The sequence below is a fragment of the Eptesicus fuscus genome, chromosome 5 (genome assembly GCF_027574615.1).
Source record: "Eptesicus fuscus isolate TK198812 chromosome 5, DD_ASM_mEF_20220401, whole genome shotgun sequence".
Classification (NCBI taxonomy): Eukaryota; Metazoa; Chordata; class Mammalia; order Chiroptera; family Vespertilionidae; genus Eptesicus; species Eptesicus fuscus.
The window spans coordinates 131,062-202,995 of NC_072477.1; the positions used below are offsets into that span (position 1 = coordinate 131,062).

General features: G+C 48.6%; 2 pseudogenes and 4 gene segments (V, D, J or C); all 6 read left to right on the top strand.

Annotated features, from left to right (window-relative positions):
- Positions 1-16,695: 16,695 nt before the first annotated feature.
- Positions 16,696-17,465, top strand: LOC103305046 (immunoglobulin heavy variable 1-69-2-like). The segment is given in 3 exon segments: positions 16,696-16,741; positions 16,821-17,131; positions 17,391-17,465. Coding segments are annotated over 3 exon segments (432 nt in total).
- Positions 17,466-22,428: 4,963 nt separating this feature from the next.
- LOC129148935 (immunoglobulin heavy variable 1-3-like) lies at positions 22,429-23,162 on the top strand. The segment is given in 3 exon segments: positions 22,429-22,474; positions 22,554-22,874; positions 23,155-23,162. Coding segments are annotated over 3 exon segments (375 nt in total).
- Positions 23,163-27,475: 4,313 nt separating this feature from the next.
- Positions 27,476-32,983, top strand: LOC129148936 (immunoglobulin heavy variable 1-69-2-like; annotated as a pseudogene).
- Positions 32,984-38,587: 5,604 nt separating this feature from the next.
- LOC114229408 (immunoglobulin heavy variable 4-38-2-like) lies at positions 38,588-50,588 on the top strand. The segment is given in 5 exon segments: positions 38,588-38,633; positions 38,717-39,040; positions 49,853-50,085; positions 50,345-50,359; positions 50,574-50,588. Coding segments are annotated over 5 exon segments (633 nt in total).
- Positions 50,589-54,176: 3,588 nt separating this feature from the next.
- LOC114229666 (immunoglobulin heavy variable 4-30-2-like) lies at positions 54,177-59,400 on the top strand. The segment is given in 3 exon segments: positions 54,177-54,251; positions 54,333-54,656; positions 59,144-59,400. Coding segments are annotated over 3 exon segments (627 nt in total).
- Positions 59,401-70,098: 10,698 nt separating this feature from the next.
- The window catches only part of LOC103304898 (immunoglobulin heavy variable 1-3-like), a 4,572-nt pseudogene continuing 2,736 nt past the window's right edge, over positions 70,099-71,934 (top strand).

Here is a 71,934-nt window from a genome sequence, read left to right on the forward strand (position 1 = left end):
TAACCCACATACATCCCTTTCCTTTGATTGCAATGTATAAATACAGATGTAACCCGCCATTCTCCAGAGCGTTATCTCAATTCATTGAGGTTCTGCTTCCCGTCATATGTCAGCAGATTGGCTTAAATAAATTCACAAAAATTCTTTACAGGTCTGAATTCTTTTTCTTTTTACGTTAACAGTGGTGACGGTGATGATAAGGATGATGATGGTTATGATGACAAATATGGACTGAGGCAGGGTTCCTGGTCCAATGAAATGAAGGCTCCTCATACAGACATACCATCACCATGGCTCCAGCAGTGTAGAGACATACCATCACCATGGCTCCAGCTTCCAAGTGTAGAGAAATTTCATAAATGGGATCCCAACAAATTTTGTGACTTGGGTGATTCAGGGATAGACCATGGGAATAATGACCCCAAAGGTGTCCAAGTCTTAAATCCCTGGACCTGGGAAGGGGTCACCTTCTGAAACACAGACATTGTGAGAATGTGCCTGTAGGAAACAGGGGTTCCCATCCCCCCAGTTTGCCGTGACAGGTTCCTTATTTCCCTTGATCCCTGCCTGCATGATCTTTAATGATTCTACTTCAATCAACTCCTGCTCATCATTATTCAGGTGTTTCCTACGATGATGTGAGCTGTCTCTGTGATGCCCTGCACTTCCTTCTGGGCCTTCACTGGAGGAGACTTTACACCCACATGTCCATTAACTCTCTGTCCATGAACATCAGGCACATTTCTGTCATGTGACTCAAATCAAGTCCAGCTTCCTCCCCTCCCCCAGGTCCACAGTCACGTCCACGTTTATGGGTAGTTTCCCAGCAGCGCTCCCCTCTGGTAGCAGAACCTGCTCCAGTCCCTGTGGCTGCTGTAGCCAATCCACATGGGCAGTGGAGGCTCACGATTTTTTACGGAATTCTTTGTAAAATCACCAAAACAGGTCCCATTAAAAAAAAAAAATACTGATGTATTGAACTTTAATAAAAGTAAAACTTGTCCCACCAAGAATTTCATCAAGGATATTCAATGACAGCTTTGCATGAGATTATATTTAGGAATCGTGTGTCTGATGGGAGAATGTGTGTATTACACATTAAGGATGTTGTGTGTTATGGGGTAGAGCCCACCACCATCTGACCACAGTGACCTTCCAGGGGAATGTCAGATGGAGGTTGTGGGGGAGGGATTCCACTCAGGGTTGAAGTTCCCTTTCCTGTGAGAAACTCTATGGTGGAATTCTCCTCACTCACCTCCCTCTGACCCCCAACATCACTGATGACACTCAACTGAGAAAACAGGCCAATCCCCTTCCATAATCATTTGAACATATGAATGATTCTATGTTGTGCACATACATGATCACTGCTTTTATTTCTTGTCTTCTCTCCACGTAGAGCCATGACTATTTCTGATGAAACAATTTGGTGTCTCTGCAATAGTCCATGAGCGTGCATAAAGGAAGAGTGTGCACAGGAAGCTCACACCTGTCAGAATGGCGACCATCAACACATCAACAAATGACAAGTGCTGGCGAGAGTATGGAGCAAAGGGAACCCTCATGCACTGCTGGTGGGAATGCAGGCTGGTGCAGACAGGATGGAACACAGTATGGGGTTTCCTAAAAAAATTAAAGATGGAACTGCCATTTGACCCAGTGATCCCACTTTTAGGAATATATGGTAAGGACCCCAAACACCAATCAGAAACAATGTAGCACAATTTACAATAGCTAAGATCTGGAAACAGCCCAAGTGCCCATCAGTAGCTGAGTGGATAAAAATCTGTGGTACATTTATGCCATGGAATACTATGCAGCAGTAAAAGAGAAGGATCTATTACCCTTTGGGACAGCATGGAGGGACCTGGAGAATATCATGGTAAGTGAAATAAGCCAGTCAGAGAAAGACAAGTATCACATGATCTCACTCATATGTGGAACCTAATGAACAAAATAAACTGATGAACAGAATGGATCCAGAGAACTGGAAGCATGGAGCAGACTGGGGAATCGCAGAGGGAAGTCATGGTAGGGTGGGTGAGTGGGAAGAGGTCAACCAACAAACTCGTATGCATATAGGCTTAATCCAGGGACACAGACAATAGGATAGTGAAGACCTGGGGCACCGGGGGCAGGCTAGAAAGTTTCAATGGGGGATAAAAGGGAACATGAGTAATACCTTCAACAATAAAGGTACAATTTAAAGAAAAAAGAATTAGGACTTGGACCCTCAGACTCCCACTGAACATGTTCCCTGTTTGACCATCTTCACTCAGGTGGGGTCAAGACCTCAGCTATGAAATACTCTGCCTCATGAATATCCAAAAGAGAGGAGGCAGACCAGGTTAAATGTGGGTAAGTCTGTGCCCTGAGGGCATCACTCACAGCCACACCCTCCCCTACAGAAGTGCTCCCAGCACAGCCCTCACCATGGACTGGAACTGGAGAACCCTCCTCCTGGTGGCCATGGTGACAGGTAAGGGGCTCCCGTCCTGGTTAAGGAGGATCCAGGGAGAGTCCATGGGGGTTCCACTCACTCCTGTCTCCTCCCACAGGTGTTCCCTCCCAGGTGCAGCTGGTGCAGTCTGGGGCTGAGGTGAGGAAGCCTGGGGCCTCCGTGAAGGTCTCCTGCAAGGCTTCTGGATACAGCTTCACCGACTACTACATGTACTGGGTGCGACAGGCCCCAGGAAAGGGGCTTGAGTGGACGGGGAGGGTTAACACTTTATTTGGAAACACAAACTACGCACAGAAGTTCCAAGGCAGAGTCTCCATGACCGGAGACAAGTCCACGAGCACAGCCTACATGGAGATCAGCAGCCTGAGAGTAGAGGACACGGCCATGTATTACTGTGCAAGAGACACTATGAGGGGAAGTCAGTGTGAGCCCAGACACTAACCTCCCTGAGAAGACAGCAGAGCTGGGCTGCAGGGGGCATCCAGGACACCAGGGGAAGCTCAGGACCAGCACAGGGCCCTCACCAGGAGCAGGTGGAGAGTTGAGCAAAGACACCATTTCCTGCTCTGTCTTAAAATAGTTTTGCTCACAGGCTCAGCCACAGAGCTCACAGGAAGCCCTTTCCTAGGTCTAGTTTTAGGGATTGTGTTTGTGAACAAAAAGGGGGCTCTGTCCTAAATCTGACAAAACTCAGTGACTGACAGGACCCTCACAGGGGGCTCTGATCACACATTCCTACCTGGGCAGTCCTGGGGGTGGGCACGCCCCAGGCCTATGACTTCTTTACTAAAAGGCTCCTCTTTGCCTGAAGCACCCCCCTCCATGGTTCCTGTGCTTCTGGGTTAACACACCTGTGACATCAGCATGACCACCCTCAGGAGAGCACATCTTGGCCACCTGTGTGTCCACTTTGGAGACTTAGCTATTAGGCCCTTTGCCCACTTTTTCATTGTATTGTTGTCTTCCTTTGGCTAAGTTGTATGAGTTCCTATACATTTTTGAGATTAACCCCTTAGTGGACGTACCCATGCTGCTGCAAATGGTAAGAGTTCTTTCTTTTTCACAGCTGCATAGTGTTCCATGATGTAGATGTACCACAGTTATCCAATCGTCTGCTGTTGGGAACTTAGGCTTTTTCCACACCTTAGTTATTGTAAATTGCACTGCTATGAACATAGGGGTGCATGCATTCTTTTTGATGAGTGCTTTGTTTTTTTTAGGATGTATTCCTAGAAGTGGGATCACTGGGTCAAATTGGAGTTCTATTTTCAATTTTTAGTTGGAACTCCATATTGTTTTGCATTATGGCTGCCCCAGTCGGCATTGCTAATGGACCAACTCAAATGAGGAACAAAAATAGACCCAGAGACATAGAAGCGTGAACAGACCAGGGAACCTCAGAGGGAAGGCAGGGTGGGTGGGTAGGAAGAGATCAGCCAATGGACTTGTTTGCGTATATGCCTCACCCAGGGACACAGACAATGGTGTGGTAAGGGCCTGGGGAAGGGATGGGAGTGAGCAGGAAGAGGGTAATAGGGAGAAAAGGGGTAACTATGGAATACGTTAAACAATAAAGATTAGGAGAGAAAGAGAGAGGAGAGAGAGAGAGAGAGAGAGAGAGAGAGAGAGAGAGAGAGAACCTCCTGTTCACTATCCTGTCACCCAGTCATCGCCTTGCTCTCTCCCACCGCCATGTCAATCCTCATCTTCCCTCCTGAACTTCAAATGCACAAACGCAGCTGCAAATTGTTATTCTCTGGAGATTTGGAGGTCTTGTTCCCCCACAGTTGTCATCAGTTTGGCCGCAATAAAATCTTATCAAATGTTCTCTACATGTTAGGACATTTCTTACATCAAGATATTGTCATTTCTTCATTTACAACACACGTTCATACACAGTTTTTCTCCGTGTGCAGAGGGAAGTTCACACAATTATGAAACATCTGCTACTGGTACAGAATTTACCAGGCGACCAAGAAATACACAGGAGCACCCGGAGATACCAGAAAAACCATTCATTTCCAGATGCACTAGTGCCGTGACTCAGGGGAGCTGTGTCCAAATCCTGAGCGAGATAATATGGAGGAGGAAGCTTTCTCTTTATACCCTCTGGTTTCTTTGTCCCCCAAATATGGATCAGACTTCCGGACCTTTTGGGGGCTTTGCAAAAAGTCCCGTGTGCTGGGATGGGGGCTATGTGAACACCTAAAGGCCTGGCCTGGCGCCAGCGCTGATAACCCTCTTTGTATGGCTCATGAGTTATGGCCTCTGTAACATGGGAGTGTTTAGGTAAACATGTCTTGCAAGACCAGATAATTAAGGAAGGGGCAGTGACTAGACTATAGGCTAACAGGAATGTGCATTAGGGACACTGATTGACTCGGTACAGAGTCAGGCTGCTGGTCTCCTAAATTCTTTCACAAATGTCTTATTTTCCTCATCACGACCTCCACAGGATGAATTTTTAGGAGTTCGCACCCTTTGTTGTGGGCACTGATGCTCCAACCACTCAGCCACAGCAGCCAGGGTTCATGTTTTCAGTGATGGAAACTCTCCCACTGTGAGAGGCTGGGAAACAGGACTTTTGCACATGAACAGCAGGGAAGTTCAGGGAAACGTGTGCTTTCAGGAGGCAGCTGTGTGCTTGTGAGAGTGGCAGCAGGTTAGAAACGGAGGCTGCAGCCACAGTGTCCAGCCCAGCCTCTCCTGCCTCCTCACATGCATATGTTAGAGTTTTGTGGACGATCTAATTGTGGAGAATAACAAGGAGAATCTTTCAGTCTCAAAATAAAAGCATCATTCAATGCAAATTCTTATTCCCAAACCCCAGAGAGCAACGTGGCCCACGGCGGGTGAAGGAGAGCGAGAGGAAACCCCATCCATGCACATCTGGGGCAGCACCCCTGGGTCCTCATCAAAACCCCGAGGAAGGAGGACTCTCAATCCTGGAAGCTGCCCCCAAAAGAATGGGGTTTGGGTTACGGGTCTCAGAAAAGGAGGGAGGGAGGGCGGGTCAGGACAGGACCCCTGTGGGGCCAGCATCCTTGAGTCCTTTCCATCTGGGTCGCCCCTAGGAGGACAAGATCAGGCACGCAAACCAGAGTCACAGCTGCACCTTATATGCAGACTCCATGCAAATGGGGCTCTCCTCCTGCTCATAAAAGGGGGACCTTGACTGGCATGTTGGGGAGACACCCAGAACCCAAGCGCCTGAGACAGGACCCCAGAGGCTCCACCATGGACTTGGTGCCTAGCTGCATTTTCCTCCTGATCATTTCTCAAGGTCATTCTCAGGAGTGGGGAGCGCTGAGCCCTGTGCCTGTGCCTGTTTGTGCTTCCATGTGATTCTAAGTCCCCCTGTGTCTCTGTGTTTGCAGGTGTCCAGTGTGAGGTGCAGCTGGTGGAGTCTGGGGGAGGCCTGGTGCAGCCTGGGGGGTCTCTGAAACTCTCCTGTGCAGCCTCTGGATTCACCTTCAGCGATTATAGCATGAACTGGGTCCGCCAGGCTCCAGGGAAGGGGCTGGAGTGGGTCTCACACATTAGAGATGGTGATGGAAGTACCAAATACTACGCCGACTCTGTTAAGGGCCGCTTCACCATCTCCAGAGACAACGCCAAGAACACGCTGTACCTGCAAATGAGCAGCCTGAGAACCGAGGACACAGCCCTGTATTACTGTGCAAGAGACACAGTGAGGGGAAGTCAGTGTGAGCCCAGACACAAAGCTCCCTGCAGCAGACTCTGGGAACACAAGGGGGCGCTCAGGGCCCACAGCACAAAAAGCTGCCTCATGAGCACAGCAGAGGGATGGGGAAGGAAGGGCCTTCCTGTTGGGCACAGGGATTTCCTCTCAAGCTCTCAGCTGCCTCCAGGGAAGGCTCTTCCTTCTCATGTTCTCACTGCAGACAACAGTGAAGAAGGGCGTTGTGTTTTCAGGTGACATGGCGGCAGTGACGGGGACTCTCCTTCACCAAGTCTCTTATTTTCTGTGTCTCTTTCTCTGCAAGGAGACAATCCTCAGGGCTCTCGTCGTCCTGGGTTTGGGAAACATTCCCACCAAGAGAGACCCCAGCGCAGCCCAGGTCCCTAGGTGCTGACTTCAGGCCCCTGTCCCCATCTTTTCCTCTCACAGGCCCACCTGGCGCCATGACAATGAGGATCATCCCCCAGGACCTCCCACCACAGCCTTCCAGGTCCTCCCACCACAGGCTTCCCTCCTGGTCCTCATTCACGCGGGTGGATGTTCAAACCCACCCCAACATCTGGCTTCAATAATCACAAAATCTTCGGGCTGATTTGCATTGTTTCCCGATGAAGGGTACCTTGTGATTACAGGTATGTTCCCACAGATGGCTCAGGTTAAACCCCACATCAGCACCCTTAGCTCCCTCGTCCCCACCTTAACCATCTGCAAAGTCCTGGCATATAAGGACACCCACAGGCCCCTGTGATGAGAACCTGGATATTCCTGAGGTCAGGTTCCAGCCATCACAGTCCCCTGAGAATCAGGGCCTCCAGGGCCCCTCAGGAACCTGGGGATGGGTTTCCTTCCTAGGAGCTGGGAGTTGTGTGTGTGAGAGTGTGAGTGTGCATGTGTGTGTGTGCACATGGTAATCTGTTTGGAATTCAGCCATGACACCCGTCTGTCTGGGATGCAGGCACAGTAGTTTGGACCTCACCTGGAACCTGGAACTTGGGTTAGTCTTCAAGCAATGCTTTCTCTCCTGAAGGACTCCAGATGTGATGTGTGGCTATTTCAGGGCAGAGAGAGGCAAATGGAACAGGTTGGACAATGAGAAAATCACAACACAATGAATGAACGGTCCTAGAGGTGTGCCTGCTCAGGCGTGGTGAATTCCCTTCCATGGTAATTCCCCTCCAGGCTCAGGGTGGCTTTTCCTGTGTTGCACATGGGTCCATCCAGTAAATGGGCTTCATGCCCAGAGTCGCCCATCATGTAGGGACACGGTGACGGCACTGCCCAGGGCCACACGCAGACCCGAGTAGGCACTGGAGAGGGAGGACATGGTGCCTCTGAAATGAGCTGCTGATGAAGCAGGTAAGCCCCACGTTCCCTCCCTCTCCCTGTTCAGAACCATGTCACGTGTCCACATGGACTCAGACCCTGATGGTGAGAACAAGGCGGAGCCACCAAGGCTGACCATGTTTCTACATCATTAGATGCATTGACTCCAGTAACGGGCGGTTATCTGGATGATCTATTCATTCTGTAATAATGGACAGAGAAAAATAATTCTCTTCATATAAAAGTTATTTTTTATATGTTCCTTCATATCAAGGTTTTACATCAAGACTTTTTATAATTAAACTAGAGACCTGCTGCATGAAATTTGTGCACTCGGGGGCTACAGGCTGAGGTGCTCAGCCCAGCCTGTGCCCTCTCACAATCTGGGAGCCCACGGGGGATGTCCTACTGATGGCTTAGGCCCACTCCCTTAGCTGCAGCTCCTGGGTTGGGCATCTGTCCCCTGGTGGTCAGTGCATATCATAGCAAGCAGTTGAGTGGTCTTAGCATATCATTAGCATATTATGCTTTGATTGGTTGAACGGCCAACTGGATGACCAGACACTTAGCATATTACGCTCTTATTATATTGGATTTCCAAAACTACAACATAATTTCTGCCCCATTGATACCATAACTGATCTGGTCATGATTATTTTCTTCTATGTCCCAATGCATGGAAGTCGATCTACAACAGAGTCTAGAGAAGAAACACCACAAAGGAGGACGTGCAGCTGCTACACATCCAGCACCAAACTGCCCTGAAGGAATAGGATCCGGAGCTCCGTCTGTGTCTCTCTAGTTCATGCTTCTGGTTCCCAGGGACCCTCTCTCCCCAACACTTGGTCCACTGGCTCTAGGCTCACACTCAGGTCTTAGTTTGTCCTCTGAGCAGTTTGTAAGGGAAACAGTGTCAGATGAGACTTCCCACCTCCTGAACATGAACCTACTGCACTTTTACGTCTTTCTCGGGTTGTGAGATTAGATTCCCTCGATTGTCATGACTGGTGACTGTAAAGGCATATCTCACTGTAAGCCCTACTCGTGTTCTTTTATGACAATTTTCTCTCCTGGGTGTTTGTACTGATCTCCTGCAGCAGTGGGGTCCAGAGAGGAGGCCACAGGCCTGATGTTGGGTTCACTGTACCACATGTGGACATTTGAACAAGCTGCAAACCTACTTAGAATTTTATATTTAGTTATTGAAATATTATCATGACCACAATTCACCCACAGGACACTCTCAACTGCACGGAAGCAGGGCCCTCCTTGTAGGTCTCCCACCCAGAGCTCCCTATATAGCAGAAGGACATGCAAATAGGGGACCCTCTCCCCATAAAAACCAACCCAGCTCCAACCCTTCAGCTCTGGGACAGGAGCCCGGCCCTGGGACCCCCAGGTGTTCCCATTCCGTGATCAGGACTGAACACAGACCACTTACCATGGGGTTGGGGCTCAGCTAGGTGTTCCTTGTTGCTATTTTGAGAGGTAATTTATGGAGAAGAAGAAACATTGAGTATGTGAGTGGACATGATGGAGAGGAACAGTGGAAGTATGAGAGTTTCCTAATGAGGACGTTTTTGTGTTTGTAGGTGTCCAGTGTGAGGTGCAGCTGGTGGAGTCTGGGGAGGCTTGGTGCAGCCAGTGGGGGGGTCTCTGAGACTCTCCTGTGAAGCCTCTGGATTCACCTTCAGTAGCTACAACATGTAGTGGGTCCTGCAGGCTCCAGGGAAGGGGCTGGAGTGGGTATCAGACATTAATGGTGGTAGTAGCACATATTATGCAGATTCTGTGAAGGGCCACTTCACCATATTGAGAGACAACTCCAAGAACACGCTGTACCTGCAAATGAGCAGCCTGAGACCCCAGGACAGGGCCATGTATTACTGTGCAAGAGACACAGTGAGGGGAAGTCAGTGTGAGCCCAGATACTAACCTCCCTGTGTGACCACCAGGGGGGTGCTCAAGGTCCCTGAACACAAGGACCATCCCAGCAGCAGGTGCAGTTGTAGGTTTGGCCTGTTTCCTGTGTGATTTCCTCCTCATGTCACAGTTTCCCTAAGGGAACCTCTGGGTCCTGATTCTGCGCTTCCCTCTGACGCCACTGAATTAACAGATTCTGTGGTAAACAGAAACAACTTCCTCACAAGGACAAACCGCAGATTCTTTTTAGACACTCTTGTGCCAAGTACCAGGTAATGATCAAATCTTCTGGCCCAGGTCACCTAGATCCAATGAGAGGCTCTTCTGACTCCACAGTGCAGCTTAGCCCCACACAGCTTAGGGCCAAGCAAGCCAGCAGGACAGGAGCATGATGGACAGCGGGCACCAGTCATGTGAGCCCAAAGCTAGAGAAGAAAGATCCCTGGTGGTGATGGTCATTGACTTGTCATCATACTCACAGCACTGAGAGTAACTGACACCAGGCAGAGGCAGCTGACCCCCAGCAGCATGGTCCAGATGTCCAAGACAACCACCAATGCCCACACCAAGGGGCATGGGATGTGTATTATACACTTAGTTAAAATCTCTGGGAAGCATAGGAAAGGCCCTCAGGAAGACAGAGCTGCTTTGATGGAGCCAGGAGAGGAGACTCCCTCAGGGATTTTATGTGTCGAGAGGATGGGGGAGTGGGATTCTGTTTCCAGGGGTTGTGTACTTTCAACCTCATAGTGACAAATGAAGAGGAGACCAATATTTCAGGTCAGATTCCCCGTGGGGGACAGATGGAGAAGAGGCAGGAATGAGCCATACATTGTCAGCAGTCGAATGTAAAGTAATATAATGTCTGGCTACCTATTTCCCTTAACAAAGTTAATAAATGACCAAAAGTGAGGTAAAGGGTCAATACTGTGAACAACAATCATGTCTACAGAAAATGGGTGGGAGAACTATTTCACGTAAGACGATGTTGTTGATGATGGTGATGATGACGATGACCATGGACTGAGACTGGGGTCCTGATCCAATGGAATGAAGGCTCCTCATACAGACACACTGACACCTTGGCTCCTGCAGGGAGGGGTGTCCAGCCTTCCCAGTAGGTGATGTGAGATTTCATAAATGTGATCCCAAAGAATGAGGCAGCTTCAGTAATCCGCAGTGAGACCATGTGAATAATGACCCCACAGGTGTCTGAGTGCTAATCCCATGGAACTGGGAAGGGGTCACCTTCTAGAACAGAGACCCTGTGAGAATGTGCATGTAGGAATCAGGGGTCCCCTTCCCACCAGTTTGCAGTGACAGGTTCCTTATTTCCCTTGATCCCTGCCTGCATGATCTTTATTAACGCTTCTACTTCAATCAACTCCTGCTCATCATTATTCAGGTGTTTCCTACGATGATGCGAGCTGTCTCTATGATGCCCTGCACTTCCTTCTGGGCCTTCACTGGAGGAGGCTGTAAACCCACATGTCCAGTAACTCTCTGTCCATGAACATCAGGCACATTTCTGTCATGTGACTCAAATCAAGTCCAGCTTCCTCCCCTCCTCTAGTTCACAGTCACGTCCACATTTATGGGTAGTTTCCCAGCAGTGCTCTCCTCTGGTACCAGAACCTGCTCCAGTCCCTGTGGCTGCTGTAGCCAATCCACATGGGCAGTGGAGGCCCAGCAATTTCTGGGAGGTTCTTTGTAAAATCACCCAAAATGGACCCATCAAAGAAAAGAGTGATGAATTAAACTTTAATAGAATAAATACATTTGCCCCACCAAATATTCCATCAAGTAAATTTGTGACAAGCTTAGCAAGATAATACCTTTCCAAATCCTGTGCCTGATGGAGAATGTGTGCATTTCACATTAAGGATGTTGTCCTTTCCTGTGAGAAAATGTATGCTAGGAATTCTCCAATTCCCCTCACTCTGAACCCCAACATCACTGATAACAGTAGACTGAGAAATCAGGTCACTTAACAGGCTGCCATGTCATTTTAAATATAAGAGATTCTCAATGGTGCACATACATAATCACTGCTTTTATTTCTAATCTTTTCTCCAGGTTAAATCATGATTACCTCTGAAGTGATTAACTTGGGGTCTGTGCACTATGCAATGGGGTTGCATAAGGGAAGAGTTTTCACAGTGTATTATCCTATATAATAGAGCTTAATATGCTAAGTGTCTGGTCACCAAGTTTGCCATTCAATCAAGCAATCCAAGTGTAATATGATAATGATATGCTTGGGCAGCTCAGTGTTCCAAATGACGTGCAATGACCACCAGGAGGCAGACGCTCCAACTGGTAGGTTAGCTTGAGGCTGGGTCAGATGGGCCAGACACGCCCTGAAACCCTTTCTGGGTCTCTCCCCAGCTGGCCAACCTCCGATTTCAGCCAGATCCTGTAGGGCCTGGCCGAGGGTTCCCACTGGTGCACGAATTTGTACACTGGGCCTCTAGTAACACGATAAAAAGTTTCCAGCATCAAGAATCAAGTGTCTCCCTTTTTCTTCTGCTTTGGTTGTAGTTACTCATATCAAAGTGAATACCGGCCTCAGGCCCTCTACTTATAAGAAAAAGGCTATCCCACATGAAAATTTCTCTTCAAGCTGCAGGGTATATCCTCTCCTGGGCTGTGCAGGCTCTGTTGTAAATCTGACAAAAGTCAGTGACTGACAGGACCCTCACAGGAAACTCTAATCACACATTCCTCTTGGGCAGTCCTGGGGGTTGGCACACCCCAGCCTATGACTTCTTTACTAAAAGAGTCATCTCTGCCTAATTAGACCAAGTAAACTGATGAACAAAAATAGACCTGGAGACATGGAAGCATGAACAGACTATGGAAGCTCAGAGGGAAGGCAGGGGATGGTGGGTGGTAAGAGATCAACCAATGGACTTGTCTGCATGTATGCCTCATCCGGGGACACAGACCATGGGGTGGTGAGGGCCTGGGGAGGGAATGGGAGCGAGCAGGGAGAGGATAATGGGGAGAAAAAAGTGACCTATGTAATACTTCAAACAATAAGATTGGAAGAGAGAGAGAGAGAGAGAGAGAGAGAGAGAGAGAGAGAGACAGAGAGAGAGAACCTCCTGTTCACTATCCTGTCACCCAGTCCTCGCCTTGCTCTCTCCTACGTACATGTCACTCCTCACCTTCCCTCCCTAACTTCAAATGCACAAACGCAGCTGCAAATTGTTATTCTCCTGAGCATCAGAGGTTTTGCTCCCCCACATTTGTCGACAGTTTGGCTGGAATAAAATCTGATAAACATGCTCTCCGTGATTGAACATTTTTTACATCATCGTGTTGTCTTTTCTTCATTTACTACATACATTCACACACGTTTCTTCCCGTGTGGAGAGGGAGGTGCACACAATTATAAAACCTGCTGCCTCCACATGGTGGTGGTGGTGACTCTAAAGAGTTCCCACCCTTTGGTGTGGGGTTGACGATCCCACCACTGAGCCCACCAGCCAGGCTCCATGTGTAAATGATGGAAACTCTCCCACTGTCAGAGGCTGGGAAACAGGGCTTTTGCATATGAACAGCAGGGAAGTTGAGGGAAATGTGTGCTTTCGGGAGGCAGAAGTGTGCTTGTGAGAGTGGCAGCAGGTTAGAGACTGAGGCTGCGGCCACAGCGTCCAGCCCAGCCTCTCCTGCCTCCTCACATGCATATGTTAGAGTTTTGTGGAGGATGTGATTGTGGAAAATAACAAGGAGAATCTTTCAGCTTCAAAATAAAAGCATCATTCAATGCAAATTCTTATTCCCAAACCCCAGAAAGCAACATGGCCCATGGCGGGTGAAGGGGAACGAGAGTAAGCCCCGTCCATGCGCCTCTGGGGGAGCACCCTGGGTCCTCATTAAACCCCATAGGAAGGAGGACTCTCAGTCCTGGAAGCTGCCCCCAAAGGAATGGGGTCAGGGTGACAGGTCTCAGGAAAGGAAGAAGGGAGGGCAGGTCAGGACGGGACCCCCTGCGGACAGCATCCTTGAGTCCTTTCCATCTGGGGTCGCCCTAGGATGACAAGGTCAAGCATGCAGCCCAAGGTTACAGCTGCACCTTATATGCAGACTCCATGCAAATGGGGCTCTCCTCCTGCTCATAAAAAGGGGGCCCTTGCCGGGCATGTTGGGGAGACACCCAGAACTCAAGTGCCTGAGACAGGACCCCAGCGGCTCCACCATGGACTTGATGCCAAGCTGCGTTTTCCTCCTGATCATTTCTCAAGGTCATTGTCAGGAGTGGGGAGCGCTGAGCCCTGTGCCTGTGCCTGTTTGTGCTTCCATGTGATTCTAAGTCCCCCTGTGTCTCTGTGTTTGCAGGTGTCCAGGGTGAGGTGCAGCTGGTGGAGTCTGGGGTAGGCTTGGTGCAGCCTGGAGCATCTCTGAGACTCTCCTGTGCAACCTCTGGATTCACCTTCAGTGACTATCGCATGAACTGGGTCCGCCAGGCTCCAGGGAAGGGGCTGGAGTGGGTTTCCTACACTAGTTATGGTGATGGTAATCCCATATACTACACCGACTCTGTGAAGGGCCGCTTCACCATCTCCAGAGACAATGCCAAGAACACGCTGTACCTGCAAATGAGCAGCCTGAGAGCCGAGGACAGGGCCGTGTATACTGTGCAAGAAACACAGTGAGTGGAAGTCAGTGTGAGCCCAGACACTAACCTCCCTGAGCAGACAGCAGGTCTGGGATGCAGGGAGCGCCCCGGACACCAGGGGGCGCTCAAGGCCCACAGCACAGAGAGCAGCCCCAGGAGCAGGGGCAGAGGGAGGTGGGAGGGAAGGGCCTTCCTGTTGGGCTCAGGTCTCACCATGAATTTCATTAAGATGGGGGTGGGGGCAGGTGAAGGCATATGCTGGGTGGTAGGGGAGGCTGGGGGGAGGTGAAGGGGAGAAAAGGAGACATATATACTACTATTTGTAATACTTCAAACAATAAAAAATAAATAAAATAAAGAATTTCATCAAGGATATTCAATGACTGCTTACCATCTACACTAATAAAAGAGAAACATGCAAATCAACCATCACTCCACTACAGCCACAAGCCATGCCCACCAGCCAATTAGGAGCAAGTATGCAAATTAACCCAACCAAGTTGGCTGACAGCCACCGAGTAGGAGCAAGCAGGAGGCTTGGGTTGCCCCAGCGATGGAGGAAGCCAAGTTTCCCGCCGTCCCTGGCTGGCCCTGGCCTCCGCACAAGGCTACAAAGTTTCAATTTTAGAAGATAAATAAATTATAGATACTTGCTTCCAGCCCGCTCTGGCCTCCCCTCAAGGAAGCACTGAAAAAAAAAAAAGAATAAGAATAAAAGGAGGGGCTGGGAGCTTGAGTCGCCAGGGGGTGACCAGGCCAGGATGGGACAGGAGAGGCCGTTGGTGGTAAGCAGACCAGCAGGGGGGGCAGTTGGGTGTGAGCAGGCTGTCAATGGGCATCAGTTGGAGGTGATCAGGATAGCGGGGATGGGCAGTTTGGAGTGAGCAGGACAGCAGGGTTGCAGTTGGGGAGAGAAGGTGGGAGTGAGCAGGCCAGTGGGGGGAGGGCAGTTGGAAGTGAGAAGGCTGGCAGGCAGGCATTTGGGGGCAAGCAGGCAGGTGGCAGGAGGCATTTGGGGGCAAGGAGGAGGCAGGCAGAGTGGTTAGGGGCAATCAGGCAGGCAGGCTGGAGCCAGCAGTCCCGGATTGTGAGAGGGATGTCTGATGGCCGGTTTAGGCCCGTTCGCTGTAAACCGGCATTAGGACATCCTTTGAGAAGTCCCAGGATGGAAAGGGTTCAGGCTGGGCTGAGGAACACCACCCCCCAACCCAACTCCCGCCGTGCATGATATTTGTTCACCGGGCTACTGGTGAGATTATATTTCAGAATTGTGTGCCCGATGGGAGAAGGTGTGTATTACAAACTAAGGATGTTGTATGTTATGGGGGAGAGCCTACCACCATCTGACCACAGTGACCTCCCAGTGAAAAGGAGAGAGGGAAGCTGGGAGGAAGGATTCCTCTCAGAGTTGAATTTCCTTTTCCTGTGAGAAATTCTATGGTGGCATTCTCTTCACTCACCTCCCTCTGACCCCCAACATCACTGATGACACTAGACTGAGAAAAGAGGCCAATCTCCTTCCATCATCATTTCAACATATGAATGATTCTTTGTTGTGCACATACATGACCGCTGCTTTTATTTTGTGTATTCTCTCCATGGATAGCCATGACCATTTCTGATGGAACTATGTGGTATCTCTGCAATAGGCCATGAGCTTGCATAAGGGAAGAGTGTGCACAGGAAGCTCACACCTGTCAGAATGGCTACCATCTACACATCAACAAATGACAAGTGCTGGCGAGGGTGTGGAGCAAAAGGAACCCTCATGCACTGCTTGTGGGAATGCAGACTGGTGCAGACACTATGGAACACAGAATGGAGTTTCCTTATAAAATTAAAGATGGAACTGCCATTTGACCCAGTGATCCCACTTTTAGAATATATGCTAAGATATCCCAAACACCGATCGGAAACAATGTATGCACCCCTATGTTCATAGCAGCACAATTTGCAATACCTAAGATCTGGAAACACCCCAAGTGCCCACCAGTAGGTGAGAGGATGAAAAACCTGTGGTACATTTCAGTCATAGAATACTATGCAGCAGTAAAAGAGAAGGATCTCTTACCTTTTGGGACAGCATGGAGGGACCTGGAGAGTAACATGCTAAGTGAAATAAGCCAGTCAGAGAAAGGCAAGTATCACATGATCTCACTCATATGTGGAACCTAATTAACAAAATAAACTGATGAAGAGAATGGATCCAGAGATCTGGAAGCATGGAGCACACTGCGGAATCTCAGCGGAAAATTGTGGTAGGGTGGGTGGGTGGGAAGAGGTCAACCAACAAACTCATATGCATATAGGCATAATCTAGGGACACAGACAATAGGATGTGTGAAGACCTGGAGCACCCAGGGCGAGCTAGAAAGTGTCAATGGGGGATAAAAGGGAACATGAGTAGTACCTTCCACAATAAAGGTACAATTTCAAGAAAAAAGAATTAGGACTTGGACCCTCAGACTCTCCCTGAACATGGTCCCTGTGTCACTATCTTTTCTCAGGTGGGGTCAAGACCTCAGCTATGAAATACTCTTCCTCATGAATATGCAAAAGAGAGGAGGCAGACCAGGTTAAATATGGGTAAGTCTGTGCCCTGAGGGCATCACCTGCAGCCACACCCTCCCCTACAGAAGTGCTCCCAGCACAGCCCTCACCATGGACTGCAGCTGGAGAACCCTCCTCCTGGTGGCCATGGCGACAGGTAAGGGGCTCCCGTCCTGGTTAAGGAGGGTCCAGGGAGAGTCCACGGGGATTTCACTCACTCCTGTCTCCTCCCACAGGTGTCCACTCCCAGGTGCAGCTGGTGCAGTCTGGGGCTGAGGTGAGGAAGCCTGGGGCCTCCGTGAAAGTCTCCTGCAAGACTTCTGGATACACCTTCGCCAGCTACAATTTGCACTGGGTGCGACAGGCCCCAGGACAGGGGCTTGAGTGGGTGGGGTTGGTTTACCCTGGCAATGGAGAAACAAGCTATGAGCAGAAGTTCCAAGGCAGAGTTTCCATGACCGGAGACAAGTCCACGAGCACAGCCTACATGGAGCTCAGCAGCCTGAGAGCCGAGGACACAGCTGTGTATTACTGTACGACACACACAGTGAGGGGAAGTCAGTGTGAGCCCAGACACAAACATCCTTGCTGCAACAAGAGGGCTAGGCTGCAGGGGGTACTTTGGACACCAGAGGGCGCTCAGGGCCCACAGCGCAGAGAGTGGCCCCAGGAACAGGGGCAGAGGTAGGTGGGGAAAGAAGGGCCTTCCCTTGGGGCTCAGGGATTTCCTCTCAAGCTCTCAGCTGACTCCAGGGAAGGCTCTTGCTTTTTTTCTGAGGCTCTAATTTCCCACTTTCTCACTGCAGACCCCAGAGGAGGAGGTAACACTGCTGCTGGCAGATGACATATGGGCAGTGATGGGGACTCTCCTGGCAACATGATACTGTGCATAGAAAACCTGAAACACTAGACCAAAAAACTACTAGATTTAAGAAACTAATTCAGTAATGTAGCAGGATATGAAATGAACAGGCGAAAGTCGATGGTACTTTTATACACCAATAACGAATTCTCAGAAAGGGAAACCAAACCAACAATCCCATTAACCATTGCATCAAAAACATCATGACACTTAAGCATAAACTTAACCAAGCAGGTAAAAGACTTGTACTCAGAAAAATACAGGATGTTGAATAAAAAGATAGAGGAAGATATAAACAAGTGGAAAAATATACTGTGACCATGGATTAGTAGGATTAACATCATTAAAATGTCCATATTACTCAAAGCACTCTACAGGTTCAATGTAATCCCTATTAAAATAGCAATATTATAGAACAACCAAGATGGTAGCATAGGTAAACACCTATGCTGGCTGCCTCCCACAACCACATCAAAACTCCAACTAAAAGACTAAACAAATATCATCCAGAACCACTGGAAAACTGGTGAGTGGAAGTTCTACAACTAGAAGGAAAGAGAAAAGCACACTGAGACTGCTAGGAGATGCTTAGGTGCAGAAGTGCAGAGGTACGGAGGGTGAGCTGCTGTGTTGTTGTGTGGTTGTTTTTTTTCCAATCAGGAGGGAGATACAAGCTCGTGATTGCTCTGAATTCCAGTTTCAGGTGAGACTTTGGGGACCCAGACTCATACGGGGAGAAACTAGACTGTCAGGTATCGGGCAGGAACGCGAGGGCAGCTTTCTCTCCAAGGTGCTGGCAGTGATCATTGTTCCTGCATGGTGCCGCAAGACACAGAGACGGGGGGACCTATCCGGGGAAGGGCGGACTGGCAGCCATTGCTGTTTTCTCTGCCCTGGTGAATCCCTGAGACCCTTCCACACCCAATCTACAACCCCACCTAAGCTCTGTGCAGAGGCTTTAGCATATGAATGTTCTGTTCTTTTGCAACCTAAAACCTAACAAACTGCAGCTCGGTCAGAGAGCTCCAAAGCTTCCAAAAGAAGGGCCATGGCCCGGCAGCAGCAGCCTGCATTGCTTCACAGCTGGGCCTCCTCTGGGCACGTCCAAACTCCAAACAAAGAGGAGGAATCTGCAGATCTCTCTGTAGCTCCTGCTGGGTGGTCTCAGGCAGTGGCTGACTTTGCACCTCCTTGGAGATCCAAGAGCCAGTGTACCCAGTGGTCAGTGTGAGAACATACCAGATTACAACTCTACACATCCATAAGCTACACACTCAAGGAGCAGACTCAGTGAGCACCAAAGCCCCACTGAAGCCAGTCCTGCCCCATAAGGGTGTCTCCAGCACAGCAGTTCTCCCATTGTAGATGCAGGTCGTCCTCACAACCAATTGGCCTGGAGGTCAATTCATTACAGTGATACCAACAGCAATCAAGACTTAACTACAACAAGACTGTGCACACAGCCCACAAAGGAGTGTACCAAGAGTGTCCACCTCAGGTAATTGGGAGGGCTGAGCCACTGGGCCCTAGCACACAAGCCACTCTATCAACACAGGGAAGCAGCCAAAATGTGGAGACAAAGAAACAGGTCACAAATCAAAGAAATGGAGGAAAGCACACTACGGGATATAGAGTAAAGAACCACGGTTATAAGGTTACTCAAGAATCTTCTAGAAACCTCTGAGAAATTTAGTGAGACTTTCAAGGATATGAAAAAGGACCAATGAGAAATTAAGCATACACTGAGTGAAATAAAGACTAATATACAGAGATCCAACAGCAGACTAGAGGGTCCCAAGAATTAAGTCAAAGATTTGAAATATGAAGAAGCAAAAAACATCCAACCAGAAAAGCAAAAAAGAAAAAAGAATCCAAAAATGTGAAGATAGTATAAGGAGTCTCTGGGACAATGTCAAGCGTACCAACATCCAAATTATGGGGGTGCCAGAAGAAGAGAGAGCAAGATATTGAAAACCTATTTGAAGAAATAATGACAGAAAACTTCCCCTACCTGGTGAAAGAAATAGACTTACAACTCCAGGAAGCGCACAGAACCCCAAACAAGAGGAATCCAAAGAGGACCACACCAAGACACATCATAATTAAAATGCCAAGAGCAAAAGGCAAAGAGAGAATATTAAAAGCAGCAAGAGTAAAACATTTAGTTACCTACAAGGGAGTATCCATACCACTGTCAGCTGATTTATCAACAGAAACTATGCAGGTCAGAAGTGAGTGGCAATAAATATTCAAAGTGATGAATAGCAAGAACCTACAACCAAGATTACTCTACACAGCATAGCTATCATTTAGAATTGAAAGTCAGATAAAGAGCTTCACAGATAAGAAAAAGTTAAAGGAGTTCATCACCACCAAACCAGTATTATATGAAATGCTTAAGGGTATTCTTTAAGAAGAGGAAGAAGAAGAAAAAGGTAAAGATAAAAATTATGAACAACAAAGTGACAACTAATACATATCTATCAACAAGTGAATCTAAAAAGCAAGTGAATAAAAAATCTGATGAACAGAATAAACTGGTGAATATAATAGAATCAGGGGCATAGAAAGGGAGTGGACTGACAATTCTTGGGGGGAAGGAGTGTGGGGGTGTGGGAGAGATTGGACAAAAATCTTAAACCTATGGACGAAGACAGTGGGGGCGGTAAGGGCATGGGATTGGGGGGGGGAACCGGGTGGATGGGAGCTATGGGGGGTGGGGAAGAAGAACAACTGTAATAATCTGAACAGTAAAGATTTATTTTAAAAATAATCCTATATAATAAAAACCTAATATGCAAATTGACCAAACAGCAGAACAATCAGTGGAATGACCTGTGCTATGAGGTGCACTGACCACCAGGAGGCAGATGCTCAACTCAGGATCTGCCCCCTGGTGGGCAGTGTGCTCCCACAGGGGATTCACTGCTCAGCCAGAAGCCAGGTTCATGGCTGGCGAGCAAAATGGTGGTGGCGGGAGCTTCTCCCACCTACATGGCAGCACTAAGGAGCAGCGAGCTGAGTGGTCAGAAGCAGCAAGCATGTGGGCGGTAACAAGGGAGGGATCCTGGACTGTGAGAATGCGCAGACTGGGCTGAGGGACACCTCCCCCACTCCAGTGCACGAATTTGTTCACCGGGCCTCAAGTAATAAAAAAAAAAAATTAAAATAGCAACAGCATATTTCACAGATATACAACACATACTCCAAAAATGTGTATGGAACCAAAAAAGACCCCAATTAGCCATAGAAATCTTGAGAAAGAAGAACAAAGGTGGAGGGATCACAATACCAGATATTGAATTATACTCCAAAGCCATAGTAATCAAATAGCCTGGTACTGGCACAAGAACAGGCATATATATCATGGAACAGAACAGAGAACCCAGAAATCTACCCAAGCCATCACGCTCAATTAATATTTTACAAAGTAGGCAAGAGAAAACAGTGGAATCAAAACAGTCCCTTCAATAAATATTGTTGGGAAAATTGGACAGATAAACGTGCAAAAAAATGAAACAATACACAAACATACAACATACACAGGTGTAAACTCAAAATGGTTAAAAGACTTCAATTATAGGTAGGGAAACGAACAAGTCCTAGAAAAAGCCATAGGCAGCAAAATCTCAGACATCTCTCATAGCAATGTGTTTACAGATACATCTCCCAGGACAAAGGAAACTAAGGAGAAAGTAAACAAATGGGAATAAATCAAAATAAAAAGTGTCTGCACAGCAAAAGAAACCATCCACAAAATGAAAAGGGAGCCCACAGTATGGGAGAACATATGTGACCAGAATATAGTGATAAAGGGTTAATATCCAGAATATATAAGAAACCCATACAACATAACCAAAGGAAAACAAACAATCCAATTGAAAAATGGACAAAAGGACCTAAATACACACTTCTCCAAGGGGAACATACAGATGGCCAAGTGACATAGAAAAAATGCTCAAGTAAGTGACCATCAGAGAGATGCAAATTAAAAGGACAAGGAGGTATCAGCTCACACCTGTCAGAATGGCTACCATCAGCAAATCAACACATGACAAGTGCTGGCGAGGGTGTGGAGCAAAGGGAACCCTCCTACTCTGCTGGTGGGAATGCAGGCTGGTGCAGCCACTAAGGAACACAGTATGGAGTTTCTTCCAAAAATTAAATATGAAACTGCCATTTGACCCAGTGATCCCACTTTTAGAATATATGCTCAGGGACCCCAAACACCGATCAGAAACAGTGTATACACCCCTATGTTCACAGCAGCACAATTTGCAATAGCTAAGATCTGGAAACAGCCCAAGTGCCCATTAGTAGCTGAGTGGATAAAAAGTTGTGGTACATTTATGCCACGGAATACTATGCAGCAGTAAAAGACAAGGATCTCTTACCCTTTGGGACAGCGTGGAGGGACCTGGAGAGTATCAGGCTAAGTGAAATAAGCCAGTCAGAGAAAGACAAGTATCACATGATCTCACTCATATGTGGAACCTAATGAACAAAATGAACTGATGAAGAGAATGGATCCAGAGACCTGGAAGCATGGAGCAGACTAGGGAATCTCAGAGGGAAATCGTGGTAGGGTGGGTGGGTGGCAAGAGGTCAACCAACAAGCTTGTATGCATATAGGCTTAATCCAGGGACACAGAAAACAGGATGGTGAAGACCTGGGGCACCGGGGCAGGCTAGAAGGTCTCAAAGGGGAATAAAGGGGAACATGAGTAATACCTTCAACTATAAAGGAATAATTTAAAGGAAAAAGAATTAGGACTTGGACCCTCAGACTCCCACTGAACATGGTCCCTGTGTCACCATCTTCTCTCAAGTGGGGTCAAGACCTCAGCTATGAAATACTCTTCCTCATGAATATGCAAAAGAGAGGAGGCAGATCAGGTTAAATGTGGGTAAGTCTGTGTCCTGAGGGCATCACCCACAGCCACACCCTCCCCTACAGAAGGGCTCCCAGCACAGCCCTCACCATGGACTGCAGCTGGAGAACCCTCCTCCTGGTGGCCATGGCAACAGGTAAGGGGCTCCCGTCCTGGTTAAGGAGGGTCCAGGGAGAGTCCAGGGGGATTCCACTCACTCCTGTCTCCTCCCACAGGTGTCCACTCCCAGGTGCAGCTGGTGCAGTCTGGGGCTGAGGTGAGGCAGCCTGGGGCCTCCGTGAAGGTCTCCTGCAAGGCTTCTGGATACACCTTCACCAGCTACTACATGCACTGGGTGCGACAGGCCCCAGGACAGGGGCTTGAGTGGATGGGGTGGGTTTACCCTGGAAATGGAAACACAAAATACGCACAGAAATTCCAAGGCAGAGTCTCCATGACCGCAGACAAGTCCACGAGCACAGCCTACATGGAGCTCAGCAGCCTGAGAGCCGAGGACACAGCTGTGTATTACTGTGCAAGAGACACAGTGAGGGGAAGTCAGTGTGAGCCCAGACACAAACCTCCCTGAGGAGACAGCAGGGCTGGGCTGCAGGTGGCGCTCAGGACCAGCAAACCCAGGTCCCAGCTCAGAGGCTGTCCCTGGAGGAGTTGTGAGGGCTTCCTATTGGGGTCAATGCTTCCTTCCCTCCTCATGTCCCCAGGGCAGGTCCTGCTTCCTTCTTTGTGTCTTTAATGAGATTCTCTGCAGGAAAAAAGCAGGAAGTGGCTGTGTTTCAGATCTGGTCGACTTCTCCTCTGAGCCCTTCCTGTCACCAGGTCCCTGATGGTCGCTCTCTGGGTTGACAAGGAAAACATTGTAGGGGTTCCCGTCCCCTCACTGAGAGCGACGTCCCCCTGCCTCCACGCAGTGCTGAGCAGGGAACACGGAGTCCAGGCCCCAAACCTCACCTGAGGGTGTCAGCCCCTCGCTCTGCCCCAGGAGGAGCCCTTTGGGGGCAGTAAGCCTCTTGCCTCTCGCTGACATGGCTGCACGTGGAGGTGGAGCTCGGACCCTGCAGGTGCTGCCTCTCTGTGAGCCTGGAAGCGCCCACCTCTCCGTGTGCCCCAGATGGAGGCAGGAAGCCCTGCTGGCCCTGTTCCCCGTGGGTCTCAGAACCTGGTCCCAGGGGACATGTCCCAACACCGTCCCGCTTCCCCTGGAGAACCACCTGCATCCTGAGAACCTGCTGAAGGAGACCTGGTCCCACCTACCTCTGCTATACCTCCAGCTCCGCAGACACCACCCCATCCTCACCCTCTGTCCTCTGCCGCCCACACTCTCACCCCATGGGGCCTGCACAGGACGTCCCGTGTGGATGTGCTCTGCCCTCTCCTTCCCGCCCTGGTAGGTTTTACCTTAAATGCAGCCCCACATCATCCCCTCATGCCCATCTCCTGTGCCAGGTCCTCCCTGAGATGCCAGGGCCAGGGCCACTCAGCCGCCCTGCTGAGTCCTCGGGCAGTGCCCACATGTGATGTCAGAACGTGAGAGCCCCACCTGTGTCAGGTGGAGACACAGCTGAGCACTGAGCTCAGAGCAACTCCAACAGCTCACACCTGTGCTGAGGGACCTCCAGGGGCCCGTGAGCTGCAGAGCATCGTGCTGGACAAGCCCATGGCGACTGGGTCAGAGGGCAGTCAGGGAAGGTCCGGTGCCTGGTCACCTATGATGTTGCCAACATCTTCTGACCAGAGCTCAGGTACACAGGGAGCTCCGTGAATCCTAATAGTGCAAGAAGAGCCCAACCAGCAGGGCTCACAGGTTGAGCATTGACCTAAGAACCAGGAGGTCACCATTCGATTTCCAGTCAGGGCACATATCTGGGATGTGGGCAACAACCCCAGGGTGAGACATGCAGAAGGCAGCCAATCAATAATTCATTCTCATCATTGAGGTTTCTATCTCTCCCTCTCCCTTCCGCTCTGAAATCAATTAAAACTTTTTGAAATAAATATATTAAAATGTTGCAGATTTGATTCACAGTCGAGTCATATATGGGAGGCAACTGATCAATATTTTTCTCTCACATCTATGTTTCTCTCTTTCCTTCTCTCTCTCTCCTTTACTTTCCCTCTAAAAATGAATGAATATATCCCCTGGTGAGCATAATGAAAACAATATCTATATCTATACCTTGTGTACATCTACAAATACATTTTCATCTGCATCTTTATCTCTATATCTATCTCTACATCTACATCTATATCTATATCTATAAATCAGTGAACATATTCTTAGGTGAGGATAAAGAAAAGAATATTTATGTTTATCTCCATATCTATATCTATATATAAACCATCTATAATAATAAAAGCATAATATGCTAATTAAACCCGATATCCTTCCAGAAATCCTACCGAATGAAGCTCAGAAGCGGTAGGGGCCAAGTCCCTTGCACAAATTTCATGCATATGGCCTCTAGTATATCAATATCTACATCTATATCTATATCTATATCTATATCTATATCTATATCTATATCTACATCTACATCTACATCTACATCTACATCTACATCTATATCTATATATACATCTACATCTACATCTACATCTATATCTATATCTATCCTATCTAATAATAGACAAATATGCAAATTGACCATACCTCTGACACACCCACAAGCCACGCCCACCATCCAATCAGAGCAAGTATGCAAATTAACCCAACCAAGATGGCTACAGCCACAGAGAGCAAGGTTTCCTAGGTAACAGAGGAAGCCAAGCTTTCCGCCTGCCCTGGCCAGGCCTAAGCCTCCACTCAAGCTACAAAGTTTCAATTATAGAAGGTAAACAAATTCAAACAAATGGCGGCAGAATGGAGCTTGAGAGAGCAAGCCAGGGTTGCCGCCGGCAACAGGGGAAGCAAAGCTTTCCACACACCCTGGCTGGGCCCACCCGCTTAAGGCAACATAGTTTCAATTATAACCCCAACACAAATGGCTACCAGCCTCGGAGTGAGCCCCAGGCTTGGCTCCGCTCCAGGCTACAGAGTTTCAATTGTAGAAGGAAAATAAATTCCAGATACCAGGGCCTCTGCTTGTGTTGCCAGGGGGCGTGGCCCACCTGCAAACCACCACAGGCCCCTCGCTCAGGCCACCCCACACCCCAAGGGAATCCCCACCTGATCCGGGATGCCCTTCAGGGCAAACCAGCTGGTCCCCACCCCTGTACCAGGCCTCTATCCTATCTAATAAAAGAGTAATATGCAGATTGATCATCACTGCAACACACAATATAGCTGCCCCCATGTGGTCAAAGATCCTGCCCCCATGTGGACACAAGATGGCCACCACAAGATGGCCAGCAGGAAAGGGCAGTTGGGAGGCACCCGGCCTGCAAGGGAGGGCAGTTGGAGGTGATCAACCCTACAGAAGAGGGCAGTTAGGGGTAACCAGGCCAGCAGAGGAGGGAAGTTGGGGGCAAACAGGCTGCAGCAGAGTGGTTAGGGGGTGATCAGGCTGGCAGGCAGAAGCGGTTAGGGGCAATCAGGAAGGCAGGCAGGCAAGCAGTTGGGAGCCAGCAGTCCTGGATTGTGAGAGGGATGTCCGACTGCCCGTTTAGGCCCGATCCCACTGGGATCGGGCCTAAACGGGCAATTGGATATCCCTCGAGGGGTCCCAGATTGGAGAGGGTACAGGCTGGGCTGAGGGACAACCCCCCTCCATGAACGAATTTCGTGCACCGGGCCTCCAGTATCTATAGAAATCCATGGAAACAGAGCCTCATTGATGTTATCCCTAAGCAGTCACTGATTGTGGGCATCATCATCTGACCTTATCTTAGCACAATTAACCCCGGGGGAATTAGCCACACAAATACATGCAGCTGAAAATCACACAGCACTGCATTCCTTCCCCAGATTCCTGGAGCCAGGGGTACAGGCCTCATGGGATCCCAGATGTGGCTCTCCTCTTGCAGCAGCAGCGATGAGGTCTCTGCTTGGCACATCGGATCAGGAAGGGGGATTCGGTTTGGGGGCCGTCACTGTCAGAGGTCCTTGTGCCCCTCCCTGGCCTGGCACGGATCCATCTGAGGCTCAGCTGTTCCTCTGCCTTCCTGGTAGGGAGCTGAGGGGACTGCACCCAGACTGGGGCGATCAGCGAAGGCAAGCTTCCAGCCATCCAGCACCAGTGGGGCGCAGGGATCAATGCGGTCAGCGATGGCTGCGCATCCAGCGGTCAAGCAATGATCGAAGAGGTCTCTTGGGGACCCGTTTTTATAGCCTGTTCGCGCCCCCAGCAGTCCAGGTGTTTATCTTATAACCACGTCAGGGCTGCAAGGGTTCATCAGCAATTACCCAGGTGAACATGTGTCTTCCCAGCGAGTCACTCTCAGTCAGTAATCAATCAGAAACAATGTATGCACCCCAATGCTCATAGCAGCACAATTTGCAATAGCTAACATCTGGAAACAGCCCAAATGCCCATCAGTAGCTGATTGGATAAAAAAAATCTCTGATATATTTATGCCATGGAATACTATGCACCAATAAAAGAGAAGGATCTCTTAGCCTTTGGGATAGCATGGAGGGACCTGGAGAGTGTCATGCTAAGTGAAATAAACCAGTCAGAGAAAGACAAGTATCACATGATCTCACTCATATGTGGAACCTAACAAAATAAACTGACGAACAGAATGGATTCAGAGACCTAGAAGCATGGAGCAGACTAGGGAATCTCAGAGGGAAAGCGTGGTAGGGTGTGTGGGTGGGGAGAGGTCCACCAACAAACTCCTATGCATATAGGCTTAATCCAGGGACACAGACAACTGGATGGTGAAGACCTAGGGCACCCGGGGCGGGCTAGAAGGTGTCAATGGGGGATAAAAGGGAACATGAGTAATACCTTCAACTATAAAGGTACAATTTAAAGAAAAAAGAATTAGGACTTGGACCCTCAGACAACCACTGAACATGGTCCCTGTGTCACCATCTTCTCTCAAGTGGGGTCAAGACCTCAGCTATGAAATACTCTGCCTCATGAATATGCAAAAGAGAGGAGGCAGATCAGGTTAAATATGAGTTAGTCTGTACCCTGAGGGCATCACCCACAGCCACACCCTCCCCTACAGAAGTGCTCCCAGCACAGCCCTCATCATGGACTGCAGCTGGAGAACCCTCCTCCTGGTGGCCATGGCGACAGGTAAGGGGCTTCCATCCTGGTTAAGGAGGGTCCAGGGAGAGTCCAGGGGGATTCCACTCACTCCTGTCTCCTCCCACAGGTGTCCACTCCGAGGTGCAGCTGGTGCAGTCTGGGGCTGAGGTGAGGCAGCCTGGGGCCTCCGTGAAGGTCTCCTGCAAGGCTTCTGGATACACCTTCACTGACTACTACATGCACTAGGTGCGACAGGCCCCAGGACAGGGCCTTGAGTGGATGGCGAAGGTTGACCCTGAAGATGGAGACACAAAATACGCGCAGAAGTTCTAAGGCAGAGTCTCCATCACCGCAGATAAGTCCATGAGCACAGCCTACATAGAGCTCAGCAGCCTGAGAGCCGAGGACACAGCCGTGTATTACTGTGGCAGACACACAGTGAGGGGAAGTCAGTGTGAGCCCAGACACTAACCTACCTGAGGGGACAGCAGGGCTGGGCTGCAGGGAGCGTCCATGACACCAGGGGGAGCTCAGGACCAGCACAAGGCCCAGACCAGGAGCAGGTGGAGAGTTGAGCAAAGATACCATTTCCTACTCCTTCTTGAAATAGTTTTGATATGAGGCTTAGCCACAGAGCTCACAGGAAGCCCTGTCCTAGGTCTAGTTTTAGGGATTGTGTTTGTGAACAAAAAGAGGGCTCTGTCCTAAATCTGACAAAACTCAGTGACTGACAGGACCCTCACAGGAGGCTCTGATCACACATTCCTACCTGGGCAGTCCTGGGCGTGGGCACGCCCCAGGCCTATGACTTCTTTACTAAAAGGCTCCTCTTTGCCTTAAGCACCCCTGTCTATGGTTCCTGTGCATCTGGGTTAACACACCTGTGACATCAGCATGACCACCCTCAGGAGAGCACCTCCTGTTCACTGTCCTGGCATCCAGTCCCCGCCTTGCTCTCTCCCACCTCCATGTCTCCTCACCTTCCCTCCTTAACTTCAAATGCACAAACGCAGCTGCAATTGATTATTCTCCGGAGCATTGGAGCTCTTGCTCCCCAACAGTTCTTGTCTGTTTGGATCCAATGACATTTTATAAAACATTCTCCACATGTTTGCACATTTCTTACATCAGCATGTTGTATTTTCTTCATTTACAACATATGTTCACACAGGTTTCTTCCCCGTGTGCAGAGGGAAGTGCACACAATTATTACAAACCTGTTACCTGGACGGGATGAGTTGAAATGCGTTCACAGGTGTTGGAGATGAGACAAATTTGAGTTGGTTGAAATGGATGTAAGTGTCCCGTCCATTTCGAGTCTGGTAGGCGTAACTGGAAGGTTGAGCATCAACCTCTGAACCAGGAGGTCACGGATCAACTCCTTGGTCAGGGGCACATTCCCGGGTTCCAGTCTTGATCCCTAGGGATTGGGGAGCAGTAGACAGCCGATCAATGATTCTCATCATTGATGTTTCCATCGCTCCACTGGCCTCCTCTCTGGAGTCAAGGAAAGTGTATAAAGAAGGAGAAGGAAAGAAAGGAGGCTTCCCCAGCTGTGCCATCTCCCCTGTGACACTCTGGCAGGTTCCCCTGCTGGTGGAATCAGCATAAAATCCACAACATAAATGAGCCACTTTGAAGTCATTGACATGAGAACCTCTAAGCCTGTGGGGAATATTTGTAAGAGTTTATTTGAGCCAAACTTGATCACCGGAACAGCGAGCCCAGCTTCTTCTGTCCCCAGGATCAGGGGTCACCAAGTCCAAGAATGAAATCAGGGATCAGAAGGTTTAAGCAAAATCATGGAGCGTTTATTACAAGCAGATTCAGGCTCCCCGCACGGGGAGGGGCCCCCTGATGGGCTGCCCCTGAAGCCTGTGGTCTCGGGTGTATGTGTGCCACCAGCCTGCTCCGTGTCCACCCATGTGCCCACCTGATTGGCCCTCATTGTTCCTGCCCAGCAAGGGGCCTGCAGGTCCCTGTTCCCTGTGTGCGTTCACCTTACTGTCCCAGGCCCTCCCTCGTTTCCCAGGCCTCCTGCTCTGAGTCCAGAAACATTCTGCTATTTCTGCCTTTTCAGTCCCTGTGGTTAGGCTGCTCAGACTGCTGAGTCTGCCCCTGCCTACCATCCACCTGCCTTGGTTTCCCATGGACCCTGCCCTGTCTGCCTGCCCGTCAAGCTAACTCCCCTCAAAGCCACCCCTTCTGGATGTGTGTCTGGGGTCCTCCAGGAACAGGAAGCTCATCTTCCTAAAACACAGGCTCTCCTTACAAAGACCAGAGTCACTGCTCAGCCCTTGCTCGTCCTCCCACCTCTGCTGGCCTGGGATGGGCGCTGCCCCCTCTGTTCTCTCTGTTGTTGGTAGATTTCCAGGGCGGTTGCTTTTCTCCCTTCTCATTCTCTGTTTGTTCAAAAGGGGTCACTGAGCAGAAGGGGCAGACGCAAAATGGTGGCTTAGGCAGCTCCAAACTCTTGTTCCTCCACAAAAGCATCAAAAACCAAAACGAAACTCTCAGAACTGGCATCTGTCGGGCTCTCAAACACAGTCAGACCTGCAGCAACTGAGCGAACCCCGAGTCAAGTACATGCTACTCAGAGAGGGAAAGAGCCCGGCTGGTGTGGCTCAGGGGCTGAGCATCAGCCCAGGAACCACCAGGTTATGGGTTTGATTCCCATTCAGGGCACAGGCCCTGGGTTGCAGGATCAATCCCCAATAGGAGGCATGAAGGAGGCTGCTGATCATTGATTCTCTCTCATCACTGATGTTTCCATCTCTCTCCCCTCCATTCCTCTCTGAAATCATAAAAATATATTTTAAAATAAGAATTAAAAATGAAAAGGAAGAGAGAAGGAAAGTGTTCCAATTATGCCCCAATTAATTGCTTATCTGTCTAGACTTTGTGGGACAAACGCAGGTGACCAGGGGTCAGTAATAATGGCCTATCCCCTGGTACTTCAATGTCTAGACAGCTGAGCTGAACCAGAACACCTGACACACAAGACAGAATCAGTATGCAACCACACAGGGTTTATTTACCTATTCCTAGTGGGTCCTGGGCTCCAGCAAAGGCCACCCGGCGATGCACACTGAAGGATGGATGACGAAGACGGAGACAGGCAGGCGGCCGCAGTTGGTTCAGGCTCACACAGCAGAGCAATCAGGGGCTTGTCTCTCAGAGCGACGTGGAGTCCTCCTCTTATCGGGCAGGACACCTCAACTAAAGATGGTCTCGGGGTTATATAGACCGGGGTAAACAAGTTGTGTCCTTATCAGTGTGGGCCAGACGGTGTGCCTTATGCTGGGAGCAGGGCGTTTACACTTTAAGGGCTCAGAGCTTTTACATCAAGACAGTGGGGTGTTCATTAATTTTGGAAGTTACAGAGTACTGGGGGTTTCCATACAGCACACATTTCACACAATAATTATTTCATACATTAGAGGGGTTACATTATTATAACAGAAGACTTCGTGGTGTTTGACCTGCCCATGCCTCCCCTCCCCAGCGAGATCGCAGTTTCCAAGTGGTGGTGGCCGCCTTCCCAGAAGAACAAGAAACCACAGTCCCAGATCCCTGTGTCCGTCTGTCCTCACCTGGGGCTGTGGGAGGATGGACACAGGTGGCCGCTCTCCTCCGGGAAGGGAGGTGCTCACCTGCCCCCAAGGACGACGTGGTGCCTCAACTCTCTACCCAGGGTTTTGCTTCAAGAGCCAACATATTCCTTTTTAAAATCATTTTTGTAATTAATTAATTTTATTATTTATTTAATTTTTATTACTATTTTGTTTGTCAATCCTCACCGAGGATACTTTTTCATTCATTTTTAAGGCGAGTGAAAGAGAGAGTGACAGACAGAGACGAACATGGATAGGAGAGAAACACGTGGATTGATTGCCTCCTGCACCAGCCCCGACCAGGGGAAGAAGCTGCAAGCAAGGTAAGTGCCCTTGACCAGAACCCAACCTGGGACCCTTCAGTCCACAGGCCCACACTCCATCCACTGAGCCAAACCAGCTAGGACTCCTTTTTTAAATGATAGAAATTCCCTCAATTTGAGAGGCTGAGAAACAGGGCTTTTCCACATTAACAGCAGGGAGGTCGAGGGAAATGTGTGCTTTCAGGAGGCAGCTGTGTGCTTGTGAGAGTGGCAGCAGGTTAGAGACCAAGGATTCGGCCACAGCATCCAGCCCAGCCTCTCCTGCCTCCTCACATGCATAAGTTAGAGTTTTGTGGACGATCTGATTGTGGAAAATAACAAGGAGAATCTTTTGGTCTCAAAATAAAAGCATCATTCAATGCAAATTCTTATTCCCAAACCCCAGAAAGGCGACACGGCCCATGGTGGGTGAAGGAGAGTGAGAGGAAGCCCCATCCATGCGCCTCTGGGGGAGCACCCCTGGGTCCTCATCAAAACCCTGAGGAAGGAGGACTCTCAATCCTGGAAGCTGCCCCCAAAGGAATGGGGTCAGGGAGACGGGTCTCAGGAAAGGAGGGAGGGAGGGCGGGTCAGGATGGGACCCCTTGTGGCCAGCATCCTTGAGTCCTCTCCCGTCTGGGGTCACCCTTAGGATGACAAGGTCAGGCATGCACCCCAGGGTCACAGCTGCACCCTTATATGCAGAATCCATGCAAATGGGACTCTCCTCCTGCTCATAAAAGGGGGCCCTTGCCCGACATGTTGGGGAGACACCCAGAACCCAAGCGCCTGAGACAGGACCCCAGCGGCTCCACCATGGACTTGGTGCCAAGCTGCGTTTTCCTCCTGATCATTTCTCAAGGTCATTGTCAGGAGTGGGGAGCGCTGAGCCCTGTGCCTGTGCCTGTTTGTGCTTCCATGTGATTCTAAGTCCCCCTGTGTCTCTGTGTTTGCAGGTGTCCAGTGTGAGGTGCAGCTGGTGGAGTCTGGGGGAGGCGTGGTGCAGCCTGGGGGGTCTCTGAGACTCTCCTGTGCAGCCTCTGGATTCACCTTCAGTGACTACTACATGCACTGGGTCCGCCAGGCTCCAGGGAAGGGGCTGGAGTGGGTTGCATACCAGTACATAGGTAGTAGTGGTACAAATTACATAAACTACGCCGACTCTGTGAAGGGCCGCTTCACCATCTCCAGAGACAACGCCAAGAACACGCTGTACCTGCAAATGAGCAGCCTGAGAGCCGAGGACACAGCCGTGTATTACTGTGCAAGAGACACAGTGAGGGGAAGTCAGTGTGAGCCCAGACACAAACCTCCCTGAGGAGGCAGCTGGGCTGGGTTGCATGAAGCATCTAGGAAACCAGGGGGCGCTCAGGACCAGCAAACCCAGGGTCCCAGCTCAGAGGCTGTCCCTGGAGGGGTTGTGAGGTCTTCCTATTGTGGTCAATGCTGTCTTCCCTCCTTTTGTCCCCGGGGCAGGTCCTGCTTCCTTCTCTGTGTCTCTAATTAGATTCTCTGCTGGAAAAAAGCAGGAAGTGGCTGTGTTTCAGATCTAGTTGAACTCTCCTCTGAGCCTTTCCTGTCACCAGGTCCCTGATGGTGGCTCTCTGAGTTGTCAAGTGTTAAAGTAAAAAACATTCAGACCTGTAAAGAATTTTGTAACTTTATTTTAGCCAAACTGTTGACAAATACTGGTAAGCAGAACATCAATGAATTGAGATAATGTTCTTGAGAATGGAGGGTTACATCTGTGTTTATACTTTGCAATCAAAGGAAAGGGATGTAGGTGAGTTACATGCAATTCATTGGTAATGGATTAGGGAGGTGAGAGATAGCAAAGCAGGGAGACCTCTGGGATAGGGTGAAAGTGAAATGATGGACAGGTGCTTCTTTTACAGAGATGGATACAGGATACTTTAAGGTAATCGACAGCTGACAATTAACTTGTTAACAACCACAATGAGGGAATGTCCTGGTGCCCTGAGGAGTCTGGGGTAAAGAGGAAGTTACAAGTTACCCAGAAGTCTCACAGATATGTTATCTTAGAAAGAAAAAGGCAAATGGCTCAGTAAAGATCTAAGTTGATCTTTGTAGAGAAAATACTGGCCTAGGACATGACTACCCACCATAACCTGTTTGTAGTTAAATATTTAATTTTCAGACCATGTTTTGTGGTTATGTCAGGTCTCTGTGAGTTTGTACAACTGCCACGCAGGCCTCCCCTGAGCTTGTCAGGTTAGCATGTGGCTCCTTTCGTCCACACAAGGAAAACATTGTAGGGGTTCCCATCCGCTCACTGAGAGCCACGTCCCCCACCCTCCACGCAGTGCTGAGCGGGGAACACAGAGTCCAGAACCCAAACCTCACCTGAGGGTGTTAGCCCCTCGCTCTGCCCCAGGAGGAGCCCTTTGGGGGCAGAAAGCCGCTTGCCTCTCACTGACATGGCTGCACATGGAGGTGTAGGTCGGACCCTGCAGGTGCTGCCTCTCTGTGAGCCTGGAAGCGCCCACCTCTCCGTGTGCCCCAGATGGAGGCAGGAAGCCCTGCTGGCCCTGTTCCCCGTGGGTCTCAGAACCTGGTCCCAGGGGCATGTCCCACACCTGTCCTGCTTCCCCTGGAGAACCACCTGCATCCTGAGAACCTGCTGAAGGGAGACCTGGTCCCACCCACCTCTGCTGTGCCTCCAGCTCCGCAGACCCCACCCCATCCTCACCCTCTGTCCTCTGCCGCCCACACTCTCACCCCATGGGGCCTGCACAAGACATCCCGTGTGGATGTGCTCTGCCCTCCCCTTCTCGCCCTGGTAGGTTTGGCCACAAATGCACCCCCAGGTAACCCCCTCATGCCCATCTCCTCTGCCAGGCCCTCCCTGGATCCGAACGCTGCCTCCTGGGGGGTCCCTGGAGCGAGTCCTGTGGGAGACGCTGGGGCGGCACATGGTGGAAGCGAAAGGACATGGTTCCGTCCAAGAGTCCAGCAGAACTCATAGCGCCTCCTACAGGTCTCACCCGAGGTTGTGGGAAGGGATGCCAGCACAGTGGTCACTCAGAGGAAGGTAGGCTGAGAGCAGAGAGGGAACCGCCCAGGAGGCTTAGGAAAGGCTGGGGAAGGCGAGGGCGGGTCTGACCTCAGGCGATGAGGTGCAGGAGGCTCCTCCTCAGAGAAGGGACAGGAGGAAACCTCCATTTCAGACTGATTTCCGCCCACTCACCAAGAGCTGCGAGAGGCCCCGCTGCTGAGGGCGCAGCAGACCGAGCTGCAGGTCCCAGTCCCCCTGTGCTCCGAGCAGAGGCCTAGGCCACGCGTGGGAGGAGAGCTTTCCAGGTACCAGAGCGAGGCGCATGGAGAGCCCCTGGGAGGGCAGGGCGGCTGTGTCTCCCCTCTGCCTGTCCCCCGAGAAGCGCCGCCCTCACCACTGCCCCCTCCCCAGGAAGGCCTCTGAGAAAACCCCTTTCCCAGCAGCGCTGCCCTGGGCGCGTGTTCCAGGAACCCCACGTGGAAGCCTGTGGGCAGAAAGGTGACCTCCTGCCCTGCGAGCCCTCCTGTGTCTCCATCCCCTGTCCCTGCGGGAGGCGGAGCCCTGGGCGGGCGGCCCTCCAGGCCCTGGCACAGCTCCTGTGCACCCCTCTTTCTCAGCCAGACTTCCCAAGCACCTGGGCGCCCTGGAGCCACAGGCAGTGCCTGGAGGGCCTTCTGCACACCATGGCCTTCAAGAACAGTCCTCAGGGCCGACCCCGACCCGCTGATGACTGTGCAGCGTGGGCATCCAGAGAGCAGCGTGGGGGGAGGGTGACCGTGGTCAGTATTTTGGGGACCACAGGCAGTGGCCCCGCCAAGAAAGATGGTGCACTTGAGACTCTCAGACCATCGGGTGCTTCTGGCGGGAGGGGCCCCCAGGGCTGCTTGCTGGTTGTGGGGGGAGAGGCCCTGATGCCCCCTTCCATGTGTCCCCGACAGCAAGGAGGCTGAGAGGGCCCGTGCAGACCCATCTGTGACCTGCCCTGAAGGAGTGCCAGCCAGTCTTCAGGATGGAGATCCCAGAAGAAGGCAAAGGCCAGTGCAGTCCAGGTCAGCTGTGCGTTCTCCACACCGTGAAGGTGGACGTGAGGAGGGTGTCGCTCATCAAGAAACTTGAGGAAAGACTGACTGCTTGGCCCATGGAAAGAGAGCAATTCCTGTCCCAAAGTGTCCAACGCTCCAGGTCTCCCTGGCGTGTGTACGTTTCCGAAAGCCGCTGGTCAGTGTCTGTGTTCTGTGTGTTCATTTGAAGTTCCCAGAACTCTGAAGCCGGTCAGAAACTCGTCCTTCCTTGGGCTCTGGGATCGGAGGGCGTTTCTCGTGCTCTCTCTGCCTCAGTCACAGGACAGGAGAGGCTGGCAGGTCGGAGGAGCCTCAGCTGGTGCTCCGGGAGCAGTGCAGAAACTTGACTGGGTTTTGCAAAAACAGGAAAACCAAAGGCATTGCTTGGATGCTCTTTTACATCAGTATCATTTTATATTGGCTGACTTTTTATCACATTTGAAGACAAGCTTGATGAAAGATTTTTGGTCTGAAGTTTATCAATGATGTTTACCTTTTGGGAAGTGAATGAATTGAATTTGTATTCCACTATTTAGTAGAATGTACGAAAGAGCTAATGAGGTCCTAATCACCCTCTATAGAAGCAGATCAGATCGATTATGGCTTTGTAACCTCTCTCCTTGTTGAATTTGATATGTCACCAGAATTGGAGGAAAAACTTTTTTATAAATAACTTCTTAATAAAAAAACAACAACTATGATTTCTTGTGTGATTTTCTGTGTGTGTGGCAGATGGATAAGAGGCAGCAATGAACCACAAGTTGTTAGAAGTCAAATTAAAAAGAAAATGGACTATGGTCCCCCATTTTACATACAGTGATACAAAATGAGCAAAAATTGATAGAGAAAAAAGGTCCTTATATCTGTACTAATACCACATGTAAAGAAAGTGAGAAGAATAATTATAATTATAAGTAAGCAAATGATGGTGATGATGATGTTGACAATGATGATGGTGGTAGTTGTGGTGGTTGTGATGGTGGTGATAGCATTGGAAAGGAATCGTGGTCCAATGTCTTGGTGGGAATCTGTCCTTTCCCTCCAATCTGTCATCGGCTTTTTCAAAGGCCTGTGTCAACTAACAGTTGGGCCATTGGGGACTCAATCCCTAAAGGCATCTGAGAGGAGGTGCCTGCTTTGTTTACTTATAAGAAGTCATTGTGTGTGTGGACAACCACCATGTCCACAGAAAATGAGAAGAGTGATTATAAGTAAGCACATTGTGGTGATGATGATGATGTTCATGATGATTGCAATGAAGATGATGGACTGAGACAGGAGCCCTGGTCTAAGGGAATGAAGGCTCCTCATACAGACACACCATCACCTTGGCGCCTCCAGTGAGGAATGTCCACTCTTCCAGTGAGTGTGGAGAGATTTCATAAATGGGACCCCAATGAATTATACAACTTTGGTGATTCATGGTGAGACCATGCGGTTACTCAACCCAAAGGTGTCCAAGTGGGAATACCCTGGACCTGGGAAGGGGTCACCTTCTAGAACAGAGACCCTGTGAGAATGTGCATATGGGAAACAGGGGACCACTTCCCACCAGCGGGCAGTGACAGGTTCCTTATTTCCCTTGATCCCTGCCTGCATGACCTTTATTAACGCTTCTACTTCAATCAACTCCTGCTCATCATTATTCAGGTATTTCCTACGATGATGAGAGCTGTCTCTATGATGCCCTGCACTTCCTTCTGGATCTTCACTGGAGGAGGCTTTAAACCCACATGTCCAGTAACTCTCTGTCCATGAACATCAGGCACATTTCTGTCATGTGACTCAAATCAAGTCCAGCTTTCTTCCCTCCTCAAATTCCACAGTCACGTCCACATTGATGGGTAGTTTCCCAGCAGCGCTCCCCTCTGGTACCAGAACCTGCTCCAGTCCCTGTGGCTGCTATAGCCAATCCATATGGACAACGGAGGCTCACCAATTATTGGGAAATTCTTTGCAAAATCACCCAAAATAAGACCCATGACAAACAATAATGTTAAATTTGCCTTGGTTAAAATTAAAACTTTTGGCCCATCAAAGATTCCATTGCACAAATTAAAACATAAACCTAAAGAAGGTATTTCCAAATCATATGTCTGATGCCAGAATGAACACATAATACATTAAGGATGTTACATGTTTGTGAGAGAGCCCAGCACCCTCTGACCACAGTGACCTCCCAGGGGAAGAGGAGGGGGGCTGGAGAGGAAGGGATTCTCCTCCGGGTTGTAGTTTCCTTTCCGATGAGAAATTCTATGGTAGGAATTCTCTTCACTCACCTCTCTCTGAACTCCAACATTACTGATGACACTCGACTGAGAAAACAGTTCCAACTCCATCCATCATCATTTCCACATGTGAATGATCCTGAGTTGTGCACACACATGATCACTGCTTTTATTTCGTGTCTTTCTCCACTTAAAGCCATGACTATTTCTGATGGAACTATTAGTGGGGCACCTGCCATAGGCCATGAGCTTGCATATCAAATAGTTTGCACAGGAAGCTGCAGACACAATCACAAAATTTCCAACTTCAAGAATCACAGGGGTTTCACCTTTCTGTGCTTGAGAGTAGTTTCTGAGATCAAAATAACATCATAAGTTAATATGCTGAGAATGGCTGTCCTTTATTTTTATTTTTTGTACAACGATAGGAAGTTTCTCTACAAAAATTAGATTTTAAAAATATGGAAATGTGGATATATTATGATTTTGAGATTCAAGAATGGTCTGAAAAAATGCTAATCCCTTTGACAATCTGTTTGAAAGATACATGAGAAGTTAAAAGTGTAACCTACTCATGGAGTCCACCATTGCTTCTTATCCTCAGAGGATTTAGGTCATTGAATGACCTAATTCCAATGTGCTCATGACCTATGTGATCCCCTGTCCCTGCCTTACCTGGTGAGTGAGGTCAAGAGAAGAGATGCCCGAAGAGGGACTCCAGAATGACCAGGGCAGCCTGACCTCAGTCCCTCCACTTATAGGAAAGGCTGCCCCACATGCAAATTTCCCTTCAAGCTCAAAGGTACATCCTCCCCTCGGCTGCGCAGGCTCACAGCTCTCTCCTCACACAGGGCTGAGGTCTCTAGGAAGGCAGAGCTGTGGTCTAAAAGAAGATGAGACTGCTGGGTCTTCTCCTGTGCCTGCTGACAGCCCCCCACGGTGAGGGTCTCAGGGGTCAGACTGGGGTCATGGGATGGCTGTGACTGCAGGTGACTGACAGGACTGATGCTCCTTGTCCCCAGGTGTCCTGTCCCAGGTGCAGCTGCAGGAGTCGGGCCCAGGACTGGTGAAGCCCTCGCAGACCCTCTCCCTCACCTGCACTGTCTCTGGTTACTCCATTACCAGTGGCTGCTGGAACTGGATTCGCCAACCCCCGGGGAAGGGGCTGGAGTGGATGGGGCGCATATGTAGTAGTGGGGACACTTACTTCAGCCCCTCCCTCAAGAGCCGAACCTCCATCTCCAGAGACACGTCCAAGAACCAGTTCTCCCTGCAGCTGAGCTCCGTGAACACCGAAGACACGGCCGTGTATTACTGTTGGAGAGACACAGTGAGGGGAAGTCAGGGTGAGCCCAGACACAAACTTCCCTGAGGAGATAGCTGGGCTGGGCTGCAGGGAGTTCTCAGGACACCAGGGGGCGCTGTAGACCACCAACATGAGGACCACTCAGGATCTGGGGCCTGGGGGATATAGTCTCTGATGACCTGGTCAGTGGTTTTATTCTCCAGGAGTAACACCCTCCTCAGGGACTCACTGCCCCTCCCTTTATGCCTTATGTTTCCTTTCACACCACCTCTGAGAGGAAGTCACTTTCCTCCTCTGCCCCATTGATCAGTCAGAAGGAGGCCTTAGTGTTTCCCTTGGTCTCTGCTCCAGGAGACATTGCCGTGTTAAGGAGCCATTGGGGATGTCATTGGGCTCTTCCTCACTCTTGTCCTGGGACTCCTGTAGCTACTATCACACTCGATTGTGGGGAGTTAAATGATCCCCTCAGATGGGGACAAGGTCAGAAAGGTCCATCTGACCACTTCTATTCACATTGTACTTGACGCTTTAACAAGAGCAGGAAGAGGAGAAAAGTGCATGGGGACATTCCAATGTGAACCACCATATAAGGCGTCCCTCCGTGCAGGGGACATGTTCATCTGTGATGAGAAACCAGAAGGATCTGCTTCAGCATCACGGGTGAGTGTACAGAAATGGGGCTGTTTGAGACTGATCCTCACTGCAGTGGTGCTGCCCCTGTGGGGCTGGCAAAGCAGCAGATAAGGGGACGGAACTGAGTTCTTGTGGGAAACCATCCCCAGAAACACAGCTTCCAACAGAGGTGCAGCCTCCAGGAGGAACTGGGCAGCACACTGGTCCCCAGAGTTCACCCTAAATCCCTGCTGACTGGAGGGGCCAATTGTGTTTGCTCATTGAGCTGATCCCACTGATCATGACATCTCCTGCCTCTTTAGGACAGGAAGTAGGTTTGCACTGGGAGCCAGGAGCCCCCTGAAGCCTGAATGCCCCCTTCCTCCCACAGAAGCAGGGAGAGGGGTGCCCCTTAGAGGTCACACTTCAGAGTGGGTTCCCAGGTCCCCAGAAAGCACGCTGGGGTGTGAAGCTGGGGAGGTGCTCAGTGATCTTTAAACTGACATTGAACCCCACATGTGTGTTGAAGGGAAGGGGTGAGGAAGTCCCTGTGTCCTCCTGGCACCTGGGAAAACGGACTTTTCCTCATTTAGGTTTGTATTCCCTCAGCCTCACAGAGCCCTGACCAGCTGGCTTGGGTGGGTCCCCCACAACGAGGCCCAGCATCCGCCTGCAGGAGAGGGGGTCTGGGTGGTTCTTTGTCTTTAAGTCTCTGGAGAGAGGTTCCGGCCCAGCTCCCCATGCACCCCTGGCCCCTGGCCCCTGGGGCTGCCCTTCTGGGGGCCTCTCCATCCTGGTTCCCCTAGTCCAGGAAACACAGACAACCCCCGGGTCTGCTGGTCCACCCGGCAGGACCGTGGCTGCCCGCATGCGGTGCGGGGCCTCCCCAGTGTTAACGAGACATGGGGGAGGGCCCTACCCATGTGGCTCAGTGGATAGAGCCTCAGCCTTTAGACTAACGGGTCACGGGTATGATTCCTGTCAAGGGCACGGACCTCCATTGCAGCTCCATCCCTGCCTGCAAGAGGCACCTACTCACTGTGTCTCTATGGGCCCTCCCTCTCCCCTCCCTTCCACTTCCTCTAAAAATAAAAGGGAAACATCCTTGGGTGAGGATGAGCACAACTAACTGAATAAAGGAACCTTTTTTTTTGTTTAAGAAAGAAGGAAAGAAATGGTAAGAGGTCACCTGAAAGCCTGCCCGGTGTTGCTCATTGGTTGAGCTTCGACCTATGAACCAAGAGGTCTGGGTTCGAATCCTGGTCAGGGCCCTTGCCTGGGCTGCTGCCTGGACCCCCAGTAGGGGGCATGCAGGAGGCAACCCATCAATGAGTCTCTCTCATCACTGATGTTTTCATCTCTCTCTCCTCCTTTCCTCTCTGAAATCAATAAAAATGTGTTTTAAAATAAGAAGAAAAGATGAAAAGGAAGAGAAGAAAGGCTTTGTGGTGTTTGACTTGCCAACACCTCCCCTCCCCAGCCTGATCGCACTTTCCAAGTGGTGGTGGCTGCTTTCCCAGAGGAACAAGGGACCACAGTCCCAGATTCCTGTGTCCGTCTGTCCTCACCTGGGGCTGTGGGAGGGTGGACACAGGTGGCCACTCTCCTCCGAGCAGGGAGGTGCTCACCTGCCCCCAAGGACGACGTGGTTCCTCAACTCTCTACCCAGGGTTTTGTTCCAAGAGCCAACATATTCCTTTTTTATCTTTTTTCATCCTCACCCAAGGATATTTTTCCATTGCTTTTCAGAGAGAGAGTGGAAGGGAGGGAGGGGAAGAGAGAAACATTGATGTGAGAGAAAGACATCAATAAGGTGACTCCTGCACATGCCTTAAACAGGGCAAGTGCCAGGGAGGGGCTGCAACCCAGGTACATGCCCTTGACCAGGACTCAAACCCAAAACCTTTGGTTCAAAGGCAACACTCTATCCACTGAGCTAACCGGCCAGGGGTAGGAGTCCATTTTTAAATTTTAATTAATTAATTAATTATTTAATAATTTTTTATTGTTGAAAGTATCACATATGTCCACTTTTTTCCCCCATTGACCCCAGCCAGCCAGCCCCCATCACCCAACAAGGCTCCATTTATAAATGATGGAAACTCTCCCACTGTGAGAGGCTGGGAAACAGGGATTTTGCACACGAACAGCAGGGATGTTCAGGGAAATGTGTGCTTTCGGGAGGCAGCTGTGTGCTTGTGAGAGAGGCAGCAGGTTAGAAACGGGGGCTGCGGCCACAGCGTCCAGCCCAGCCTCTCCTGCCTCCTCATATGCATATGTTAGAGTTTTGTGGACGATCTGATTGTGGAAAATAACAAGGAGAGAAAAAATGGCGACGGAATAGAGTCGGGTTTGGAGTCTGTTCCTGGGGCGGAGTGTAGGAGAAGCAAAGGCTCACAGAGGGAGTGTATGTGGGCAAGCCAAGGGACAGCTAAACTCCAGGAGAAGGCGGGGGAGTGCTGGGCAGTGTTCCCCTGACCGTGCAGCACCCACAGGGGCTGGGTCCCCTCCTGGAGCTGCGGGCTCGCCGGGCGCCTCGCCATCTTGCAAGAAAGGAGGATTTTATTGGAAACCTGACTTTCCTCGACAACTGCAAACACTGAACTGCTGAGATCACCAGACCACCGGTCCCCTATCAGCGCAAACATTTGGATTCAAAGGAACTCTTCACTGCACCACGGAAAGGTCAGATTTCGCCTGAAATAAAGAGTGGTTTCTAATCCCCGCGGTGGGTGAGGGAAGCGCTTGGTGAGGGAAGCACGGCAGCCGAAGGACCGGCAGGAACCGGGAGGTCTGTGCCTAGAAAAATCGGCGGCAGTTGGAACTGCCGTGATCCGTGAATGTGGAGGGGGGTCCTCTGAGCTGCTAACAGAAGTGACCTCTTGAAAGCAACTCATTTTAATCTGACGAGGAGGGTCAGACTAAGAATTTTCAAAGGAGTGCAGGATCCTTAGTCTGGCGCACAGACCCACTGTCCGCACACTTGGGCTCTTTCCGACTCTGATTGCTAAGCCCAATACATAGAAAAACCCAGGTGGAGGGGCCCTGAAGACTGCAGGGGAAGTTGTTTTTTTCAGAACCTGGGGACCAGAGCTGGGTGTGACCATCAGAGAGGCAGCTCTGAGGCGCACACCTCCACAAACTGGTAGTGAGTGCCATAGAGGGGAAAAAAAAAAAAAAGCTAGAGAGGCCCGGAAGTCAATTCAGAAACACCGCCACCCAGGGGCTGAAACGCTAATTGTCTCTGCTGTAATCAAAAATAAGTATGAGAAATTAAGACAGGGCTGGCTTAAAAAACAGGACTGGCTTCCAATACTGAGGAGCCCTGGAATGAAGCTGAACTGAAATACCGCCCAGACTGGGAAACAGGCGTACCAAACAGAATTATAGAGGAAGTGAATGAGAGCCGCTACTGCACATTTTAGTCTTCCGATTTTTTAATTTTCAATTTTTTTAATTTTTTATTCTCATTTTTTTATTTTCATTTTTTGCATCTTTTACTTAAGAAACTAAATTTTTTTCTTTTTCCTCACTCAATTTTCACCTTTTTAATTATTACATTTTTATTTTCAATCAGCATTATTATTATTACTATTATTTTACTTTTTTTTAATAATGTCATTTGATTTTCTCTTTCTTTTATTTTGGGATTAGTGTCCTACATTCTATTTGCATCTTTCCCTTACAATCGTTGTACCCTATCTCAAAGCTAACATTATGCCATCACTCTCCTCCTAACCTTTCCCCTTTTGGTCTCCTGTTTATCTTAACCCTTTCTGGCTTTAGATTTTCCCTACTCTTTCAGTTTACTCTCTGCTAAAACTTCACCCTACTTATATATCTAATTCCCAACCCCCCGCTCCAAATCCATACAAACCTCTCTCTACGCTACCTTAAAAAAATTATTTTTCTCTCTGGCCTTTTGTTGTTGTTTGCTTGAATGTTGATTAGATTGAATTTTTATGCTTTTTTATGAGATTGTTTTGATTATTCTTTTTGTTGGTTTGGTTGGTTCTTTGGTTTGCTTTTTTTTGTTTGTTTTTTACTTTTGTTTTCCCTTGCCTCACTTGATATTAGCTGGTGTTGCAGTTTGTATTAATCTCCAGGCTCATGTTGCTGGAATTTGCTGGGAATAGTGGTTGTTCTAGTAGAGTTTACTCCCCATATATATAGTTTGTTCCCCTTTTCTCTCTTAGTATCATTCTTGTCTCTCTTACTTTTTTTTCTTTTCTTTTTTTTTTCTTTTCTTTCTTTCTGCTCTTTTCCCAAGTTCAGATTCACACTCTTTGTTTTTTTGTTGTTGTTGTTCTTTCTTTTTACTCTCCTTCTTCCACTCCTATTCCCTAATTTGTCTTTCTCTGGTGGTTACCTTTATTGGAGGTTATTAATATCGTGAATACAATTCTGTTCAGTGCCTTGTCTGTTGTGCCTGGTTGTGTTGTATTTTGTACCTTTAAATCAACGCCAGAGAGAGAAATCTATATAACCAGACATCCGGAGAAGAGAGACCATGAGGAGACAAAGAAATAGCCCCCACAGGAAAGAGAAGCAGGCATCACCAGAAAAGGAAGTAAACGATTTAGAGGCAAACAACCTATCAGAGAAAGAATTCAGAGAAATGGTCATAAGGTGGCTGAAAAGGATGGAAGACAAATTCGACAATATGAGTAAGAACCAAGAAGAAATGAAGAAGAACCAAGAAGAAATGAAAAATGACATCGCTGCTGTAAAGAACTCAATAGAAAGCATCAAGAGTAGACTAGATGAAGCAGAGGACCGCATAAGTGAGCTAGAAGACAAGATGGAAAAAAATACCCAATTACAACAGCTTCTAGAAACAAAAATTAGAAAGATTGAGGAGAGCCTAAGGGAACTTCGGGACAACACAAAACAAAACAACATCAGAATAATAGGGGTGCCAGAAGGAAAGGAAACTGAGCAAGGAATAGAAAACCTGTTTGAAGAAATAATAACAGAAAACTTCCCTGATATAGGGAAGAAAAAACCACACAAATCCAAGAAGCTCACAGAGTTCCAAGCAAAATGAACCCCAAAAGACCGACGCCAAGACACATTATAATTAAGTTGGCAAACACCAACGACAAAGTAAAAATCTTAAAAGCGTCCAGAGAGAGACAGACAGTTACATACAAAGGAACCCCCATCAGACCAGCAACTGATTTCTCAACAGTAACTCATCAGGCCAGAAGGGAATGGAATGAAATATACAAAGTCATGCAAAGGAAGGGTCTAAATCCAAGAATACTGTACCCAGCAAGGCTATCAATCAAAATTGAAGGTGAAATCAGGAGCTTCACAGACAAAAAAGGACTTAAGGAAGTTTATCACCACCAAACCAGCAATGAAAGAAATGCTAAAGGGTCTGATGTAAAAAAAAAAAAAGAAAGAAAGAAAGAAAGAAAGAAATAGGAAGCAAAGAAGGAACACAGGGGTATAGAATAAAAATGGCGTCAAATAAGTACTTATCAATAATAACTTTAAATGTAAATGGATTGAATGCCTCAATCAAAAGACACAGGGTAACAGACTGGATAAGAAAACAAAACCCATATATCTGCTGTCTACAGGAAACCCACCTCAAAAAAAAAGGACGCATACAGACTGAGAGTAAAGGGCTGGAAAAAGGTTTTCCAGGCGAATGGAAATGAAAAAAAAGCTGACGTAGCAATACTTATATCTGACAAATTAGATCTCAAAGTGAAGGACATAACTAGAGATAATGCAGGCCACTTCATAATACTAAAGGGAGAAATCCAACAAGAAGAAATAACTCTGGTAAACATATATGCACCCAATACAGGAGCACCAAGACACATTAAAAAACTCATGGAAGATATCAAAGGAGAAATTGACAGCAATACAATCATAGTAGGAGATTTCAATACCCCACTATCACCATTGGACAAATCCTCTAAACAAAAAATCAGCAAAGAAACATCAATCCTAAATGACTCACTAGAACAGATGGAATTCATCGACATCTTCAGAACATTTCACCCCAAAGCCACAGAATATACATTCTTCTCAAGTGCACATGGGTCATTTTCAAAGTTAGACCATATGTTAGGACATAGGCAAAGTCTCTCCAAATTCAAGAAGATAGAAATCATATCAAGTATCTTCTCAGATCACAGTGGCATAAAACTGGAAATCAACTACAATAAAAACAACCCAAAGAAATCAAACACTTGGAGACTAAACCACATGCTATTAAACCATGACTGGGTTACCAAAGACATCAAGGAAGAAATAAAAAAACATCATGGCAACAAATGACAATGAAAACACAACAATCCAAAATCTATGGGACACAGTGAAAGCAGTCCTGAGAGGGAAGTTCATAGCTCTACAAGCCTACTGCAAAAAACAAGAAACAATGGTAATAAATTACCTAACCCAACAACTCAAAGAGTTAGAGAGAGAGCAACAAGATAAGCCCAGTGTAAGCAGAAGGAAAGAAATAATAAAGATCAGAGCGGAGATAAACGACATAGAGACCAAAGAAACAATACAAAAGATCAACAAAACCAAGAGCTGGTTCTTTGAAAGGAAAAACAAGATTGATGAACCTCTAGCCAGGCTCACAAAGAAGCACAGAGAGAGGACCCAAATAAACAAAATCAGAAATGAAAGAGGTGAAATAACAACAGACCCCGACGAAATACAAAGGATTGTTACAAAATACACGAACAACTCTATTCCAACAAACTGGACAACCTGGAGGAAATCGACATATTCCTAGAAAAATACAACCTTCCAAAACTCAATCAGGAAGAATCTAAACAGCTCAACATGCCAGTAACTATGGAAGAAAGTAAAGCAGTCATCAAAAAGCTTCCGGCAAACAAAACCCCGGGTCAGACGGCTTCACAGGAGAGTTTTACCAAACTTTCAAGGAAGAACTAAAACCTATCCTCCTCAGACTATTCCAAAAAATTCAAGAGGAAGGAAAACTTCCAGGCTCCTTCTATGAAGCCAGCATCACCCTAATACCAAAACCAGATAAAGACAACTCAATGAAAGAGAATTACAGGCCAATATCCCTCATGAACATAGATGCCAAAATCCTCAACAAAATTCTAGCAAATCGGCTCCAGCAGTACATCAGAAAGATCATACACCATGACCAAGTAGGATTTATCCCAGGAATGCAAGGATGGTACAATATCCGCAAATCAATAAACGTGATACATCACATAAACAAACTGAGAGATAAAAATAACATAGTCATATCAATAGATGCAGAAAAAGCATTTGACAAAATCCAACACCCTTTCTTGATAAAAACTCTCAACAAGGTGGGAATAGAAGGGGCATACCTCAACATAATAAAAGCTATATATGATAAACCCACAGCAAACATCATACTCAATGGGCAAAAACTAAAACCATTTCCCCTAAGAATAGGAACAAGACAGGGATGCCCACTCTCACCACTCCTGTTTGACATAGTACTGGAAGTATTAGCTATCGCAATTAGGCAAGAAGAAGAAATAAGAGGCATCCAAATTGGAAAAGAAGAAGTGAAGCTGTCCTTATTTGCAGATCACATGATATTGTACATAAAAAACCCAAAAGATTCCATAAAAAAACTAATAGACTTAATAAATGAATTCGGCAATGTAGCGGGATACAAAATTAACGCCAAGAAATCTATGGCTTTTCTATACACTAATAATGAACTTACAGAAAGAGAGACTAAAAAAGCAATCCCATTTACCATCGCACCAAAAAAATTAAGATACCTAGGAATAAACTTAACTAAGGAGGTAAAAGACCTATACGCAGAAAACTACAGGACACTGAAAAAAGAGATAGAGGAAGACGTAAACAGATGGAAGAACATACCATGTTCATGGACTGGTAGAATCAACATCATTAAAATGTCCATACTACCCAAAGAAATTTACAGATTCAATGCACTCCCCATCAAAATACCAACAGCATATTTCACAGACCTAGAAAGAACTCTCCAAAAATTCATCTGGAATAAAAAAAGACCCCACATAGCCACAGCAATCCTGAGAAAGAAGAATAAAGTAGGTGGGATCTCAATACCAGATTTCAAGCTGTATTACAAAGCCACTGTTCTCAAAACAGCCTGGTACTGGCACAAGAACAGACATATTGATCAATGGAACAGAATAGAGAACCCAGATATCGACCCAAACCACTATGCTCAATTAATATTTGACAAAGGAGGCATGAACATACAATGGAGTCAAGACAGTCTCTTCAATAAATGGTGTTGGGAAAATTGGACAGATACATGCAAAAAAATGAAACTAGATCACCAACTTACGCCATACACAAAAATAAACTCAAAATGGATACAGGACTTAAACATAAGACGGGAAACCATAAAAATACTAGAGGAATCCACAGGCAACAAAATCTCAGACATATGCCAAAAGAACTTCTTCACTGACACTGCCCCTAGGGCAATGGAAGCTAAAGAGAAAATTAACAAATGGGACTACATCAAAATAAAAAGCTTTTTTACAGCAAAAGAAACAATCAACAAAACAACAAGAAAGCCCACTGCATGGGAGAACATATTTGCAATTGGCATCACTGATAAAGGTTTAATCTCCAACATCTACAGGCAGCTTATGCAACTTAATAAAAGGAAGATAAATGATCCAATAAAAAAATGGGCAACAGACCTAAACAGAATATTTTCAAAAGAAGACAGAAGGAAGGCCAAGAGACACATGAAAACATGTTCAAAGTCACTTATTATCCGAGAGATGCAAATCAAAACCACAATGAGGTACCATCTCACACCTGTCAGAATGGCTATCATCAACAAATCAACAAACGACAAGTGTTGGCTAGGATGCGGAGAAAAGGGAACCCTCGTGCACTGCTGGTGGGAATGCAGACTGGTGCAGCCACTGTGGAGAACAGTATGGAGTTTCCTCAAAAAACTGAAAATGGAACTCCCATTTGACCCAGTAATCCCACTCCTGGGAATATATCCGAAGAAACTAGAAACACCAATCAGAAAGGATATATGCACCACTATGTTCATAGCAGCACAATTTACAATAGCTAAGATTTGGAAACAGCCTAGGTGCCCATCAGCAGATGACTGGATCAGAAAACTGTGGTACATCTACACAATGGAATACTATGCTGCCATAAAAAAGGAATTCTCATCATTTGCAGCAACCTAGATGGAATTGGAGAACATAATGCTAAGTGAAATAAGCCAGTCAATGAAAGAAAAATACCACATGATCTCACTCATTTATGGATAGTAAAGAACAATATAAAGTGATGAACAAAAAGATAGATACAGAGACAGTAAAGCATCAAACAGACTTTCAAATTACAGGGGGAAAGTTAGGGAGAGGTGGGGGAGTTATGAAATCAAACGAAGGACTTGTATGCATGCATATAAGCATAAACAATGGACGCAAAACTCTGGGGGGTGAGGGCATGAATGGGTGTGGGGTGGGGGAGGGTAATGGTAAGATATGTACACATATAATACCTCAATAAAAAAAAAGAAAATAACAAGGAGAATCTTTTAGTCTCAAAATAACAGCATAATTTAAGTCAAGTTCTTATTCCCAAACCCCAGAAAGGCAACATAGCCCACGGCGGGTGAAGGGGAGAGAGAGGAAGCCCCATCCACGCGCCTCTGGGGCAGCACCCCTGGGTCCTCATCAAAACCCTGAGGAAGGAGGACTCTCAATCCTGGAAGCTGCCCCCAAAAGAATGGGGTCAGGGTGACGGGTCTCAGGAAAGGAGGGAGGGAGGGCGGGTCAGGACAGGACCCCCTTGTGGCCAGCATCCTTAAGTACTTTCCCATCTGGGGTCACCACTAGGATGACAAGGTCAGGATGCAGCCAGGTTCACAGCTGCACCCTTATATGCAGACTCCATGCAAATGGGGCTCTCCTCCTGCTCATAAAAGGGGGCTCTTGCCTGGCATGTTGGGGAGACACCCAGAACCCAAGCACCTGAGACAGGACCCAAGCAGCTCCACCATGGACTTGGTGCCAAGCTGCGTTTTCCTCCTGATCATTTCTCAAGGTCATTGTCAGGAGTGGGGAGCGCTGAGCCCTGTGCCTGTGCCTGTTTGTGCTTCCATGTGATTCTAAGTCCCCCTGTGTCTCTGTGTTTGCAGGTGTCCAGTGTGAGGTGCAGCTGGTGGAGTCTGGGGGAGGCTTGGTGCCACCTGGGGGGTCTCTGAGACTCTCCTGTGCAGCCTCTGGATTCACCTTCAGTAGCTACTGGATGAGCTGGGTCCGCCAGGCTCCAGGGAAGGGGCTGGAGTGGGTCGCATACATTAGTGGTCCTAGTGGTAGTACCATATCCTATGCTGAGTCTGTGAAGGGCCGCTTCACCATCTCTAGAGACAACGCCAAGAACACGCTGTACCTGCAAATGAGCAGCCTGAGAACCGAGGACACGGCCGTGTATTACTGTGCAAGAGACACAGTGAGGGGAAGTCAGTGTGAGCCCAGACACAAACCTCCCTGAGGAGGCAGCAGGGCTGGGCTGCAGGGAGCATCCAGGACACCAGGGGGCGCTCAGGGCCCATAGCACAGAGAGCAGACCCAGGAGCAGGGACAGAGGGAAGTGGGGAGGGAAGGGCCTTCCTGATGGGCACAGGGATTTCCTCTCAAGCTCTCAGCTGCCTCCAGGGATGACTCCTGCTCTTTCTCTGAGGCTCTCATTTCCTGCTTTCTCATTGCAGACCCCACAGGAGGAGGTAACTCTGCTGCTGGCAGATGACATATGGGCAGTGATTGGGACTCTCCTCACCAAGTTCCTGTATTTCCTGCTTTTCTTTCTCAACAGAGACCCTCCTCATTGCTCTCTTGGCCTGTGGTTGGAAAGTTTCCCACCAAGAGAGACACCAGCTCAGCTCAGGCCCCTGTGTGCTGAGCTCGGGCTCTGACCCACATGCCCACCTGCCCCCATAGGGGCCTTCGTACTGACAGGCCCACAGTAAATAAAACAGGTGCACATCCCGTGGACAGTGGAAGCTGGATGAAACCATCTGAATGGAGCAAAGGGCCCTTTAGGGCTGCTCCCTGGTCACCTTACCTGTACAGGTGCCAGGATTTCTGGTCCTACAGGACCAGGAAATGACATCAGCGCTCTTCCTATAGGAGTCACATCAGCACTGATGTGAGAGGATAGCAGTGTGCATGTCCCCTGTAGTGTAGTTTAATATGGACATTTAACAAGGGTCATTGGAAATCATCTCATGTTAACAAGCAGCTGAAGTGGGAAACCTCTTGATGAAGGAGACAGCTTTACAGTTTTCCAATCTTTTTCACGTAAAACCATGGGTTAAAGTTTGACATTTCATAATGAGGGTGTTGAGTCCTCTGTAGATCACTCCTCTGAGGGCTCATACAGGGTAATAACCCAGGTAGAAGCTGCTTGCCTGGGCTGTTGCTCTATCTCAGCATTTCCCAGCATCCATGGGAAATGGAGGTAGTGGCTCCACCTTCACCTCACTCATGTCTGCAGAAAGAGAAGACCTCCCACACTTCCCTCCTTGCTCCTTTGTTGGGTCTCCAGGAGCCATGAGAACCCACTGTGTCTGCAAAGCTTCCCTAAGTCATGCACTGATCCCCAGACCTCTGTGTGTCTCCCCTGTTCCCCTCCTGATTGACAGCTCTGGCGACTACAGAACCTTACACCACTCAGGAATGGGCCTTGGTGAAACCATGAGCTGGTTCTTTAAAAGGATAAAAACGATAGATGAACCATAGCCTGACTCATCAGGAAAAAAAGAGAGAGATCAAAATAAATAAAGTCAGAAATGAAAGCAGAGAAGTAACAACCGATACCCCAGAAATGAAAAGGATTGTAATAAATACTATGAACAACCATATGCCAACAACCTGGACAATGTGGATGAAAGGGACAAATTCCTAGAAAAACACAGTACCCAAAAACTGAAACAGGAAGAATCAGAATACCTGAATAGACCAATAACAACTGAGGAAATAGAAGCAGGAATCCAAAAACTCCCAGCAAACAAAAGTCCTGCTCTGGATGCCTTCACAGGGGAGTTTTACCAAATATCCAAAAAAGAACTAACACCTATACTCCCCAAACTATTCAAAAAAATTCCAAGAGGACAGACCACTCCCAAACTCTTTTTATGAGGCCAGCATTACCCTTTTTCCAAAACCAGATGACACTCCTAAGAGAGACAATTACAGCCAATATTCCTGATGAACACACATGCTAAAATCCTCAACAAAATATTAGCAAATTGGATCCAGAAATATTTTAAAAAATCATACACCATGACCAAATGGGATTCATCCAGAGATGCAAGGCTGGTACAATATTCACAAATCAATAAACATGATACATCACCTAAACAAACTGAAAGGCAAAAATAACATGACCATATCTATAGATTCAGAAAAAGCATTCGACAAAAACCGGCACCACTTTTTATAAATACTCTCATCAAAGTGGGAGAAGAGGGCTCATATCTCAACATAATAAAGAAAATGTATGACAAACCTACAGCCAGAATCATACCCAATGAGCAAACACAAAAATCATTTCCCCTAAGAAATGGAACAAAACAGAAATGTCAGTTTTCACCACTCTTATTCAACACTGGAGCCCAGTGCATGAAATTCGTGCATGAGGGGGCGGGGGTGTCCCTCAGCCCAGCCCTCACCCTCTCTAATCTGGGACCCCTTGGGGGATGTTGGCTGCTGGTTTAGGATGGGTCCTAAACCGGCAGTCAGACATCCCTCTCACAATCCGGGACTGCTGGCTCCCAACCACTTGCCTGCCTGCTGATTACCCCTAACTGCTTCTGCCTGCCAACCTGATCACCCAATAACTACTCCACAGCCAACCTGATTGATGTTCAACTGCTCCCCTGCCAGTCCAATCACCCCAACTGCCCTCCCCTACAGGCCTGGTCCCCCCCAACTGCCCTCCCCTGCTGGCCTGGTCACCCCTAACTGACCTCCCCTGCAAACCTAGTCGCCCCTAACTGCCCTCCCCTGCAGAACTGGTCCCCCCCTCAAATGCCCTCCCTTCCCTGCAGGCAAGGTCGCCCTCAACTGCCCTCCCCTGCCGGCCTGGTAGGTTTTGCCTTAAATGCACCCCCATGTCATCCCCTCATGCCCATCTCCTGTACCATGCCCTCCCTCAGATGCCAGAGCCAGGGCCACTAGCCGCCCTGCTGAGCCCAAGGGCAGTGCCCACGTGTGATGTCAGGTCATAGGGACTCCTCCTGTGTCAGGTGGAGACACAGCTGAGCACTGAGCTCAGAGCACCTCCAATAGCTCACACCTGGGCTGAGGGAACCTCCAGGGGCTCGTTAGCTACAGAGAATTGGGGTGGACAAATCTGTAGCCACTGGGGTCAGAGGGCAGTCAGGGAAGGGCTGGTGCCTGATCACCTATGATGTTGCCAACGTCTCACTGACCATAGCCCAGGTGCACAGGGAGCTCTGTGAATCTTAAAAGTGCTGGGACAGCCCAACCAGCATGACTCACAGGAGGTGACCTATGAACCAGGAGGTCACCATTTGATTCCCTGTCAGGGCACATGTCCAGGATGCGGGAAACATCCCCAATGGGGGGCATGCTGGAGGCAGCCAATCAATAATTCTTACTCATCATTGATGTTTCCATCTCTCTCTTCCTCTCCCTTCCTTTCTGAAATAAATAAAAAAATTGATAAATAAAAAAATAAATACATACATAAAAATGTTGCAGATTTGATTCGCAGTAGAGTCATATATGGGAGGCAACTGATCAATATTTCTCTCTCACATCAATGTTTCTATCTTTCCTTCTTGCTGTCTCCTTTACTTTCTTTCTAAAAATGAATGAATATATCATCGGGTGAGGATATGGAAAACAATATCTATATCTATACCTTTATGTACATCTACAAATATATCTTCATCTGCATCTTTATCTCTATATCTATCTCTACATCTACATCTATATCTATAAATCAATGAACATATTCATAGGTGAGGATAAAGAAAGTCTACCTATGTTTATCTACATATCTATATCTATATCTAAACCATCTATAATAATAAAAGCATAATATGCTAATTAGGCAAGATGTCCTTCTGGATGAAACACAGAGGTGGTGGGGGCCTAGCTACATACAAGAATTTCGTACATCGGGCCTCTAGTATATCTATATCTATATCTATGTGTATATCTACATCTATATCTATCAAAATCCATGGAAACAGAGCCTCATTGATTTTTACCCCCAAAGGAGTCACTGATTGTGCCCACATTGTACTTCCTGAATGCCTCCTGCATCACAGCCCCTGGTGTGGAAGGAGAGGCCCCTGGGCACAGTGACCAGGACCCCAAGGAGAGCCTGGTTCTCTGAGGGCATAGTCAGCACCTCCTTCCAGGAGAAGCCCCAGAGACCGGGACCTCCCTCACCTCTTGCCCTTTGTATGTGCAGACACCTCCCCTATGCAAATGCCCACACGGCCACCAGACACACACACAGTTGGCGTCCACTTAAATACAGGACCTCCTCACCCTGGAGAATACTTTCTGGGGGACGAGGACCTCACCTGCAAGACATGACTCCCCTGTGGCTCTTCCTCTTCCTGCTGTCAGCTCCCAGATGTGAGTGACTCAGGGCTTAGACTTGAGGAGATGGGGACACTGCATCTGAGCCCAGGACTCACTGTGTTCTCTCTGTCCCAGGTGTCCTCTCCGAGGTGCAGCTGCAGGAGTCGGGCCCAGGACTGGTGAAGCCCTCACAGACCCTCTCCCTCACCTGCGCTGTCTCTGGATTCTCCATCACAACCAGGGGTTACTGCTGGAGCTGGATCCGCCAGCCCCCGGGGAAAGGGCTAGAGTGGATGGGGTACATATGTAGTAGTGGGAACACTTACTACAGCCCCTCCCTCAAGAGCCGAACGTCCATCTCCAGAGACACGTCCAAGAACCAGTTCTCCCTGAAGCTGAGTTCTGTGACCACCGAGGACACGGCCGTGTATTACTGTGCAAGAGACACAGTGAGGGGAAGTCAGTGTGAGCCCAGACACAAACCTCTCTGAGCAGACAGCAGGGCTGGGCTGCAGGGAGCATCCAGGACACCAGGGGGAGCTCAGGACCAGCACAGGGCCCTGACCAGGAGCAGGTGGAGAGTTAAAGACACCATTTCCTGCTCAGTCTTAAATTAGTTTTGCTCCTAGTCTCCCACAGAGCTCACAGGAAGCCCTCTCCTAGGTCTAGTTTAGGGATTGTGTTTGTGAACAAAAAGGGGGCTCTGTCCTAAATCTGACAAAACTCAGTGACTGACAGGACCCTCTCAGGAGGCTCTGATCACACATTCCTACCTGGGCAGTCCTGGGGGTGGGCACGCCCCAGGCCTATGACTTCTTTACTAAAAGGCTCCTCTTTGACTGAAGCACCCCCATCCATGGTTTCTGTGCATCCGGGTTAACACACCTGTGACATCAGCATGACCACCCTCAGGAGAGCACCTCCTGGTCACTCTCCAGGCAACCAGTCCCGCCTTGCTCTCTCCCACCTCCATGTCACTCCTCTCCTTCCCTCCTTAACTTCAAATGCACAAACGCAGCTGCAAACGGTTATTCTCTGGAGCATTGGAGGTCTTGCTGCCAATAGTTGTCGACAGTTTGGCTCCAATAAAATCTTATAAAACATTTTCTACAGGTTTGACATTCATTAGATCAACATGTCTTTTCTTCATTTACCACACATGTTCACACACGTTTCTTCCCCGTGTGGAGAGGAAGGTGCACACAATTATAAACACCTGCTACCTGGATGGGATGAGTTCATATGAGTTCACAGGTGTTGGAGATGAGTCAAGTTTGCTGTTGGTTGTCATGGACATAAGTGTCCCGTCTTTTTCCAGCCCAGCTGGTGTGCCTGGGAGTGTGAGCATCAACCTATGAACCAGGAGGTCATGGTTGGATTCCTTGGTCAGGGCACATGCCCGGTTGCACTCTCGATCCCCAGGGGGTGGAGGGCAGGAGGCAGCCGATCAATGAATGTCATCATTGATGTTTCCATCGCTCCACTGGCCTCCTCTCTGGCATCAAGGAAAGTGTATAAAGAAGAAGAAGGAAAGAAAGGAGGCTTCCTCAGCTGTGCTGTCTCCTCAGTGACACTCTGGCAGATTCCACTGCTGGTTGAATTGGCATAAAATCCACAACATAAATGAACCACTTTGAAGTCATTGACATGAGAACCTCTAAGCCTGTGGACTATATTTTTAAGAGTTTATTTGAGCCAAACTTGATCATCGGAACAGCGAGCCCAGCTTGTTCTGTCCCCGAGATCGGGGTCACCAAGTCCAAGAATGAAATCGGGGACCAGAAGGTTTAAGCAAAAGCGTGGAGCGTTTATTACAAGCAGATTCAGGCTCCCCGCACAGGGAGGGGCCCCTGATGGGCTGGCCCTGAAGCCTGTGCTCTCGGGTGTATGTATGCCACCAGCCTGCTCCGTGTCCACCCGTGTGCCCACCTGATTGTGCCTCATTGTTCCTGCCCAGCAAGGGGCCTGCACGTCCCTGTTCCCTGTGTGCGTTCACCTTACTGTCCCAGGCCCTCCCTCGTTTCCCAGGCCTCCCGCTCTGAGTCCAGAAACACTCTGCTATTTCTGCCTGGTTGGTGCCTGTGGTTAGGCTGCTCAGACTGCTGAGTCTGCCCCTGCCTACCATCCACCTGCCTTGGTTTCCCATGGACCCTGCCCTGTCTGCCTGCCCGTCAAGCTAACTCCCCTCAAAGCCACCCCTTCTGGACGTGTGTCTGGGGTCCTCCAGGAACAGGAAGCTCATCTTCCTAAAACACAGGCTCTCCTTACAAAGACCAGAGTCACTGCTCAGCCCTTGCTCGTCCTCCCACCTCTGCTGGCCTGGGATGGGCGCTGCCCCCTCTGTTTTCTCTGTTGTCGGTAGATTTCCTCAGCATTTGCTCTTCTCCCTTCTCATTCTCTGTTTGTTCAAAAGGGGTCACTGAGCAGAAGGGGCAGACGCAAAATGGTGGCTTAGGCAGCTCCAAACTCTTGTTCCTCCACAAAATCATCAAAAAGCAAATGGAAACTCTCAGAACTGGCATCTGTCAGGCTCTCGAACACAGTCAGACCTGCAGCAACTGAGCGAACCCCGAGTCAAGTACATGCTACTCAGAGAGGGAAGGAGCCCGGCTGGTGTGGCTCAGGGGCTGAGCATCAGCCCAGGAACCACCAGGTTATGGGTTTGATTCCCATTCAGGGCACAGGCCCTGGGTTGCAGGATCAATCCCCAATAGGAGGCATGAAGGAGGCTGCTGATCAATGATTCTCTCTCATCACTGATGTTTCCATCTCTCTCCCCTCCTTTCCTCTCTGAAATCAATAAAAATACATTTTAAAATAAGAATTAAAAATGAAAAGGAAGAGAGAAGGAAGGTGTTCCAATTATGCCCCAATTAATTGCTTATCTGTCTAGACTTAGTGGGATAAACGCAGGTGACCAGGAGTCAGTAATAATGGCCTATCCCCTGGTACTTCAATGTCTAGACAGCTGAGCTGAACCAGAACACCTGACACACAAGACAGAATCAGTATGCAACCACACAGGGTTTATTTATCTATTCCTAGTGGGTCCTGGGCTCCAGCAAAGGCCACCCGGCGATGCACACTGAAGGATGGATGACGAAGACGGAGACAGGCAGGCGGCCGCAGTTGGTTCAGGCTCACACAGCAGAGCAATCAGGGGCTTGTCTCTCAGAGCGACGTGGAGTCCTCCTCTTATCGGGCAGGACACCTCAACTGAAGATGGTCTCGGGGTTATATAGACCGGGGTAAACAACTTGTGTCCTTATCAGTGTGGGCCAGACGGTGTGCCTTATGCTGGGAGCAGGGCGTTTACACTTTAAGGGCTCAGAGCTTTTACATCAAGAGAGTGGGGTGGTCATTAATTTTGGAAGTTACAGAGTACTGGGGGTTTCCATACAGCACACATTTCACACAATAAGTATTTCATACATTAGAGGGGTTACATTATTATAACAGAAGGCTTCATGGTGTTTGACCTGCCCATGCCTCACCTCCCCAGCGTGATCGCACTTTCCAAGTGGTGGTGGCCCCCTTCCCAGAGGAACAAGGGACCACAGTCCCAGATCCCTGTGTCCGTCTGTCCTCACCTGGGGCTGTGGGAGGATGGACACAGGTGGCCGCTCTCCTCCGGGAAGGGAGGTGCTCACCTGCCCCAAGGACAACGTGGTGCCTCAACTCTCTACCCAGGGTTTTGCTTCAAGAGCCAACTTATTCCTTTTTTTAAATCATTTTTGTAATTAATTAATTTTATTATTTATTTAATTTTTATTATTATTTTGTTTGTCAATCCTCACCGAGGATACTTTTTCATTCATTTTTAAGGCGAGTGAAAGAGAGAGTGACAGACAGAGACGAACATGGATATGAGAGAAACACGTGGATTGATTGCCTCCTGCACCAGCCCCGACCAGGGGAAGAAGCTGCAAGCAAGGTAAGGGCCCTTGACCAGAACCCAACCTGGGACCCTTCAGTCCACAGGCCCACACTCCATCCACTGAGCCAAACCAGCTAGGATTCCTTTTTTAAATGATAGAAATTCCCTCAATTTGAGAGGCTGGGAAACAGGGCTTTTCCACATTAACAGCAGGGAGGTCGAGGGAAATGTGTGCTTTCAGGAGGCAGCTGTGTGCTTGTGAGAGTGGCAGCAGGTTAGAGACTAAGGATTCGGCCACAGCGTCCAGCCCAGCCTCTCCTGCCTCCTCACACGCATATGTTAGTTTTGTGGAGGATCTGATTGTGGGAAATAACAAGGAGAATCTTTTGGTCTCAAAATAAAATCTTCATTCAATGCAAATTCTTATTCCCAAACCCCAGAAAGGCGACACGGCCCATGGTGGGTGAAGGAGAGTGAGAAGAAGCCCCATCCATGCGCCTCTGGGGGAGCACCCCTGGGTCCTCATCAAAACCCTGAGGAAGGAGGACTCTCAATCCTGGAAGCTGCCCCCAAAGGAATGGGGTCAGGGAGATGGGTCTCAGGAAAGGAGGGAGGGAGGGCGGGTCAGGATGGGACCCCTTGTGGCCAGCATCCTTGAGTCCTCTCCTGTCTGGGGTCACCCTTAGGATGACAAGGTCAGGCCTGCAGCCCAGGGTCACAGCTGCACCTTATATGCAGCCTCCATGCAAATGGGTCTCTCCTCCTGCTCATAAAAGGGGTCCTTGCCCGACATGTTGGGGAGATACCCAGAACCCAAGCGCCTGAGACAGGACACCAGCGGCTCCACCATGGACTTGGTGCCAAGCTGCGTTTTCCTCCTGATCATTTCTCAAGGTCATTGTCAGGAGTGGGGAGCGCTGAGCCCTGTGCCTGTGCCTGTTTGTGCTTCCATGTGATTCTAAGTCCCCCTGTGTCTCTGTGTTTGCAGGTGTCCAGTGTGAGGTGCAGCTGGTGGAGTCTGGGGGAGGCGTGGTGCAGCCTGGGGGGTCTCTGAGACTCTCCTGCGCAGCCTCTGGATTCACCTTCAGTGACTATCGCATGAGCTGGGTCCGCCAGGCTCCAGGGAAGGGGCTGGAGTGGGTTGCATACCAGTACATTAGTAGTAGTGGTACAAATTACATAAACTACGCCGCCTCTGTGAAGGGCCGCTTCACCATCTCCAGAGACAACGCCAAGAACACGCTGTACCTGCAAATGAGCAGCCTGAGAGCCGAGGACACGGCCGTGTATTACTGTGCAAGACACAGTGAGGGGAAGTCAGTGTGAGCCCAGACACTAACCTCCCTGAGGAGGCAGCAGGGCTGGGTTGCATGAAGCATCTAGGAAACCAGGGGGCGCTCAGGACCAACAAACCCAGGGTCCAAGCTCAGAGGCTGTCCCTGGAGGGGTTGTGAGGTCTTCCTATTGTGGTCAATGCTGTCTTCCCTCCTTTTGTCCCCGGGGCAGGTCCTGCTTCCTTCTCTGTGTCTCTAATTAGATTCTCTGCTGGAAAAAAGCAGGAAGTGGCTGTGTTTCAGATCTAGTTGAACTCTCCTCTGAGCCTTTCCTGTCACCAGGTCCCTGATGGTGGCTCTCTGGGTTGTCAAGTGTTAAAGTAAAAAACATTCAGACCTGTAAAGAATTTTGTAACTTTATTTGAGCCAAACTGTTGACAAATACTGGTAAGCAGAACATCAATGAATTGAGATAATGTTCTTGAGAATGGAGGGTTACATCTGTGTTTATACTTTGCAATCAAAGGAAAGGGATGTAGGTGAGTTACATGCAATTCATTGGTGATAGATTAGGGAGGTGAGAGATAGCAAAGCAGGGAACCTCTGGGATCGGGTGAAAGTGAAATGATGGACAGGTGCTTCTCTTACAGAGATGGATACAGGATACTTTAAGGTAATTGACAGCTGACAATTAACTTGATAACAACCACAATGAGGGAATGTCCTGGTGCCCTGAGGGGTCTGGGGTAAAAAGGAAGTTACAAGTTACCCAGAAGTCTCACAGGTATGTTATCTTAGAGGCAAAAAGGCATTTGGGCTCAGCAAAGATCTAAGTTGATCTTTGTCAGGGAAAATACTGGCCTAGGACATGACTACCCACCATAACCTGTTTGTAGTTAAATATTTAATTTTCAGACCATCTTTTGTGGTTATGTCAGGTCTCTGTGAGTTTGTACAACCACCATACAGGCCTCCCCTGAGCTTGTCAGGTTAGCATGTGGCTCCTTTCGTCCACACAAGGAAAACATTGTAGGGGTTCCCGTCCGCTCACTGAGAGCCATGTCCCCCACCCTCCACGCAGTGCTGAGCGGGGAACACAGAGTCCAGAACCCAAACCTCACCTGAGGGTGTTAGCCCCTCGCTCTGCCCCAGGAGGAGCCCTTTGGGGGCAGTAAGCCGCTTGCCTCTCACTGACATGGCTGCACATGGAGGTGTAGGTCGGACCCTGCAGGCGCTGCCTCTCTGTGAGCCTGGCAGCACCCACCTCTCCGTGTGCCCCAGATGGAGGCAGGAAGCCCTGCTGGCCCTGTTCCCCGTGGGTCTCAGAACCTGGTCCCAGGGGACGTGTCCCGACACCTGTCCCGCTTCCCCTGGAGAACCACCTGCATCCTGAGGACCTGCTGAAGGAGACCTGGTCCCACCCACCTCTGCTGTGCCTCCAGCTCCGCAGACACCACCCCATCCTCACCCTCTGTCCTCTGCCGCCCACACTCTCACCCCATGGGGCCTGCACAAGACATCCCGTGTGGATGTGCTCTGCCCTCTCCTTCTCGCCCTGGTAGGTTTGGCCACAAATGCACCCCCAGGTAACCCCCTCATGCCCATCTCCTGTGCCAGGCCCTCCCTGGATCCGAACGCTGCCTCCTGGGGGGTCCCTGGAGCGAGTCCTGTGGGAGACGCTGGGGCGGCACAGGGTGGAAGCGAAAGGACATGGTTCCGTCCAAGAGTCCAGCAGAACTCATAGCGCCTCCTACAGGTCTCACCCGAGGTTGTGGGAAGGGATGCCAGCACAGTGGTCACTCAGAGGAAGGAGGCTGAGAGCAGAGAGTGAACCGCCCAGGAGGCTTAGGAAAGGCTGGGGAAGGCGAGGGCGGGTCTGACTTCAGGCGATGAGGTGCAGGAGGCTCCTCCTCAGAGAAGGGGCAGGAGGAAACCTCCATTTCAGACTGACTTCCGCCCACTCACCAGGAGCTGCGAGAGGCCCTGCTGCTGAGGGCGCAGCAGACCACACTGCAGGTCCCAGTCCCCCTGTGCTCCGCGCAGAGGCCTAGGCCACGCGTGGGAGGAGAGCTTTCCAGGGACCAGAGCTAGGCACTTGGAGAGCCCCTGGGAGGGCGGGGCGGTGGCTGTCTCCCCTCTGCCTGTCCCCCCAGAAGCGCCGCCCTCACCACTGCCCCCTCCCCAGGAAGGCCTCTGAGAAAACCCCTTTCCCAGCAGCGCTGCCCTGGGCGCGTGTTCCAGGAACCCCACGTGGAAGCCTGTGGGCAGAAAGGTGACCTCCTGCCCTGCGAGCCCTCCTGTGTCTCCATCCCCTCTCCCCGCGGGAAGCGGAGCCCTGGGCGGGCGGCACCCCAGGCCCTGGCACAGCTCCTGTGCACCCCTCTTTCTCAGTGAGACTTCCCAAGCACCTGGGCGCCCTGGAGCCACAGGCAGTGCCTGGAGGGCCTTCTGCACACCATGGCCGCCAAGAACAGTCCTCAGGGCCGACCCCGACCCGCTGATGACTGTGCAGCGCAGGCATCCAGAGGTCAGCGTGGGGGGAGGGTGACCGTGGTCAGTATTTTGGGGACCACAGGCAGTGGCCCCGCCAAGAAAGATGGTGCACTTGAGATTCTCAGACCATCGGGTGCTTCTGGCGGGAGGGGCCCCCAGGGCCGCTCGCTGGTGGTGGGGGAGAGGCCCTGACCCCCCTTCCATGTGTCCCCGACAGCAAGGAGGCTGAGAGGGCCCATGCAGACCCATCTGTGACCTGCCCTGAAGGAGTGCCAGCCAGTCTTCAGGATGGAGATCCCAGAAGAAGGCAAAGGCCAGTGCAGTCCAGGTCAGCTGTGCGTTCTCCACACCGTGAAGGTGGACTTGGGGAGGGTGTCGCTCATCAAGAAACTTGAGGAAAGACTGACTGCTTGGCCCGTGGAAAGAGAGCAATTCCTGTCCCAAAGTGTCCAACGCTCCAGGTCTCCCTGGCGTGTGTACGTTTCCGAAAGCCGCTGGTCAGTGTCTGTGTTCTGTGTGTTCATTTGAAGTTCCCAGAACTCTGAAGCCGGTCAGAAACTCGTCCTTCCGTGGGCTCTGGGATCGGAGGGTGTTTCTCGTGCTCTCTCTGCCTCAGTCACAGGACAGGGGAGGCTGGCAGCTCGGAGGAGCCTCAGCTGGTGCTCCAGGAGCAGTGCAGAAACTTGACTGGGTTTTGCAAAAACAGGAAAACCAAAGGCATTGCTTGGATGCTCTTTTACGTCAATATCATTCTATATTGTCTGACTTTTTATCACATTAGAAGACAAGCTTGATGAAAGATTTTTGGTCTGAAGTTTATCAATGATGTTTACCTTTTGGGAAGTGAATGAATTGAATTTGTTTTCCACTATTTAGTAGAATGTATGAAAGAGCTAATGAGGTCCTTATCACCCTCTATAGAAGCAGATCAGATCGATTATGGCTTTGTAACCTCTCTCCTTGTTTAATTTGATATGTCATCAGAATTGGAGGAATATATTTTTAATAAATAACTTTTTAATCAAAAAAATGACAACTGATTTCTTATCTGATTTCCCATGTGTGGGGCAGATGGAGAAGAGGCAGCAATGAGCCATCAGTTGTTAGAAGTCAAATGAAAAAGAAAGTGGATGATGCCCCCCCCCCCCATTTTACATACAACTATGCAAAATGAGAAAGAATTGAGAGAAAAAAAAGGTCCATATGTTTGTACTAAAACCACATCTAAAGAAAATGAGAATAAGTATAAGTAAGCAAATGATGATAATGATGATGATGACCATGATGGTGGTGGTGGTGGTGGTGGTGGTGGTGGTGATAGAATTGGAAAGGAATCTTGGTCCAATGTCTTGGTGGGAACCTATCCTTTCCCACCAATCTGTCATCGGCTTTTTCAAAGGCCTGTGTCAACTTACAGTTGGGCCATTGGGGTCTCAATCCCTAAAGGCATCTGAAGAGGAGGCACCTGCTTTGTTACTTATAAGAAGTCATTGTGTGGACAACCACCATGTCCATAGAAAATGAGAAGAATGGTTATAAGTAAGCACATTGTGGTGATGATGATGATGTTCATGATGATTGCAATGAAGATGATGGACTGAGACAGGAGCCCTGGTCTAATGGAATGAAGGCTCCTCATACAGACACACCGTCACCTTGGCGCCTCCAGTGAGGAATGTCCACTCTTCCAGTGAGTGTGGAGAGATTTCATAAATGGGACCCCAATGAATTATGCAACTTGGGTGATTCATGGTGAGACCATGCGGTTAATCAACCCAAAGGTGTCCAAGTGGGAAGACCTTGGACCTGGGATGGGGTCTCCTTCTAGAACAGAGACCCTGTGACAATGTGCCTGCAGGAATCAGGGGTCCCCTTCCCACCAGTTTGCAGTGACAGGTTCCTTATTTCTCTTGATCCCTGCCTGCATGATCATTAACATTTCTATTTCAATCAACTCCTGCTCATCATTATTCAGGTATTTCCTATGATGATGCAAGCTTTCTCTATGATGCCCTGCACTTCCTTCTGGGCCTTCACTGGAGGAGGCTGTAAACCCACATGTCCAATAACTCTCTGTCCATGAACATCAGGCACATTTCTGTCTTGTGACTCAAATCAAGTCCAGTTTCCTCCCCTCCTCCAGTTCCACAGTCACGTCCACATTTATGGGTAATTTCCCAGCAGCGCTCCCCTCTGGTACCAGAACCTGCTCCAGTCCCTGTGGCTGCTGTAGCCAATCCACATGGACAGTGAAAGCTCAGCATTTTCTAGGGAGTTCTTTGGAAAATCACCCAAAAGAGGACCCATCAAAGAAAATAGTGATGAATTGAACTTTAGTAAATACATTTGTCCCACCAAATATTTTATCAAGTAAATATAATGACAAGCTTTGTAAGGGAATATCTTTCCGAATCCTGTCCCTGATGGGAGAATGTGTGCATTGCACATTAAGGATGGTGTCCTTTCCTGTGAGAAAATGTATGCTAGGAATTCTCCAATTCCTCTCACTCTGAACTCCAACATCACTGATAACACTAGACTGAGAAATCAAGTCACTTAACAGGCTGTCATATCATTTAAAATATGAGATTCTCAATGTTGAACATGCATAATCACTGCTTTTATTTCTAATCTTTTCTCCAGGTTAAAACATGATTATCTCTGATATGATTACCTCGGGGTCTGTGCACTATGCAACGGGCTTGCATAAGGAAGAGTTTTCACAGTGTATTATCCTATATAAGAAAAGCTTAATATGCTAAGTGTCTGGTTGACCAGTTAGCATAACAAGATAATAATATGCGAGGGCCACTCAAATGCTCGTTATGATGTGCAATGAACACTGGATGGCAGACGCTCCAACCACTAGGTTAGCTTGCTGCTGAGGTGTGTGATAGAAACTGAGAGAGACGGTCCTGACATGCCTTGGAGCTCTCCCGCAGTCCCTCCCCAGCTGGCCAATCTCCCATGTCACTCCCCAGCCCCAATGGTGCACTGGTGGGGTTTCTCGGCCTGGCCTGAGCCCTCTCACAATCTGGGGCCCCTCAGAAGATGTCGGACTGCCAGTTTCAGACCAATCCTGAAAGCCAGGACAAGGGACCCCACTGGTGCACGAATTAGTGCACTGGGCCTCTGATAACACAAAAATAGTTTCCAACATCAAGAATCAAGGGTCTCCCCTTCACTTGTGCTTTGGTTGTAGTTACTCATATCAAAGTGAATATCCACCTCAGTCCCTCTACTTATAAGGAAAAGGCTGTCCCACATGCAAATTTCCCTTCAAGCTCCAGGGTACATCCACCCCTGGGCTGAGCAGGCTCACAGCTCTCTCCTCACACAGGGTTGAGGTCTCTGGGAAGACAGAGCGGTGGTCATGAAGAAGATGAGACTGCTGGGTCTTCTCCTGTGCCTGCTGACAGCCCCCAAAGGTGAGGGTCTCAGGGGTCAGACAGGGGTCATAGGATGGCTGTGACTACAAGTGCCTGACAGGACTGATGTTCCTTGTCCCCAGGTGTCCTGTCCCAGGTGCAGTTGCAGGAGTCAGGCCCAGGACTGGTGAAGCCCTCGCAGACCCTCTCCCTCACCTGCACGGTGTCTGGATTCTCTCTGACAAGCTATAATGTACACTGGATCCGCCAGGCTCCAGGAAAGGGGCTGGAGTGGGTTGGGGTTATATGGTATGATGGAAGTACAAACTATAAGCCAACATTGAAATCCCGCCTCAGCATCACCAGGGACACATCCAAGAGCCAAGTTAACTTAGCACTGAACAGCCTGAGAGAAGAGGACACGGCCGTGTATTACTGTGCAAGAGACACAGTGAGGGGAAGTCAGTGTGAGCCCAGACACTAACCTCCCTGAGGAGACAGCAGGGTTGGGCTGCAGGGGGCTCTCAGGACACCAGGGGGCGCCCAGGACCCACAACACAGAGAGCAGCCCCAGGAGCAAGGGCAGAGGCAGTGGGGAGGGAAGGGCCTTCCTGTTGGGCACAGGCATTTCCTCTCAAGCTCTCAGCCGCCTCCATGGAAGGCTCCTGCTCTTTCTCTGAGGCTCTAATTTCCTGCTTTCTCACTGCAGACTCCAGAGGAGGAGGTAGCTGCTGGGAGATGACATATGGGCAGTGATGGGGACTCTCCTCACCACGTTCCTATATTTCCTGCTTTTCTTTCTCAACACAGACCATCCTCAGTGCTCTCATCGGCCTGTGGTTGGAAACTGTCCCACCAAGAGAGACCACTGCACAGCCCCGGCCCCTGTGTGCTGAGCTCGGGCTCTGACCCACATGCCCACCTGCCCCCATAGGGGCCTTCGTACCGACAGGCCCACAGTAAATAAAACAGGTGCATGTCCCACATACAGTGGAAGCTGGATGAAACCATCTGAATGGTGCAAAAGGCCCCTGAAGGCTGCTCCCTGGTTTCCTCACCTGTACAGGTGCAGGATTGGCTGTTTATGGTCCCACGGGAGCAGGAAAGGACCTCAGCTATCTTCCTATAGGTATCATTCCAGCACTGATGTGAGAGGATAGCAGTGTGGGTGCCCTGTGTAGTGTGCTTTAATAGGGACGTTTAACAAGGCTCATTGGAAATCATCTCTTGTTAACAAGCAGCTGACTTGGGAAATCTCTTGGTGAAGGAGACAGCTTTACAGTTTTCCATTCTCTTTTACTTAAAACCATGGGCTAACGTTTGACATTTCATAATGACGATGTTGAGTCCTCTGTAGATCGCTCCTCTGAGGGCTCAGACGGGATAATAACTCAGATAGAGGCTGCTTGTTGGGGTGTTGCTCTATCTCAGCATTTTCCCAGTATCTAAGTCATAGGTGCTGTAGTGGCCCCACCTTCACCTCACTCACGTCTGCAGGATGGAGGAGAGCTCCCACACTTACCTCCTTGCTCCTTTGGTGGGTATCCAGGAGCCATGAGAACCCACTGTGTCTGCAAAGCTTCCCCGAGTCATGCACTGCTCCCCAGAACTCTGTGTGTCTTCCCTTGTGCCCTCCTGATTGACTTGGTGAAACCATGAGCTGGTTCTTTGAAAAGATAAAAAAGATTGAAGAACTATTAGCCAGACTTATCAGGAAACAAAGAGAGGAAACCAAAATAAATAAAATCAGAAATGAAAACAGAGAAGTAACAACCAACACCCCAGAAATAAAAAGGATGGTAATAAAGTACTATGAACAACTATATGCCAACAAGCTGGACAATGTGGATGAAATGGAAGAATTCCTAGAAATACACAGTACCCAAAAACTGAAACAAGAAGAATCAGAACACCTGAATAGGCCAATAACAACTGAGGAAATAGAAGCAGGAATCCAAAAACTCCCAGCAAACCAATGTCCTGGTCTGGATGCCTTCACAGGGGAGTTTTACCAAACATCCAAAGAAGAACTAACACCCATACTCCCCAAACTATTCAAAAAAATTCCAAGAGGAAGGACCACTCCCAAACTCTTTTTATGAGGCCAGCATTACCCTTTTTCCAAAACCAGATGACACTCCTAAGAGAGACAATTATAGCCAATATCCCTGATGAACACAGATGCTAAAATCCTCAACAAAATATTAGCAAAATGGATCCAGCAATATATTAAAAAGATCATGCACCATGTCCAACTGGGATTCATCCAGGGATGCAAGGCTGGTACAATATTCACAAATCAATAAACGTGATACATCACATATACAAATTCAAAGACAAAAATAACATGACCATATATATAGGTTCAGAAAAAGCATTCCACAAAACCCAACACCCACTTTTGATAAATACTTTCAGCAAAGTGGGAGAAGAGGACTCATATCTCAACATAATAAAGGATATGTATGACAAACCAACAGCCAGAATCAAACCCAATGAGCAAAAACAAAAACCATTCCCCTAAGAAAGTGAACAAAACAGAAATGTCTGCTTTCACACTCTTATTCAACATAGTACTGGAAGTCCTAGCCACAGCAATCAGACAAGAAGAAGAAATAAAAGGTATCAAAATTGGAAAGGAGAAAGTAACACTCTTATTATTCATAGATGACATGATATTGTATATGGCAATCCCTAAAGATTCCAAACACAAAAAACACACCTAGACTTAATAAATGAATCCAGCTATGTAGCAGGATACAAAATTAACATCCAGAAATCGATGGCACTTTTATACACCAATAATAAATTCTCAGAAAGGGAACAAAACACACAATCCCATTTACCATAGAATCAAAAAAAATTATGATACTTAAGAATAAACTTAACCAAGCAGGTAAAAGACTTGTACTCAGAAAAATTCAGGAGGTTGAATAAAGATATAGAGGAAGATATAAACAAGTGGAAAATATACAGTAATCATGGATTGGTAGAATTAACATTAAAAGGTTCATATTACCCAAAGCACTCTACAGATTCAATGTAATCCCTATTAAAACTGCAATAGCATAATTCACAGACCTACAACAAATACTCCAAAAATTAATATGGAACAAAAAAAAAACCCATTTAGCTTTAGTAATCTTGAGAAAGAAGAACTGCGGTGGAGGGATCACAATACCAGATATTGAATTATACTCCAAAGCCATGGTAATCAAAACAGCCTGGTATTGGCACAAGAACAGGCGTATACATCCATAGAACAGAACAGAGAACCCAGAAATCTACACAAGTCATTATGCTCAATTAATATTTGACAAAGGAAGCAAGAGCATACAATGGAGCATACAAAACAGTCTCTTCAATAAATATTGTTGGCAAATTGGACAGATAAACTTGAAGGGGGAAAAAGAAAACAATTCATTAACATACACCACACACAAGAGTAAACACAAAATGGTTAAAAGACTTCAATGTAAGTAGGGAAACCATAAAATTCCTAGAAGGGACCAAAATCAGCAAAATCTGATACACCTCTCATAACAATGTGTTTACAGATACATCTCCCAGGACAAAGGAAACTAAGGAGAAAACAAACAAATGGGAATACATCAGAATAAAAAGTGTCTGCACAGAAAAGAAACCATCCACAAAATGAAAAGGAACCCCACAGAATGGGAGAACATATTTGGCAAGGATACATGCAATAAAGGGTTAATATCCAAAATGTATAAGAAACCCATACAACTTAACCAAAGGAAGACAAACAATCCAATTTAAAAATGGGCAAAGGACCTAAATACACACTTCTTCAAAGGGAACATTCAGATGGCCAAGAGACTTAGGAAAAATGCTCAAAGTCAGTGACCATCAGAGAGATGCAAATTAAAAGGACAATGAGGTATCAGCTCACACCTGTCAGAATAGCTACCATCAGCAAATCAACACATGACAAGTGTTGGTGAGGTTGTGGAGCAAAGGGAACCCTAATACTCTGCTGGTGGCAATGCAGGCTGGTGCAGCCACTAATGAATACAGTATGGAGTTTCCTCAAAAAATTAAAGATGGAACTGCCATTTGACCCAGTGATCCCACTTCTAGAAATATATGCTAAGGGACCCCAAACACCAATCAGAAACAATGTGTGCACCAGAAACAATATGTTCATAGCAGCACAATTTGCAATAGCTGAGATCTGGAAACAGTCCAAGAGCCCATGAGTAGCTGAGTGGATAAAAAGCTGTGGTACATTTATGCCATGGAATACTATGCAGCAGTAAAAGAGAAGGATCTCTTACCCTTTGGGACAGCATGGAGGGACCTGGAGAGTATCATGGTAAATGAAATAAGCAAGTCCCAGAAAGAGAAGTATCACATGATCTCACTCATATGTGGAACCTAATGAACAAAATAAACTGATGAAGAGAATGAATCCAGAGACCTGGAAGCATGGAGCAGAATGGGGAATCTCAGAGGGAAGTCATGGTAGGGTGGGTGGGTGGGAAGAAGTCAACCAACAAACTCATATGCATATAAGCTTAATCCAGGGACACAGATAATAGGATGGTGAAGACTGGGGGAACCCGGGGCGGGGATGGTTGAAGGTGTTAATGGGGGATAAAGGGGACATGAGTAATACCTTCAACAATAAAGGTACAATTTAAAGAAAAAAGAATTAGGACTTGGACCCTCAGACTCCCACTAAACATGGTCCCTGTGTCACCATCTTCTCTCAGGTGGGGTCAAAACCTTAGCTATGAAATACTCTGCCTCATGATATGCAAAAGAGAGGAGGCAGAGGAGGTTAAATATGGGTAAGTCTGTGCCCTGAGGGCATCACCCACAGCCACACTCTCCCCTACAGAAGTGCTCCCAGCACAGCCCCCACCATGGACTGCAGCTGGAGAACCCTCCTCCTGGTGGCCATGGCGACAGGTAAGGGGCTCCTGTCCTGGATAAGGAGGATCCAGGGAGAGTCCATGGGGGTTCCACTCACTCCTGTCTCCTCCCACAGGTGTTCCCTCCCAGGTGCAGCTGGTGCAGTCTGGGGCTGAGGTGAGGAAGCCTGGGGCCTCCGGGAAGGTCTCCTGCAAGGCTTCTGGATACACCTTCACCAACTACTGGATGTACTGGGTGCGACAGGCCCCAGGACAGGGGCTTGAGTGGACGGGGAGGGTTAACACTTTATTTGGAAACACAAAGTATGCATAGAAGTTCCAAGGCAGAGTCTCCATCACCACAGACAAGTCCACAAGCACAGCCTACATGGAGCTCAGCAGCTGAGAGCAGAGGACACGGCCATGTATTACTGTGCGAGACACAGTGAGGGGAAGTCAGTGTGAGCCCAGACACAAACCTCCCTGAGCAGACAGCAGGGCTGGGCTACAGGGAGGTCTCAGGACACCAGGGGGTGCTCAGGACCAGCACAGGGCCCTGACCAGGAGCAGGTGGAGAGTTAAAGAAAGATACCATTTCCTGCTTCATCTTAAAATAGTTTTGCTCACAGGCTCAGCAACAGAACTCACAGGAAGCCCTGTCCTAGGTCTAGTTTTAGGGATTGTGTTTGTGAACAAAAAGGGGGCTCTGTCCTAAATCTGACAAAACTCAGTGACTGACAGGACCCTCACAGGAGGCTCTGATCACACATTCCTACCTGGGCAGTCCTGGGGGTGGGCACGCCCCAGGCCTATAACTTCTTTACTAAAAGGCTCCTCTTTGCCTGAAGCACCCCCGTCCATGGTTCCTGTGCATCCGGGTTAACACACCTGTGACATCAGCGTGACCACCCTCAGGAGAGCACCTCTTGGCCATCTGTGTGTCCACTTTGGAGACTTACCGATTAGGCCCTTTGACCACTTTTTCATTGTATTGTTGTCTTCCTTTTGCTAAGTTGTATGAGTTCCTATACATTTTTTAGATTAACCCCTTACTGGACGTACCCATGCTGCTGCAAATGGTAAGAGTTCTTTCTTTTTCACAGCTGCATAGTGTTCCATGATGCAGATGAACCACAGTTATCCAATCGTCTGTTGTCGGGCACTTAGGCTGTTTCACACCTTAGTTATTGTAAATTGCACTGCTATGAGCATAGGGGTGAATGCATTCTTTCTGATGAGTGCATTGGTTTTTTTTAGGATGTATTCCTAGAAGTGGGATCACTGGGTCAAATTGGAGTTCCATTTTTAATTTTTAGTTGGAACTCCATATTGTTTTCCATTATGGCTGCCCCAGTCTGCATTGCTAATGGACCAACTCAAATGAGGAACAAAAATAGACCCAGAGACATAGAAGCATGAACAGACCATGGAACCTCAGAGGGAAGGCAAGGGTGGGGGTTGGAAGAGATCAGCCAATGGACTTGTCTGCATATATGCCTCACCCAGGGACACAGACAATGGTGTGGTGAGGGCCTGGGGAAGGGATGGGAGTGAGCAGGAAGAGGATAATGGGGAGAAAAGGGGGAACTATGCAATACTTTAAACAATAAAGATTAGAAGAGAGAGAGAGAGAGAAAACCTCCTGTTCACTATCTTGTCACCCAGTCATCGCCTTGCTCTCTCCCACCACCATGTCACTCCTCATCTTCCCTCCTGAACTTCAAATGCACAAACGCAGCTGCAAACGGTTATTCTCTGGAGATTTGGAGGTCTTGTTCCCCCACAGTTGTCATCCATTTGGCCGCAATAAAATATTATCAAGTATTCTCTACATGTTAGGACATTTCT